The sequence below is a fragment of the Dromiciops gliroides genome, chromosome 2, assembly GCF_019393635.1.
Source record: "Dromiciops gliroides isolate mDroGli1 chromosome 2, mDroGli1.pri, whole genome shotgun sequence".
Classification (NCBI taxonomy): Eukaryota; Metazoa; Chordata; class Mammalia; order Microbiotheria; family Microbiotheriidae; genus Dromiciops; species Dromiciops gliroides.
Genome location: NC_057862.1, coordinates 169,240,279 through 169,312,367, shown reverse-complemented (window position 1 = coordinate 169,312,367; position 72,089 = coordinate 169,240,279). Strand labels below are relative to the sequence as shown.

Sequence of the window (72,089 nt, the reverse complement as noted above, 5' to 3'; positions counted from 1 at the left end):
ACTTTGTTAGAGCATCAGTGCCTACTCTAGTGTTTAACCTAAAAGAATCTGGGAGGATATCCCTTTCCATGAACCCTAAATCTTCCTAGAAGATGTGGTTCTACTTTTAGATATAAAAAGTAGAGATTTCAGGATGGATAAAAAAGGATCTCTTTCTCTCAAAACCTTACTTACTCTAACATTCAATATTATATAAGTCAGAGAAGTTTCTACCACAGGTTCAGGGATGATTATGCAGTCCCAACAATTGAGGAGAAAATGTCCCAGGCCAGGGTACCTTATCAGAGGAATATCCTCCTTCGAACTATCTTTAGTTCAATGATCAATCTTAATTGAGTTTTCCCTCTATGTTTAAAATCTTGGTAGCTTTACTGACTGAACCCATCTAGGCTTTTTACCTGGAACCTAGTACTGTTAGCATGATGCATTCTATTACGGAACAAGAACTTGTAGTGCTACAATGTACTATAAGTTCATTCCTATCAGAGGTCACATGTCTACTTGATAAAGACATTAATATATTAATAATTTAATAACACTTATCAATTTTGAAAATATTATAAAGCTGAGGACAACTTTGGAATTTAAAGATTTGTAAATATCACAAAATTACATGTATAAACCTTAAAATAATTTTACCCTTTGATAGAAGTTAAAGAAATATCTGACCATTAATTTCTGGCATAAAGAAATGTCATTACCTTCCAAGGCAGTACTTTGTGTATAATTTATGAATAGGGCGGCATGTGCATGAAAATCATCAAATAAGTCCTTCATCCTAAATTCCATTTCTAGGAGGGCTTTATGTTTTGTAGGAACATTGTCACATAAGAATTTATAAATTGCATCCAATGTACAGGACTCTTTTAATCTCTTGACAGCTAGTGTAGATTTATAAGCATCATATTTTAAATGAGTAGACTTCGGCCATTCATCCTATAAACATTGTAGAAAAGAAAAGAAAGTTATAATCATATTCAATAATTAAAATAATGCAATTCTAGATCTATAAATCTAAGATTGATGTTACAATTCACAGCACACATTTTTGAAAGTCATTATAAAATATAGAATTTTGTTATGTCCAAATAGGTACCGATACAGAGAAAAATCAACAAAATGATTTTTTAAAAATAGGGGACAAAGGGAGTTTTCTAGAGAATGTATAAAGTAAGAGAAACAAACATTCTGGAAATGTTTAGAATGAGAGGAGCAAGCTCTTGTTCTTCTTTTGGTTTTTGTTTGTTTGTTTTTTGTGGTTCCATGAGTAAATGGGTAAAAATTAACCTGGAGTACTCCTCTTGTTTTTCCCTTTCTATGCTGGAGTGCAGCCGGCACTTGGATTTAGAGTCAGGACCAACCCTGCCTTTGACACTCATGGTATTTACTAGTTGTGCAACCACAGACAAAGCATTTCACCTCATGGAGCCTCAGAATCTTCATGTGTAAAATGGGAATAATAATACAAATTCCTTAATAGGGTTGTTGTGAGGTCAGGGAGTGATGTGTTAAAGTGCTTTGCAATGCTTAACGTGCTATATAAATGTCAGCAATCTCACCCTGCCCTTTTCTTCCAGACTTAATTTCTTTTTTATCCTTATATTTTTTACCCATTTGCTTTTTCTCCAGGAAAATGCCTTCTTATTTCAAAATAACAAGGGTTTGTGGACGGTTATAGAATTTAAAGCTAGAAAAATTATCAATTATTATTTAATCTAACTTTTTTTCATCTTATACATGAGAAAAATAAGGTCCAGAGTAGTTAAATGAATTTCCCAACAATACAAAAGAAGGATAATAAGACCTTAGATTTAGAGTTGGAAAGGAACTTAGAGGCCATCTAATCCAACTTTTTCATTAGACAGATTAGTCTGCTGTGCTCATAAAGCACAGCACCTACTTTGATGAATGCAAGCCATGCTGGGTAGTCCCTTTACCAGTGTCTCCCATGTCAATCTATTCCAAAATTCTTCATCGAGACCTTGAAAGTGTCCTTGTTATCGTTTCTTCTGATCTCTGTGTGAGACTTGCCTTGTGTGAGATCTCTATAAAATAGTCTTTAAGGCAAACATACATTTGGCATTCAAACAGGAGTTGTGCCCTCTGCAATAGAGTTTGAATGCTTGGCAGTTTAGCTAGAGGAAGCCAGTACCTTATCTTGCCAAATGATCTTCAGAATCGTTCTAAGGCAATTAAAATGGTAGTGATTTCAGTTTCCTAGCTTGGTGCTGGTGTACTGTCCAGGTTCCACAGGCATACAATAATGAAGTCAATGTAGACCTTCAGTTTGGTGGCAATCTAATATCTCTTCTCTCCTACACTTTCTTTTGGATCCTCCCAAACACTGACCTAGTTCTGGCAATGTGTGGGTCAACCTCATCATCTATGTGCACAACCTTGGAAAGTATACTGCCAAGGGAAGTGAATTTGTCCACAGCATCCAACATTTCCTCATTTGCAGCAAATGATGGTTTCATGTATGGAGCTGTGTTACTGGCTAGTTGAGAACCTGTGCTTTCTTGGGGTTTATTTTTAGGCTGAAATTAGTACAAGCAGAAGAGAATCCATCCATACTTTGTAGTATCTCAGTCTCAGAGCCTACATGGAGTGTACAATCATCTGTGAACAAAAAAGCATGAACCAACTCTCCCTCTAGTCTTAGTTTGTAGCCTTTTCAAGCTAAATAATTTACCATCAGTGTGGTAGCTGACCTTCATGCCATTTCATCCTTCTTAAAGAAGTCTGACAACATTGCTGAAAATATTATGCTAAAAAGCATGGGAGGAAGCACATTGGTGATTAGGAAAGCTCAAGAACATTGTTCATTATCCAAGACTTGGGCAAATATGCCACCGTGAAACTGACATATAATACTTATGAACTTCTCCAGACAACCAAATTTTACCCCAATTTTCCACAAGCCTTCACAGCTGACTGGTATCAAAGGCCTTAGTCAGATCAACCAATGTTGTATACAGAACTCTGTTCTGCTCCTGGAATTTCACCTGGCATTGTCAGGCAGCAAACATCCTATCAACCATTCCTTGGCCTTTTTTTTGAAATTAGGGAAGGGGGAACATCAATAGTTTGGAAAGTCAAGAAAAATCCTCACATCAGCATAGGTATGAAATATATTGGGGAAATATAAAATAAGCAAGCTACTCACCAAATTTTGAGCCTGTAAGAACTCTTCAATGGTCATCGGAGGTTCCTCCATATGCTAGAGATATAAAATATGTATTGATAATTTACTATTGCATATTATTATGTTGGATACAAAACTAATATATGTATATTATTCATAAGTGTTGAGTCATTCAGTTGATTTTTAACATCATCTAAATTTCTCGTATATTTCTTCCCTTCTCCTACTCCTTCCAGAGAGGCCATCTCATATATTTTAGGTGGAAGAGAAAACATCAACAAAATCAATTAATATATTTTAAACATTAGACAATAAATGTGATGTTCCACATCCATGGAATCCCTTTGCTCTACAAAGGAGTGCAGGCAGGTGATTTCTTATATATCTTCTTTGGGGCCATGCTTATTCTTTGTAATTTTACAACTTGAAAACAATTTGTATGTTATATCCATCTATATTGTTGTCACTTTATATATACATGTGCACATACATACACGTACACACATACATATATATATACATGTTGTTTTCTTGGCTCTATGTACTTTGGGTATCTTCATCTTCTATATTTATCATATTTGTCATTTCTTACAAAACAGTAATATTTTATTAGCTTAGTGTATCATAATTTCCCCAAATGATGGGTATCCACTTTGCTTCAAATTCTTTACCATTTCAAAAAGTGCTGCTATAAATATTTTTATGTGTATTGGACCTTTATTTTGATCAATGACCTCCTTGGGATTTTTATCCCAAGAGAAATCTCTGGGCCCAAGAGATTGAATATTTTAGTTACTTTATTTACATAATTCCAAATTCTTTTTAAAGATGGTTCTACTAATTCACAGTTCCAGCAACAATACCCTAGTGTGCCTGTCTTTCCCCTCCAACATTGACTATTTTCAACTTTTGTTATTTTGGGGGTGTGAAGTGAAACCTCAGAGTTGTTTTATTTTGATGTGCATTTCTATTACTCTCTACTAGTGGTGTGGAATGTTCTTTATGAAGTTGTTAATTAGTTTGCAATTTCCCTTTTAAGAACTGTTTCTATTGGGGAATGACTTTTGGTTATAAATATGTGTGTATATGTTGCTGTTGTTGCTCTTTGTCCTTAGTTCTTGAAGAGGACCATGACATTGGGAGGTGATGTCATGACTTGCAGTGAACTGGATTTAAGTGAGAAGGGCTGTGCAAAGTCACCAGCCTCACTCTTTCCTCCAAAGCCATCTGGGTCCAGTGGAAAGATATACATCAGGATGATGAGAGATGGGCCTGAATTGTTTGAGGCAATTAGGATTAAATGGCTTGCCCAGGGTGACAGAGCTAATAAATGTTAAGTGTCTGAGGTCACACTTAACTCAGGTCCTCCTGACTCCAGGACCAGTACTCTATCTATTGTGCCATTGTGTATGTGTGTGTATATGTATGTATGCATGTGTTTTTGCATGTATGTGCATGTGCACATATATGCACACCCACCCACATGCATATACACACATGTAGATTAGATTTTTGTTGTTATTGTTGTCCAGTTGTTTCAGTTGTCTCTGACTCTTTGTGACCCCATTTAAGGCTTTCTTGGCAAAGATACTGGAGTGGTTTGCTATTTCATCCTCCAGCTCATTTTGCAGAAGAGAAAACTGATACAAAGAGGGTTAAATGACTTGCCCAGTGTCGGTCACACAGCTAGTTAGTGTCTAAGACCAGATTTGAACTCACAAAGATAAATCTTCTGGACTATAGGCCTGGTACTCTATCCACTGCACCACCTAGATGCCCAGATATTTTAGATACCAACCCCTTATCTGAAAACTTTGATTAAGATTTTTTTCTCCATCTGACCATTTTTCTTTTTAATCTAGATGCATTACTTTTGTGTCATGTGTTAGGTTTTGAATGTTTTAGAAGCAAAAGTTAAGCTCCTCAGTTCTTCATCAAAATACTATAAATAGTTCTTCCTCTATGTCATTGCTTTCAGAAACACTACTAGTGCACTCTTCTTGAGATTGTGGATTTCAATTCTAACGCTGAATTCTAACATGAGCAAAGGCACAGAGGTAGGAGAACAAAGTGTATGTTTAGGAGGCAGATAGTACTCCATTTTGGCTGAAGTGTAAAGCATATGATGCGCCGTATATGAAATATGGCTAGAAAGTTAAGCTTGTGAAGGACCCCAAATAGAAATCAGAGCAGTTTATATTTTACTCGGTATGCATTAAATCAACTCTGAAGGTTTTTGAGAAGCTCCACATTTACAGGAAAGATTATTAAGATGGCGATATGAAAGATAGATTGGGCTATCACAGTTTTTAATTGGAAGGGTAATGGGACCTTAGAGATCATGCAGAGAGGCAAAATACAGTCCCTGTTTCTCAAGGAACTCACAGTCTAATCGAGGAGACAACATGCAAATAACTATGCACAAACAAGCTATATTCAGGAAAAGTAAGAAATAATAAACAGGGAGGAAACATTAGAATAGCAATTAGGAAGAGGCTTCCTGTTAGAAGTGTGATTTTTAACTGGTACTTGAAGGAAGCAAGGGAAGTCAGAAGGCAGGGATGAGGAGTAAGAACATTCCAGGTATGGAAAAAAGCCAGTGAAAATGTCCAATGTCAGGAAATGGGAGTGTCTTTTTCAAGGAAAAGCAAGGAAGCCGGTGTCACTGGATTGAAGGATATTGGGGAAAGGGGTAAGTAATAAAGTATAAGAAGACTGGAAAGATGTAAGAGGATAGTTTATTGAGAGCTTTCAATGCCAAATACAGAATTTCCTATTTCATCCTGAAGATGAAAGTCACTGGAGTTTATAAGAGAAGGGAGGTAACATGGTCAAACCTGATTTTAAGGAAGATCACTTTGTCCCCTGAGTGGAAGACGGACTACAGTAGGGAGATACTTGGTGCAGGTAGATGAACCAGTTGAGGTATGGAGTGAGATGATGAGGGCCTACGACAGAGTGCTGGCAGTGTCAGAGGAGAAAAAAGACATATAAAAGAGATGTTATAAAGGTTAAATTAATAGACCTTGGCAACATATTGGACATGGAGGGTGAGAGAGAATTAATGGAAGATAATGCCTAGATTGCATGCTTGGAGAACTAAGTTGATGGTGGCGCCCTCGACAGTTGCAGGGAAGTTTGGAAGGGAGTAGCATTTTGTGGAAAATATAATGAACTTAATTTTGGACATGGGGATCAGATCATAGACTTAGAGCTGGAAGGGACATTAGAGACCATCAATCAAATCTCCTAATTTTATAGATGAGGAAAACTGAGGCTGAGACATCAAGTGACTCAGTGTCACACAACTAGTAAGCATCTGAGGCAGAATTAGAATTCAGTCTTCCTGTCTAAGCCCAGCTCTCTAATGCATCACCTAGTTACCTTAATTATAGGAGTGATCAATCTATTTCCACTGTACCAAGCAGCACAAAGAAATATGAGAATGGAATTTACAGAGATGAGGTTCATGGGTTGGGGGGTAGCAATAGGTCAGAAAGGAAAGGGATTCTAGGCTAAAAGTTAATGAAGCATTTAGAAACAGTTCATAACATCAAGACTGGCTACAAAAACAAGTGAAGGCAGAATTGGGGTCATCCTCTGGGAATGTAGCATGGGTTAAGGAACCAAAGGTATTGATAAAGAGGAAGAGAATATATTTAATGCAGGTGAATGATTAGAGAAGGTAGAATAGGAGGTTGGGGGTCAATCAAAATTTAAAGTTCTGGATCTTGGATATGATGAAGTTCAAAGAGATAATAAAGTCTGTATGACCATATTTGTTGATTTGTGACCCAAGGGGAATGAAAAAGGTAATTGTTGGAGTTGAGGAGCATGAAAACTTGGTGTAGTAAGATTGTTGGGTTGTCAACATGAATGCTTGATTTAAGGAGAAGGGTTCAAGGACTGCCAAACTAATGGAGGCTTTCATTAAGTTTTCCCTGCAGGTGTGATTTGTCAACTTGAATCACCATAGACTTCTTGTCTAGGTCACTTTATGTATGATTATTTAACAAAATATAAAGTCATCTAATCCGTATTATTAAATTCCTATTTCTCCATCTTATCCACAAATACATCATGAGAAATTTTGTCCAACAACTTTCTACAATCTAGACTATATCTGCATTATTCTCCTTATCTAATATTCTATGAAATCTGTCTCCAAAGGAAATGAGATTAGTCTGACTTTACTGATTTTTAGTGAATTTACATGGATTTATACTTATTATTATTCTCTCTCTCTCTTTTTTTTTTTTTAGTGAGGCAATTGGGGTTAAGTGACTTGCCCAGGGTCACACAGCTAGTAAGTGTTAAGTTTCTGAGGCCGGATTTGAACTCAGGTACTCCTGACTTCAGGGCCGGTGCTCTATCCACTGCGCCACCTAGCTGCCCCTATCATTCTCTTTTTAAGTACTAACTGTTCATCAAATCATTTGATAGCAATCAAAGCCAACTTAGCCTATATTTTATGGAATCTACTATTAATTTTTTTTTAAAAAGGACATTTGTCCATCTTTACTATCCTTGTACCTCTTCCATTTTTTAAAAGCATCAACAATCATTCAGAGTACTTTGCCAAATGCAACATCAATTTATTCAGTATCTGAAGTACAATTCATCTGGATCATACAGATCAGTTATGGCAATGAAGAGCACAACAGGATTCTGAGGCAGAAAGAGGATAGGCCCTTTCTCCCTTCTTACACAAGTAGGGGATTGTGGGTGGAACATTTCCTAGACTATCAAACTCATTTGATGTGTGGGTTGATCTCCTGAACAGCTTTTTTTTCTTTTCTTATTTGTTCTTAATTATAAGGCATGGCTTTCTGGGTAAACATTAGGGGAAGGGATAGATTTGCAAATGAAAGTGATGTAAAAAAATAAAATTTAATCTTTAGAAAAGGGAGTATATAAAGTCCTTTATATAACAAAATTTGAGGTTTTTTCCTTGTTTCTTTCATGAAGTTTGTGTATGGTATAATCATGTGTCTGTATATTTTTCCTAGATATTGGTTAAAAATAGAGAAACAGGGGCAGCTAGGTGCCGCAGTGGATAGAGCACCGGCCCTGGAGTCAGGAGTACCTGAGTTCAAATCTGGCCTCAGACACTTAACACTTACTAGCTGTGTGACCCTGGGCAAGTCACTTAACCCCCCAATTGCCTCACTACAAAAAAAAATTGAGAAACAGATCAATGGAAGAGATTAAACTAGTGAGAATTAGAAATAATGGAACTCGATGTTTAAGTGCTCAGTAAACAGTAATTTTTTTCAATAAATGGTAACTATAATATATTACTTAGGAAACAACTTCTGGGAAAACTGGAAAGAAGTCTGGCAAATTAAGTTTAGACCAACATCTTACACAATAAATTCAAAATAGGAATATGACTTGAATATTAAAGTTCATACCACAAAAAATTAGAAGAGAAGCTGATTATATATTATTCAAAGCTATGGGTGGTAGAGGCATTCTTAACTAAACAAGGAATAGAGACAATTTCAAAAAATAAAAAATATTCACACACATTACATGAAATTGAAAAGTTTCTGAATAAAGACAATACATTTAGGATAAGAAAGGAAGTAGCTGCACAAGGGAAAGAAAATCTTAGTATCAAATATGTTGGATAATGGTTTGGTCAATTATAGTTTGTAACTGATTTCCTCTGAGGTCTTTTCCAATTCTATGATTTTGTCATTCCTGCCTAAAACAAAAGACAATTCTTTGTTGTTTTTCCTTAGAATTTTTGGAAGCCTTAATTCATTTTGTGTTTTTGCCTTTGTGAAGTTATTCTTACAATTTACAGGATCATAGATTTAAGGTTGGAAGGGACCTTAGAGGCTTTCTAGTCCAACCCCATTTTATAGATAAAGAAAAAAGACCAGGGGAAGCTAGGTGGGTCAGTGGATAAAGCACCGGCCCTGGATTTAGGAGGACCTGATTTCAAATCCAACCCCAGACATGTGACGCTTACTAGCTGTGTGACTCTGAGCAAGTCACTTAACCCTCATTGCCCCACAAAAAAAAAAAAGGTCAAAAGAGGTTGTGTGACCCCAACTGTCACGTATCTAGTGCCTGAGGTGGGATCTAAACCTAGGTATTCCTGACTTCAAATTCAGAATTCTATCTATCCATTATGCCATATCACTTCTCAGTTTCTTGCTACTCTTTTATGTCCTTCTTCTGCTATGTTTTCCTACTTCCTATGAAAAAATTAATAAATCAAAAAACATTTACTAAGTGCCTGTCATATGCCAGGCACACTCTATAAAGCACTGGAGATATAAATATAACAAATGAAACAATTTTTAATATTAAGGAACTTAGATTCTAGTGGGAAGATAATAAAGAAATATGTAAATTTAAAGAGAATAAAATACAAAGTAGCTAAATGCAAAGTAGTTTGAAAGGGAAGAAATGATCAGATTGAGGGATTCAGGTAATTCTTTATGTAGAAGAGGGTCTTTGAGCATTGTCTTGAAGAGGAATTCAGAGGGAATGATAATTAGGAAATAACATTCAGGCATGGAGGTCAGCCATTACAAAGGCACAAAAATCAGAGATACAGTGTCATATGTTAGGAAGAGAAAAGACCTAAAGTTTGATGACTATATCCAGAGTGCTGAGATCAGCATACCACTCTTCTATGAACATTTTTCACTTTTAAATTAGGGATTTATTTAGTGATAAGACCTTTGGATATGCTTCCTTCTTTTCAAAAGTTCTGTTTGGGGGCATTGGGAGATGGGAAGATACTCTATACTAAGTTATCATTTTTAATTAGAGTAACCTATTCAGTTAGGTCAACCCAGTTAGACAGCTCTTCTAGAACCATTTCTTGAGTTAAGATAAGGGGTTCTTTTCTAGCAATTAAACCTATAACATATGCCATATTCAACATCTGTCTTCCCCTACCTCTCTACTGAGAAGAGGGAGGTATGTTTCAGTAGCAGTCCTCTGGGACCAACAGTGATCATTTCAATTTGTTTAACTGCTTCTTAATGTTTTCATTTACATTATTGCAATCATTTTATATGCATTTTGTGGTTCTTATTTTTCTTTTCATTAATTTGTACATCTTCTCATTTTCTCTGAATGTGTCTTTTCTTACAGTACAATACTATTCCATTACATTCAAACACCACAATTTTTTCAGACAACCCCCACCTGATGATGAATGCCTCCTTTGTTTCCAGTTTTTTGCCACTAGAAAAAGTGCTGCTATGACTATTTTGGCACATATGAGGCCTTCTTAGCTGTCTGACTTTCTTGGGATATGTGCAAAGTTGTGGGATAACTAGACCAAAGGGGATTAGTGACTTTTTTTTTAACAGTATTCTAAATTGTTTCCAAGAATTATTGGGGGCAATTCACAGCTCCATTGATGGTGCCTATATTCAAGCAGTTTTATCAATATTAATTATTTCTTTCTTTGATCAGCTATTACTAATGGTTCACATATTTTTAATTGGAAAAGACTTCAAAGACTATGGACTCTAACCCCCTCATTTTACAGGTGAGGAAATTGAGGTTAAGAGACTTCCTTGCCCAATGTCACATAGGTAGTAAGTACCATTAGTTTTATTTGAAACAAGGTCCTCTGACTTAAGTCAACACTCTTTTCAACAGGCTGACATTTTGCCACTTTGAGGGACATAAGATTAAAACCTCAGTTATTTTAATTTGCATTTTTCTTCATTAGCTATTTGAAACAATCTTCCTTTCTTGTTGATAGTTTTCAATTCTTTAAAAACAAAACTATTCATACCCTTTGACTCCTTAGTTACTAGGGAATGGTTCTTTATCTATACAAATCAATTCCACACATATGTGTGTGGTATATGTGTGTATATATGTGTGTGTGTGTTCCTCCATGAAATAGTTTCTGTTCTTAATTTAGGAGCATTTTGTTCAAAAGATTTTTTAGTTTTACATGATTGAAATTATCTAGTTTATCTTTTGTAACTATCTCTATCCTTTACATATTTCCTCCTAAATCATAGTTATGAAAGTACTTCCAGTTTTCTTTTCATGATGTGACCTTTTATATAATGGCTAGCATTTATATAATACTTTAATATTTGCAAAAGACTTTACAAATATTAACTAATTTTTTCTCAAAACAACTTTAGAAGATAGATGCTATTATTTTCCTCATTTTACAGATAAAGGATTCAAGGTAAAGAAATGTTGAGTGACTTGATCAGGGTCATCTAACTAGTAAGTATATGAATCCAGATTTGAATACAAGTCACATATTGATCACGGATTGCAAGCTTCTCAAGGGTTGGGACTGTTTTATTCATCATACCACTAGTGTTTTCCCCAAGACTCTGTACACTGTAAGCACTTTAAATGTTTACTGAGTTAAAAAATCAGCTGTTAACTAGTGAAATTGATTTTTCACTTCTAGCATACTAGAAAAAAAAATCCAAGAACTCTGAAAAGCTGTTTGGAATCCTGAGCATATATTTGTAAGTTTTCATACTATGTCTAAGAATCAGAATCCTAATGAGCCACCACTTTTCAGCTAACCATTGACTTGACTGACCTTCAAAAAACAATAAAAAGCTTTTCTCATATTTTCCAAAGTATATTTCTTTAAATTTGTGCCAACTCTTGCTGTCAAAAATAAACACTTGTGAATGTTGTATAAAATAAAAATATGAAAAAATAGGCAAAGAGAGGAAATTATAATGCTTATAGAGGTTAGACTTTAAAGTAATTAATACACAGCTGGAACATAATCTTTTATTTCTTCTTTCATCACTACTAATAACTAAGATAATTGCACCTAAATATAATTTTTCATTATATAATCAGCCAACTACTCCCAAAGAATTATTCAGGAAATTCCTCCCAAAACAATTATTGTACTCATTTGAAACATAATTTTTAGTCAAAATCTGACAGCAAAATCATCTCATTTGTATAACCTTTTGTGCCTGTCTAAATCTGTTTGAAGTACACATTCTCAAGACACTAAAAATGCCTGTAAAGAAAGTATTTAAAACACAATAACCAAATAAGAGCAACACCATTTTAAATCTTCAGTCTGTATACATTTACTGTATTTGGTGTTTAGAATCACAGAGACCTCAATTTAGGAAACTGCATAGTATTACAAATTTGTATTGTGCCAGTATAACTCAAGGAGGCAAATATATATATATATAAAAAATCTCTGTTGTTTCTTTTCTTCATGGACTTCAATTCTAAATATCCTGGACCACTATTTCATCAGATGCTCCAGGCATACTTATTTTGCTGCCAGTTCTACTCACTTTTGGAACTTCTCTGATGCTTGGCCAAGAGGCTTTTCACCCCGAAGATACTTCTACCTGGAACCCTGCTTCTCTGATGAATGAGCACTTAGCTTGGCCCACCATTTCTAGAGAGGCCCCACTCATGCTCACCAATCCTGGCTCTTTCTCCAGTCTCCTCTGCTTCCTCCCCAAAAGTTTCCCTAGTACCTTCTCCCTCTCCTTTCCAGTCTTTCTCCATTACAATATAAACTCCTTGAGGGTAGAGACTATTTAATCTGCTAATAATAATCCCTCATTGTCAAAATACTTTCTTCTAGTCAGCATAGTGCTTGGAACATATTATTTAATAAATATTTTATATACCTATCTCACCATAGATTATATTAATAAAGTGCTTATACATCTCCTTTTAAAAATGTTTCTAGTTTTTGAGGCATATTGTCTCAATCTGCTAAATAGACTTTTTTTTTTTTATTTCATGGCTTTGGCCCGCATAGGATGAGCTCTCCATAAAAAGTAGACACACTAGGAGATTTCCTATAGAATAGGTACAGGAAATACAGTCTGGCCTATTGTTAAATTTCTGAAGTATATACATTCTCTTTGAGTTCTCCAACCCCTTCCATCTTTACATACAACCTATTCTATTTTTACTCCTCAAAGTTCCATGCTCTAGGCTCAAACTGCCTGAAAGTTTATCAATTCAACAAGCATTGTTTTGGCATGCAAGGTACCTTTATAGGCATCGCAGGAAGTGATAAATGAATAAAAAAAAATTAATTGCTTCCTATGTACCAAGCACTGTGCTGAGGACACTGAGGATACAAATGGAAAAACAAAGGCTATCCTTGCACTCCAGGAAGTGCTGGCCTAGGAGGAGCACTTGGTTCTGGATTATTAAAGGGATAATGAGACCATAGGAGAGCAGATAGGATAGGAAGTCCAAATAAGTAAGTAAATGCAAAATAAGGCCTTTTTAAAATTCCCACAAAACCCTGCACTCTGAGCTATTACAATAGCCAATTGTTTTTCTTTACTGTCCCTCCTCTGGTAAAAGTTCCCAAAACATTATTTCTACTGTCAGAAGTTTTCCTCTGGCCTCCCCATCTCTCACTGACCCAGCACAATGCTGAATCCATAAGTGATCAAAAACATTTCCCTTGCATTTAATTTCAACTATGCTGTTTTTAGGTCTTACAATTGATAGGAGAGGGATCATACTTTGAGAAATAGAGGAAGGGACCTCTGAGGCCAACTATTCCAACCCAGATAAAGAAACTGAGGTCCAGAGAGGTTAAATACCACAGTTATTAAGTTGAAGAACCCAGATTCAAGTCTAGATCCTGACACAAATCCAGGGCTTTTTCTATTGCACCACAGCAAGGCCACCTTATGTTTCCTGGTTTTTGTTTTGGTCATATTTTCAGTGCTAACAAGTCATTATCAAATTGCCTTTATTTTATGTTAGTGTTGTTGTTTATGCTTCCTTCTCTATGAGGACCAATGACATCTGGCAGGTGATTTCATGACTTGCAAGTGAATTGAATTTCAGTGAGGGAGAGCTATGCAAAGTCACCAGCCTCACTCTCTCCTCCAGAGCCATCTAGGTCCAATGTCAAGATATAGATCAAGACCACTGGAGATGGCCCCAGATGCAGTAGGAGACCTTGTCCTTTTTAGACTAAGGTCTTTCCCGGGTCTCAGTTTTTCTGAGGCAATGCCCATTCAGTCATCATTAAGGCCAACTTAAAAAATGAGGTAAAGAACAGCCTCTTTTACCTAGTCCAAAAAAAAAAGTCAATCTGAGAGAAGATCATGAAGGTTTCTAGTCAAAACAATAATAATCACTATTTATAACAACGTTAATGTAAGAGTCTTAAGATTTTCCCCTCTGCTCCCCCCACCCTAGACCCAGCACTATAGAAAAGTACACTAAATGACAAAGCATTATAAAATTATGCCATCAACAGGCATTCTCAGCAGAAGTAATAATAATGTTAAAAATAAAATTTTGGAAGAAATGCATCCAGGTTACCTAATGCCTAGGGTGCTGGGGATGTCTTTTTTTTGGGGGGGGGGATGTCTTTAATACTGGAGTTCAAGTCCAAACTAAGTGTGACCCAGGCAAGTCACTTATTCGCCGCCTGCCTCAGTTTCTTCATTGGTAAAATGGGAATAGTAGCCCCTACCTCCTGGGGTTGTTGTGAGTATTAAAGAAGATACCAAGTAATTTAAATTAACCCCTTTGGTATTCGCAACAACCCTAGGAGGTAGGGGTTACTATTATCTCCATTTCACAGAGGAGGAAACTGAGGTTGTGACTTGCTGGGGGTTACAGGGCTGGGAAGTGCAGACTCTAAAGTCCAGCAGTTTATCCCCTCGGCCTCCCCGCTGCCCAATAGTTCCGGGGCTGGTCATATCGACAAGTATATTATGTCTCTAGGTCTCTGTCCTCTATATCTAGCTGAGCCCTGGCTCGTCGGTTAAAATCTTGGTGAAGCTACTGCTCTTTCCATAAGTGGGTCCTGAGCCTCAGGCCGGAGCTTGGGTCCGCGTTGAGACCAGAGGGATGGGGACCAAATGGACCACGCAACGGTGCAGACATGACTGAACCAGGGACCCGGAGAACCCGGCGCCCAACCTCCCCAAGGCAGGAACCAGTCAGTGTGGCGAGTGTGATTTTTTCAGAGGCGGGGCCTGAGGCGGGACTTCCCGTTTACTCCCGCCCCTCTCCTTTCCTCTGGCCAGTTACCTTCATAGTTACCTTCATGGTTCCTCCCCGGTGCTCGCTGGCCCTAGTAACGGACCCCGGAAGCGCGCGCCGGTGTGCCCGGGAAAGAGCTCCTCCGGAGCCGTGCCCTCTTAGGGTCCGTCTGACCTTTCAGACTCGGGCTCTTTCTGAGGTGGAGAGCAGAACCGGAGAGCCGGGGGCTGAGGCGCCGGGAGCTGTAGGCCGCTCTGGGGGCTGTGCAGGTCGGAATCCCACTTCATTCTCTCTCCTTTCCCGGGTGGGAGGCCAGAGGCGGGAGGCTAGAGAGCCCCGGCCTAAGATAGGCCCCCAAGCCCTGGGAGCAGGACCCTGGGCCTGGGAGCCCACGCTCCCAGGTAATATGGGCGGGGAGGGCAATGAAGAAGTTTAAAATCCCCCTGGCGCCCACTGGAACCCCTTCCCCCCAACCAAACACCGAAACTGCCTCTTCATTCTGCTTCATACATATGCATGCATGCGTACATGTTTGTATAAACATACACACGCACATACAATGTGTGCATATCATGTGTATATCCATATATACACATATGTGTTACGTGTATAGGTAGTTATATTTTGTCCTAAAGGGCAGCTAGGTGGCGCAGTGGAGTCAGGAAGAATTTTCTCCCAGAGTTCAAATCCAGCCTCAGATACTTATTAGCTGTGTGATCCTGGGCAAGTCACTTAACCCTATATGCCTCAGTTTCCTCATGTGTAAAATGAGCCGGAGAAGGAAATGACACACCGTTCCAGTATCTTTGCCAAGAAAACCCCAAACGGGGTGAAGAAGAGTCAGGTGGGACTGAACAACAGCAATCTTAAAAGCCCTAATAGAGTTTTAAGTTCTTAAAATGTATAACTGCTCTAAGACATTTGGGGCAGTATATATATTTACACATATGCATTTATATTTACATATAATTGTATGTATATGTTGTATGCACACATGTACATTTAAGTTTACACATATGTATATGTGTACATATATACACAAATAAATTAATATACCTGCCTATATGAATGTATATATGCCCTTGGTAAATATCCCTCATTAGGGAGGGATTGTTTTCATCCTTTTTTCTTGTCTACCTAACACAGTACTGGGCACATTAGTTTCGATTGATTCAGCCCCAGAGAATACTTTTAGAAAGGGTGAACCATCCTGTGAATATTGCAGAGTGTTTTCAGTGGAAAAGGTGAATATGGAAAGGAAGGGCTTATCAGAGACATAGAGAATAGGCAAGTATTCATTTTGTAGATTAAACAGCAGATCGGTAAGGGTGCCTATGAGCCTAAAATGAATAAGTAGACCTGGATTCTTAAGAGCACTGGCTGGACTTGAATTTATAAGACCTGGGATCCTTGTGCTGGATTTGTCAGTTACTGGCAGTTGGACTTAAGATAAGTCACTTAAACTCTTAAGGTCTCAGATGATTCACCTGTAAAATGAAAGGTCACTAAGGTCCCTTTCAGCTCAAACTTTGTTACTCTTCTTGACTCTGTCAAGTCGTTTCTTTTTCATGTTGACCAGTTAGGGAAGTTCATTAAACTTCTTAGTATCATTTTGAACCATTTGATGTTGATAATGGAAAATGTTCATATTCCATATTTATAAAAATGCTTTACCTAAAACAACCATTTATAAATTTTCAACAATTCTGTCAAGTACATAGTACATGAGACATTGAGGCAACTAGGAATGCTGAATGTGGAGTCAGGAAGACCTTAGGTCAAACCTGCTTCAGATACTTTTTTCACATCTGTTGAATGAGTCAGTAAATATTTATTAAGTGCTTACTATGTGCCAGCATACTGGAGTAGAGTCAGAGACAGCCGTAAAACTCAGTAACTTCAGTAATTACCTTGTGTGGAGATTATATGTAGCCAGGCCTGGCCCAGTCAAGAAGACTCATCTTTCTGAATTCAAATCTGGCCTCAAACACTATCTGTGTGACCCTGGGCAAGTCACTTAACCCTGTTTGCCTCTGTTTCCTCATCTGTAAGAGATAAAAATGAAATTCCCTGCCTCCAAGGAGCTTATATTCTATTGGACCAGGTTTGCGTAATGCTGTTTGGTCAGCACTTGGCACAGTGTTGCTGCACACAATGTATTGCTTTTTTCCTTTAATTATTTCTTTTTCTTTTTTATTGATACCTTTTGCTTATTACCCTTCTTTTCCAGTATATGCCTTTCTTCCCTTGTAATCTATTCCTGTGAAAAGCTTTAAGAAGAAAAAAATCTTTAAAAAGGCAATTCACCAAAACCCAAATGTAAGCTGAATCTGACTATATTCAAGACTCCATACCTTTAACCCTTACCTCTGGAAAGGAAAGAGAAGAACATTTTTTCTTCTCTTATCTAGGCCAAGCTGCTCATTGTAATTATACAACATATGGCCTCTAGGTGGTGCCAGGCCTGGAGATGGGAAGTCTTGAGTTTAAATCCTGCCTCAGACACTAACCAGCCCTGTGTCCATGGGCAAGTCACCTCTGTTTGCCTCAATTTCCTTATCTGTAAAATGGATATTATAATAGTACCCACATCACAGAGTTTTTGTGAGGATTAAATGAGATATTTATAAAGTGCTTATTATAATCACCTGATTAAAATTTTAGTCTCATTTCAAGTTGCTCTTGGGAATGGTTTGATGAATTCACAGCTCCACTAATAGCATATTAATGTGGCTGTCTTCTAGCAATCAATTATCAATCAAAAAACATTTATTAAGCACCTTCTATGTGCCAGGGACTGTGCTAAGTGCTGGGAGTACAAAAAGAGGTAAAAGATAGTCCTTGCCTTCAAGGAGTTTACACTCAAATGGGAGAGACAACATGCAAACAAATATATACAAAGCAAACTATGTACAAGAGAAATAGGAAATAATTAACATAGGGAAGACACTAGAATTAAGAAGGGTTAGGGGAAGCTTCCTGTAGAAAATAGGATTTTAATTTTAATTAAAGAAAGTTAGGATAAAACTATGCATACCCTTTGACCCAGCAATACCACTGCTAGGTCTATATCCCAAGAGATCATAAAAAAGGGAAAAGGATCCACATGTACAAAAATATTTATAGCTGCTCTTTTTGTGGTGGCAAAGAATTAGAAATTGAGGGGATGCCCATCAACTGGGAAATGGCTAAACAAGTTGTGGTCTGTGAATGTAATGAAATACTATTGTGCTGTAAGAAATGATGAGCAGGCAGATTTCAGAAAAACCTGGAAAGACTTACATGAATTGATGCTGAATGAAGTGAGCAGAACCAAGAGAACATTGTTCACAGTATCAACAAATTTGTGTGATGATCAACTGTGATAGACTTAGCTCTTCTCAACAAAACAATGATCTAAGACAATGCCAAAAGAATTATGATGGAAAATGTTCTCCACATCCAGGAAAACAAAACAAAATTATGGAGTCTGAATGCAGATTGAAGCATACTATTTTCACTTATTTTTGTCTTTTGTTTGTTTCTTTTTTTCTTGTATTTTTTTCCTTATGTTCTGATTCTTCTCATACAACATGACTGATGTGGAAATGTTTAACATATGTAACATATAACCTATATCAGATTGGTTGCAGGCTTCAGGAGGGAGAAAGATTCAGAACAGAAACTCTTACAAAAATGAATGTTGAAAACTATCTTTACATGTAATTTGAAAAAAAAGAAAGGAAGCTAGGGAGATCAGTAGTCAGAGTGGAATGAGAACATTCCCTTGCACCACTAACTCTTCATCTTTTGTCTTCTGTGCCAGTTTGCTTTGCGTTAAGGGAAACCTCAAAGTTTTTTAAAATTTGCATTTCACTTATCAGTTGGAGTAATATTTCATTTTGTTAACTGCAGCTCTTTTGATAACTGTTTATTCATATCTTTTAACCACTTATCCATTGTAGTGGCTCTTGCTCACATATGTGTGTGTACATATAAAATATACATATGTATTGTGTATGTATTTATATATACATACAGTAAATTCTTGTCATTCATGGTAATTATGTTCTATAAAGTTGCCACAAATATTGAAATATTGTTTCTAAGAGAAATACAGAGTTAGGGTCCTATGAACCTCTGGCCACAACATTTACTTTAGCACTTTCTGGAACGCCCTCTCATATAGAGCGGTGAATTTCTTCTTCCTTTTTTTAAATGTATAGTATTGCTACTTCATTGACATTGAACTCATGACCAACAGCAATACATAACTCAGGGCTGAATGAAGCTTAGCTAACACATGGATTTTCGTTTTTGTTTTTGCTTTTTTTATTTTTATTTTTTGCAGGGCAATGGGGGTTAAGTGACTTGCCCAGGGTCACACAGCTAGTAAGTGTCAAGTGTCTGAGTATCTGAGGCCAGATTTGAACTCAGGTATTCCTGAATCCAGGGCTGGTGCTTTATCCACTGCGCCACCTAGCTGCCCCATGGATTTTCTCCTTAAGTCCTATCACAGACTTCTTGTGTATAGGAACACCTAGCACTTCAGCACTATGCTTGGGGGCCATTTAAACAGTGAAATCACCAACCAAAAGCACAAAAAAAATGTAAAATGTGACAATTATACAGACGATGAAGTGGGCACTTATTTATAGTTTGAGAGCTGAAACAAGAAGGCAGAATGTTGCCTTGTTCAGTCTCAGCTGGGAACATGGGCCTATGGTGCCTCAGACTTTTTGCTGCTCTGCACATGTCTGTGAATGACCATTGATTGGTATTGGGGTTACAAATAAATTTTAGCAAGTAGATGAATTTTCAAATATGGGATCTGGGAATAATGAGGATAGGCTGTTTATTTCCTGTATATCTTGCATATCAGACTCTATTAGAGATATTCATGGCAAAGATTTGTTCCCCCAAGTTAATAGCTTCCCGTATCTTAGCTAAATAGATTTTGTTTGTGCAAAAGCTTTTAAATTTCATGTAATGGGAATGATCTATTTTATCTCATAATCACTTTTATCCCCTGTTTGGTTAAGAATTTTCCAAATTGCTTAACTTTCTGGGCTTCTATTACCTCATCTTTAAAATGAGAGGGTTAGACCAGATGATCTCAAAGGTTATTTTCCCAGCTCTAAAAACATTTGACTCCTAGGATTCAAAATAAAATAACCAAAAGGGTGGTTGCTACAGACCCACTGACCCAAATTCCCAGACTCCATCACTTACTAAACTCTAGTTTTGTCTGTATCCTGCTGGGTACTCTTTTCCTGTACAGAGACTGTGGGAGGCTTAAATTTATGACAGTCAGATCTGTCAGGACTTTGCCATTTATATACCCCATACTTTAATTTAGGTCTTTTCACTCCAAATCCAGTGTTGTTTCCACCATGCTACAAAATTGGAGGGTCCTGGTGGTAGGAAGATTTTTGATGGTTTGTTTTTATAATCCTTTGTGTACTTTGAGGCCAGTTGTTAGAACAATAGGGATAATGCTTTGGATCTGGTGATTTAGGTAAGCTGTGGAGAGAGTTGACTTGTTTTCTACTAGTTTTTGCTGGGTATGGCCACCATAGATCTAAGAGGGAGGAGAGGAATACTCCTCTAAGTACTTTCTTTGTCATACTGAAAGAAGCAAAATGCCACAAAACCCCTCCACATTCCTGAAGCCTAATTAATGGGGTTCTAAGAGTAAAGCCAAACAGTACCTCAGTGGTTATCTAGACCCCAGCTTTTTAAACTGTGGGTTTCAACCTCATATGGGGGGGGTCACATGACTGGATGTGGGGGTCTTGAAAAATTTGGCAACAGTAAAAGGTCAAGTATGCCTAGTTTATATAACTATATACCTGGGTTTGCATAAAGATTTCTCAGGCAGAAAGGGTTCGCAAGTGGAAAAAGTTAAAGAAGCCCTGATCTAAAAAAATAAAATAAAAAAAGCCCTGATCTAGACCTATTCTCTCATCTTAAAGTTGAGGAAACTGAGTCACAGAACAGGGAAATCACCTGCCAAGGTCATATAATAATAAATATCAGAGTTAGAGTTTGAATCTAGGTTCTTTATCTCCAAATTCAGTCCTTTTCCTACTGTACCAGACTGAGATTGCTAGGCATCCCTTTTGTAGTATGTAGACTAGTAGTCTACATATCTTGTCTTCCCAGACCTTTTGGAGATCAAACAAATCTAGGCAAAGCATAGGTGGGACAGGACCAACCCATTTAACTTGAGTTTCTTTAGGAACGTTTCCAACAATTTGGAAAACTCAAAGCTACTGATTGAAAACTGATTCCCTAGAGGATTCCTAGGCTGTACAGAACAAATCAAAACCCAACTGTTTGGCTAGAATAAGATTGGCCCAGTAGTGCATTGAGTTGGATTTCATTGGCTTGTTGCACTCAACACCTTCTTGATCATCAAAGCAGAACATGGTGACAAGAATGTGTATCTTGCACTGTGGGATTTATTTCCCCTGATCTCTTGGACTGGTAGGGCCTTAAAAACCACAAGGAATCCCTTCTCAAAAGAGTGACCATTTTATTCCTTTATATAAAAAGTGCTTCACAAATAGTATTTGAGGTCACATACATAGATTAGTGCTATTTCACAACCAGGTGACTTGGGGTAGAAAAAAAGATCACTGCATAGTTTTGAGATGGGGAGGAGAGATTTGACACCTCGGGTCCCCCCCCCCCCCAATCTATTCCCTTTTCTGAGCCTGTTAAAAGCTTAAAACATGGACTTAATCAACATGGACAAAAAGGTTTTGGTTGTTTATCCCTTTGGGTAGATTTAATATACACTACTCTTACTTTAATGACCAGAATACTTTTTCTTTGCTATCTTTTTATGTTGGCTTCAACCTCACTGTGATTTGTCATCTGAAGAAAGCCCCTGATGAGAGGTTAAATCAGTGTCACAAACTTCTTGTTAGAAAATTATATGTATTTTTATTTTTCCAATCCATTTTTTGTTCATTTTGCATTCTGTTTTTGAGACCACAGAGAATTTCCTAGTGCCTTTATAACGTTTCTCTTGTCACTGTCTGTACTAAAAGTGCCTAAGGCTTCATAGTTAAACACCGCAATACCATAAGGCAAATATAATAAGAACATCAATCTGTAGCCAGGGAATGCATATCAAAATCAAAGGGGCCTCTACCCTCTTTTCTCTCTGCAAAATATATTTTAGTAGTTGGGTATATATGTAGTAGTGCTGAATGATTATTCTCCTTTGGAAAAAAAAATGGAAATGAAAAAGTTATTTTACTACTTTATTCCTAAGATTCAATATAGACTATACTTTGAAAGTTATTTATCAGAATATCAATTTTAGAAGGAATTTCAGAATGAACTAGCCCAGTTTATATCTGAACAGAATCATTCTAAAACATCCCTAACTCAGCTATTCTTTGAAGACTTCCACTGATGGTTAACCCATTTCGAGTCACCTTTTCTACTTTTAAAAACTTAAAAATTCACAGCCAGATTAATTTTTTAGACCTATATGTAAGAATTTAATTTTATAGAGAATATTATTGATTCTAATTTTTTTGGCAGTACGTATTCCTTTGTTTTTGTCATTCAGTTAGTTTTTATTAAATTTAAATTGGGAAAGGAGAATCAGCTATAAGATAGACCCAACTTACTTTTGGTAATTTCATTTTCAGTTTTACAAATTATAGCACTAGATTAATAACATGAAATCACAACTGTAAAATGTCTTTTGGCATTCAAACTCTGTATCTTAATTATTTACCTATGTGTCTCTTGATTGTGCTAATCAGTGTACTGCTTACATAAACCAATAAAATAATGATAATGATAATAACTAGCATAATAGACTTGTAAAGTACTTTATATACATATAGTATCTTATTTAATTTTTATAGCATCCCTTGGGTGATTAGATATTCTAGATATTATCTTTTTATAATAGGGAAAATGACTATCAAGGGTTAAATGAGTTGCAGTAATCACAGCGTATACTTCAGAGTCTGAATTGTGAATATAGTTTTCTGAAGATGGCAAGTCCAGCACTCTTTACAGTCTTCTCTCTTCTTTTCTTTGCCTTCTTTCTTTCTCCCTTCTCCTCTTTCCCTTCCTCCCTCTGTATTCTTATCATTTGCTGTGGGTTTAACTCTCATGGATATGCAGGGTGCCTCCCAGATCTATGTGTCCACCCCTAATCTCCTCCCTGAGCTTCAGTTTACATCCCAATTGCCTATTAGAAATTTCAAACTCCAGAAAAATCTTAAACTCAACACATCTAAACTAAACTCATTAATCCTTTTTCCCTAAAAAACTCTCCCATTCTGCTATTTCTATTGTAGACACCATCAATCCTTCCAGTCTCCCAAGTTTGTAACCTCCATTTATCCTGTATTCCTTATCCTCCCTCACCCCAAATCTTGCTCACTTACCAAATCTTGCTGTTTCTACCATTATAACATCTTTCATATCTGAACCGCCATCTCCACTCATACAGTTCCCTCCTCACCTCTCACCTAGAGTATTGCAATAGCCTCCTCATTTGTTATCCTGCCTCAAGTTCTCATCACTCCAGTCCATCCCACACACGGCTGCCAAAGTGATTTTCCTTAAAGTGCAATCTGTTGTTTCTTGGGTAAAATAATGAACTTCTCTGTTTAGCTTTAAAGCCCTATATAATTTGGCCCCCACCTATCTCCTCCAGCCTAATTGGACATTACTCCCCCTCCTGCAGCCAAACTGGACTTTTCCCTCTTCCTCACATTCTCTGTCCCTTTCCACTGGTCATCCCAGCAGGCTTGGAATGTACTCTTCCCTTCTCTCTTCTCCCCTAGAGCCCTTCTCTTCCTTTAAGACGCACCTTAAGCACTGTCTTGTGCCATTCCTGATTCCTCCACCTGCTAGTGTCCTTCTACTTTGTACAGATTTGTATTTATTCACTATACAGACTTATATATTTGTATATGTACTTGTTTTTCCCCATTAGAATGTAATCTTCTATCAAATGTTGTTTCAGCTCTTATCCTTATATCCCCAGGTCCTAGCACAGTGCCTGGTATAGAGTGAGAACTTAATAAATACTGTTCAATGATATGACCACATAACCTAAACCAAAAATGTATGAAAAAATCATCGTTATAATTCAGTGAAAAATGTTTTTTTGTCCTCTTCATTGATCATTGTGTCTGAAAAAGATGCTTGTTATAGGTCCCCTTTGTTTTTTAATTTTAATGGAAAGAGTGTACTTAAAGTAATTGTTATTTTTCATTTTCAATTAGTTTTCTTTTTCAAATACCATGCAAATTCAGTGATAATTTCAATATTGCTATTACCATTACTCATTACACATTTTTGACATTTCAGTTTTGAATTAAATTAACATCAACATAGTATAGAGGTCTTACTGTGTTTAGAGTCAGGGGACTTTGGTTTAAATCCTGTTTCATCTACTTAATAGCTTGCATGGACAAATCACTACCTTTCTGGGTCTGCTTCATAATAAAATGATCGAATTGGACTCTAAATCAATGCTATAACATGTAACTATATATTATATAACATTTGTATAAATGCAAATGCATTTAGATATATACATAATACATTTATGTTTTATACACACATATGCTTTCTGTTGTTGTTGATAATTTTTTATGTTAAAATTCTTCATTTGCAACATTTCATTGTGTTTTGATTACAGGTGTATCTGCTCTTCTTTTTTGTATTGAAATGATGTCTCCTAAATCCACCTATATATTTCCAAGAGACAAAGATAGCAAATCAGAATCACAAAACACTCTTTAAGTAAAGAAGATCCCCTTCAAAACTTATGCTTAGCATCTCAGGAAGTTCTACAAAAAAGCCCAGCAGAGTGGTAGATCCAAATGTCTCAAATGTGGAGGCTCAAGAATGTTCTACTGCTACACAAGTTATGTTCCAGTTGAAACCTGTCCCAGTTGAACAAATTCCAGTTGTGAAGGTTTGTGAAAAAGGAAATGCTTGGAGTAGAAAAATGGTTCCAAAAGCTTTCTGTATGTTTCTGCTATAGAATATAGAATTTAGTTGTTGGTAGCAAATTAAAGTAAAATTCTAGTCCTGAGATGTTATGTCTCAAAAGTTTGGTCTTAAGTTAGTAATTCTTCAAGTTTTCTTGCTGTGGCTTCTTGTTGTAAACACAAAGTGCCTTATGTGAACTAAACATGCCAAAATATTTAGTAGATAAGAGGTTCATAACAAACTTGATGTGACAGCAATAAGATTTTTTATTAAATATTTTAATTATTGTCTGTAACAAAAACATGGCATGTACAGATGTTTATGATAGACTTCATTCAAAAAAACAGTTAGTATACCACCTGAAATATCCTAGAAGACCACCAAAAGATTTCATATCTCACCTAGAAATAACTATTGTCCTAATAGACTCAAAATGGATTTCAGCCAGACTTTCGTTCAAGAACACATAGTGGCGAGAGTACAAAATGAAGCAGAAACTGATATTTATAACTATTCTGAACCAATTAAAATGGTTAAATATTGTTTTATTCAGTAGTTTTCAAACTTCTTGTACTCTGGATTGTTTTGATGGATTGTCTGTGATGCCTGGTTAATTAATAAATGGATAATTATTGAGTATCCCTTATATGCCAGCACCATCTGTGCTACTTTGTGAAGAATATAAAATAAATATGAGATTCAACCCCTGCTCTCAAGAGTTTTTGTGGAAATGCAACTGCAGTATTTAAAGTTTTCTTTTCATTGGCAGGATCTCATTATTTCAGGTATATTTTTAAAAGTTTAAAAATCTTAATTCTCTTCAATGTTTACATCTCCCCTGAGAAAATGTACCTTAAATAGATCCCTATGCACTTTTCTCTGTTTTCTTTTGGCACCAGCTCAAAGACCTTCATGAACCCTTGTGCTGTACAGACAGTAAAAATAGGATGGAAGAGAGCGAAAAACAACCACAAGCACACTGGATTTGGAGCAGGAGTATCTGGCCTTGAATCCTCATTGGTCTTGTTACTTCCTGTGTGACCTTTTGGCAAGTCCCTCAAACCTGTCAGGCCTCAGTTTTATCTGTAAAGTAGGATATTGAATTAGCTGATCTTTAAGATACTTTCCAGCTCAAATCCTTAATCTTAATTTTACAAACCACTGGTCTGAGGGAAAATCCACTGACCTGAATTCAGGAAAAATGGATCTCATTTGAACTCAAGATTTCCCTCTCCCCATCCCGAAAATCTCAGAGGCTGGAGAATGCATTTCCTTTTCATACATGTTGCTTTCCCTCAAAGAAATACTGAGAATAAGTGAAGCCAATAAAGTGAAAGACTCAGAACTACTAAAAGAAAGCATGACTGTGTATACTTTAAGTGATAGTTCACAGTATCATTCCAATTTCATCAGATGCAAATGGAATCCCATTACAGATACTATCACACATCAGGCCATATTCTTGGAAAATTCACTGTAAGCTGAAATGATACAAATCAAATCTGGTTTTCTTGTAGAAACAAAGTTAGAATAGAGAAGGCTGTGTTCCTGATCAAGGACTTGATACATTATGTAAGTGACCACAGAACTGTATCTTATGTATCCAACTATTTACCCATATAAATTATATACTTTTATAGCATGAAGATTTCTAAAATATAAATAAAATATGAGATCATCATATTATATAAAATCACTTAATATGATTTAGTATCAAGACTGCAAGGGACATCAGAGGTCCTTTAATTCAACATGTACTTGAAATTATTTTTTTTCTGTAACATATTGGACATAGGTATTCCAGCCTTTGCTTGAAGTCTTCAGATAAGGTAGCCCATTCAGTGTTTGCAGTTGTGATTGTTAGGAAGTTTTACATCAACCTGAAGTCTGCCCCACTGCAGTATTCATGTTTACAATCTCTACCATAACATATTAGAAGATGAAGGACTCCCAGTATTCAGAAAAATGTCCTTGGCTAGATTGAAGGCTTTGTGAAAAATTTTTCAAAGAATCTCTATTGTATACTGGTGAAGCCCAGCTCTCCGCATTTCTAATCAGATTGTGCTGTATAGGGTTAGACTTATGATCTCATTAGGGAACTCCACCAACAATTAATGGCAGGTAGTACTTTCTCTGAAACTTATAATTCCCTAAAATTGTCCAGAACACTAAGAGTTTAAGTGACTTTCCCAGGGTTAGGATTGGTGTCATAGATAGAACTTGAACCCAGGACTTTCTAGCTGTGAGGCTGGGTTTCAGTTGTTTATGTCGTGCCGTATCTTAGTAAGTTAAAATTGCTCAGTGATTTAGAGAAGTCCAAAGTTTAGCAGTATATTGTACAGAGAACTTCTTAAGTAGGTAGAAGTGCAGTTTGATGTAGCCAGTTCTTCAAACATGGAAGGAACCCCACATAGAGAAGATGGGGGGGGCAGGGAATCCACAAAAGGGGAAAAATGTAAATTTCTCCCTAGACTAGTGTAGTCTAGCTCTGACAAGCCATAATTTAGTAAAATACTGTACAAAGATAGCTTAGTATATTTACTTAAAAGAATTTTTTTTTTTAGAGTGAGAGAAACCAGTCCCTATCATCTGTTTCCTACAGATGGAAGAAATATCCCCAGGAGGCCATTAATGACCATGGTAATAGTTCAGGGCAAGATTTGAGTCAATCCTGTGTTAAAGCTGAGGCTTTACAAGGAAGAATATTTATGTATATGTGCTTCTAGATCAAGGCCTCCACCTTTTTTTTTATAACATGGACCCCTTTGGCACACAGGTAAAACCTAGAGACCCCTTTTCAGAATAATGTTTTTAAAAGCATAAAATAAAATACAAAGGATTACAAAACTAACTGATTATATTTAAACACATTTATCAAAATATTAAGGACAACTATGAATGACAACTATACTGAGCAATAAAATGATTCAATAAAGTTCCAAAGGACTCAAATGAAATATGCCATCCACCTCCAGAGTACGAACTGATGGAGTCTGAATGCAGATCGAAGCTTACTATTTTTCATTTTATGTATTTTGTGTTTGTTTTTTTCCCTTTGGGTCTATTTTCTTTTACAACCTGACTAATAGGGATATATGTTTTATGTGATTGCATATGCATAACCTATATCAAAATTGCTTATCATTTCAGGAAAGGGATAGGTGAGGAAGAAAATTTGGAACTCAACTTTTTTTAAAATGAATGTTAAAAATTGTCTTTACATGTAATTAGGGGAAAATATTATTAAAAAAGAAAAAAATAACCAAATCATAGCACTGCCTCAAAGTATTATCTTGCAAGGAAAAGTTATTTTTGTAATGATGGCTTCACAACCTTTTTATAACGATTATTATTTCTGTGGGAAAAAATAAAACAGCAAAAAAAAACCCCCAATACATTAAGCGGCAAAAAGGTCACATATTTCAGATTAAGAACCTCTGTTATAGATGGTGCTACAGGGAAAATAAGATTAAGATTAAGAAATGTATGTACCTCCTAATCTCCATTGTTACAAACTATATAATAGAGCTATTCCTTATAATGAAATTAAGTAAAACATCTTGAACTCATCAGGAATAAATGCCCACCACTAAGTAATGTCAGGTCTGGAAAGGTATATAAGGTAGCAACAAGGAGGTAAATAATTGAAATAGTTTTTAAAAAATGGATTAAGGACAGCATTTTAAATCTAAATAGTCAACATCCAAAAGATTTTTTTAATAGTTGTGAAAGACAAAATTATCTGAACTTAACATTACTGTTTCTATTTTTAAATAGTATGAAACCCTCCCCAAATTTTTAGAAGTTATAAAAAATGTTCTCGGCACAAACACTGTACTGCTAGTAATTGGACTCTGAATAGCTGAGTAATTTTAATGAAAATGTCACTGGAGTGCTCTCAGAGCTGAGTATTAAATGAGTTGAAAATCGTTCCATTGCACACTGACAGAATCAATGAGGAAATGCGTGTGTTTGTTTTATGACATAGCTATTCTTAATATTCTGAGCTAAAAAGCAGGCTAGTTTGTAAGACATGCTTACAAGACTGACTTTCAGATTCTTTTTTAGTTAATTAAAAGCATGTCTGGGAATTTATTATGAACTTGATAGTTTGGCTTAAAAACCCCATATGGTCTTTTCTAGGAAAACAGGCTTTTTTTTTTTTTTGGTGAGGCAATTGGGGTTAAGTGACTTGCCCAGGGTCACACAGCTAGTAAGTGTTAAGTGTCTGAGGCCGGATTTGAACTCAGGTCCTCCTGACTCCAGGGCCGGTGCTCTATCCACTGCGGCACCTAGCTGCCCCCCCAGCATATATTTTTAACATGAAAATTAGCTTTTTACTCTTGTCTTTTTTATTTGTTACAGCTTCCATTTAAGATTGACATTATTAAACATCCTCATGAGACAGATGGCAAAAGTACTGCAGCACATGCTAAACTTTTAGCACCTGAAGACGTGAATCTTTACACATATCCTTGCATTCCAGAATATGAAGAAAAGAAGCATGAAGTAGGTCACCTATCCTCCATGTGTCTCACATGGTAACTTTTTGAGAACTACGTACAAGAACAGCTTGTTTATCTGAGTATTATTGAAGAATAGAAATTCCAAATAACTCTTGCTTATTCCTTTAAGCAGAATGTTTTAAAAAACTTTTCTTTAGAGTTTTTAAACGGTTAAAAACTATTCAAAATGGAAATATTTCTAATTTGTATCATATACTTCCCTGTTTTCTGAATTGGTACACTGAACATGATTTGTAATATTATATATAAAATGGTATAATAAAATAACAATATAATAATAATTCATATATTTCCCAACTAAATTGTATACATCTTGAATGGACTGCTGTTTATCTTTATATTTCACACACACATAATGTATGTACAGAGAGAGAATATATTGTATTTATGTGTATGCAAAACACACTTAGTCCACTAGAAATGCTTGCTGAGTGAATGAATATTAGCCATTTCTTCAAGCCTTGAGGTCATAATTATGAACATTATTAATTATACTGTGTGCTCTAATAAGGTTCCTGGAGGCTTTTGAATGTATAGGTATATTTGCCTAATATGAAGTGATTAAACTTCTGGTTGTAGGTACTGTATAGTTGTTGTGTCTGCTTTTATTGCACTTGAGCTGTCAGCATTTCTTGCTGATATCAGTCTTTCATTCTACAGAAAAATTCACTCCGACTCTGCTCCTCCCTCTTAGTTTTGGAAAATAATATCACTGTCCTATGTACTACAGGAGGTTACACAAATAATAGAGAGTAAATCAGTGTTACTAAATGACCAATTTTTTCCCCCCTTAAAACTGTTTGAAGTTAGCTTTACTAAATGAAATGTGAATAAATGAATCTGCATTTGCTTTAGTTTTTAAGGACCCATGGAGGACATGACTAATCTGAACTTTCTTCATTCTAGATTGTACTTGTTTTTCCTGGTCCCAATTCTGTCTCAGTAGAAGATATTTCTCTTCATTTGCATAAATATATCACAAGTAATACTTTGTATAGTAGCAAAAATGACAGACCTGACGTACCTAATAAGCGCCAAAAAATGGAAATAGAAGAGAATGGAGATGCAGGGGACAGCAGCAAGAAGGGATGGCACCTTGCTGAAGAAAGTCATATTTATAGATAGTACCTGGAACCAGACCCACAAAATAATCGCTGATGAACGACTTCAAGGTAAGGAGATTCCAAAATATATAAAAATGTGTCAAGCACATAGTAGAAACTTACATATTTTATTTGAATACTCCTATATGTATTTGTGCACAGTATAGAAATATAAAAATCTGAATAAAGTAGAAAGAATTCTTTATCATGTTTTTGCATTTAGTACATTTCAGTGTTGTCTGCAAAACAAAATTAAGCAAAACTGAAGATGTGAATAGGTAGACATTGGATAAATAAGTTGTATTACACTAGTTACACTTGAGTTGATTACTTGTTTCATCAGAATTCTGTGCACATATTTAAGTTTTTTCTCATGACATGCATTCTATAGCATATTACCTAAAATAAAGCAATTTTGTAATCATCTTTAATGTTGAAAGATATATTTTTTTGTACATAGCAGAATGGTAAAAAGTTTTGGTTATTTTCATTTACCACACCTCATTTGTTAAAGACCCATAAGCAACTAGAGTCACTATTTTCAGGGCCTTACCATTAACCAGGACCATAAATTTAACTGATTCTGTTGTAAAACATAGCCAAAACGGACTTTCTAATGATATTTATCATATTGGGTTTATATTTTGGTTGATTACTTTTTTATTAACAAAAAACAAAGTTGTATTTTCTCAAATTAATCAGAATTCAATTTAACCAGCAGATTGTCTTGAAAAAATATGAAATGAAGAGGGAAAAAGAAATGTTGGAACTTTCAGCCAGAGTAGCTTGCACTAGGGTAAGAATATTAGGGCACCTAGGTGCACAGTGGATAGAGTGCCAGGGCCTGGAGTTCAAATTTGGCCTTAGACGCTTACTAGCTGTGTGACCCTTAGCAAGTCACTTAACTTTATTTGCCTCAGTTTATTCATGTGTATGAGCTGGAGAAGGAAATGGCAAAGGGTCACAAAGAGTCGGATATGACTGAAATGGCTGAATAACAACAAGGAGAATATTGAGTTGACTGGCACAAAGGGAGAAAAAAATGAAGGATAAAATATAGAGATAAGTACAGCAGACTAAAAATTTAGGAGAGTTAGATTCTGGTCTTTGTTCTTTCCTGTTTTACACTTTGATCTTGGTGTCATTCGTTTTCTCATTTCATAATGATACCTGTTGGAAGGGACTTTAAGTTCCTTAACTCAGTGAGAATACCTTTTATCTGACTAGGAGAAATCAAAATGTATTTGAGTAATAATATATTAATAATGAAAAAATCTTGTATTGAGTGCTCATTATGTGTCAAGTATTGTGCTAAACTCTGGGGAGATAATTAGAAAAGGCAAGACAATACCTGTTCTCAAGGAACTCATGATCATGTTGGGGGAGACAACATGTAAAAGAAAGCTCAGGTGTAGTACAGTGGATAAACAGCTCCAGAAGTCAGTCCTAAGGATCAGTGGGGTGGATTGCACTGCCTAGTGGTTCTTAGGGTGCATTAGCAGGTCACACTATAGTACCTGAGGCTCTTCAGGACTTGTAGCCAGGGAGGTGGTAAGGTCTAAAGCAGTGGTGTCAAACTCAAATAGAAGGAGGTCACTAATCCATGTATAAGGATCCCTGTGGGCCACATATTGAATTAAGTTCTAAATGTAATGCTATCTATATTTTATTGTATTTGCATTTATTTTGTTAAATTTTTATTTCCTAATTACATTTAATTTGGTCCGGCCTATTCCCCAGTGTGTTTGTGGGCTCCACACAGCCATGTATTAGACACCTCTGGTCTAAAGGATTTTGGGATTGAAAGAAAGGACAAATGGTAAGATCTGGTGATTGTCCATCTCATCCAAAGGATTATAGTTGGTGACTTCCAGCTTGTTCAAGTGGTATGAGCAGCCCATGTTACTCTTCTTTCCCAGTGGTCCCAGAAGAAGTCTGGGTAGCTTTGGGGTCAGAGGATAGAATGAAGGGAAACTAAGGTAGAAAATCATCCCTGCTGGCAGTTGGAATTCTTGAAGAACTAGTTTTGGTAAAGGGTTTTTTTGAGGGGGAGCAGCACTTGGAACCTATGCTAGACTCTACTTTCTTCAAACTTATTCATACTTTCCTACCCTGGTTTTTCTAAAAGCTTCAAGTTTCTTCACAACATTTTGATGTACTGTGCACCATGTGATAAGAAAGAGAAAATGTAAAAGGAAATTCTGTTGCTAGTATCCTAGGATGGCAGGATTTAGGTAGCTGTGAGAGGAATTTCAATCTGGAATTGTAATTTGTGCCTGTGGCACAAGTAAAAAGACCTTTTTTTTTTTTTGTCAGTGACCAGAAGAGGTACAAAAGAAAACTTAACTTGGAATATTTTAACAAATAATAGTAAAGTAGGAAGAGGACCTGGCCACAGGTGTAAAAGTCTGACTTACGTGTTAACCATTGCCAAGCTAAAGTGAATTGTGTGACTGGGCTTTTGAGTACTTTCCTGTACGATAGTAGCTTTTCTACACTAAATACTTGATTTTTTATAGTATTATAGAAGTAAAAGGACAAAAACTGTGAGGCCAGGAGCCCTTTGTTGAACAATCCCACTCAAAACTATTTTGCCTATTACCTTGGGTGGTAGAAGGGAGAACAAACAACTGGAAAGTTTTCTCTGTGAAGCCTGTCATATGTTGTTTTCATTACAAATATCTCATAGGGTCAAAGGAAAGACATAATGTTTGAACAGAAAGATGGGAAAGTACTTGGAAAGGTATAAAGTTGCTCTAAGTAAATGCTTCACACTAAACCTCTGTGTTTTCTAATTTCACTTGTGCTACGTATTAGATTGGTACAATATCTTTTTATTATGGGATCCAATTCAGAAGCAGTACTTAAGTTTAAATTCTAGATCTTAAGTAGAAATGTCAGATTCCTTTAAACTTTATTTAATTGCAAAATATACAACTCTTTAGTGGAAAGTTCTTCGCCTTTCTTCTTCTCCACACCCTAGTGGGCCTCCTGGCAGTACAAGGATTACTTGAGGTTTTGCATGAATTTATAGCTTTTGCATATGTGGTGAGGATGTAAAATTGCCAAAACGTCAATTTCTTTATAATCCCAAGTTATTTTCACAAGAAACAATCAATTTTTATAATAAATCATTTTCTTTGGCTTTATATATATATATTACAAATTGTTGAAAATATGCTAAATAAACTAACCCTGACCCTCTTAACATTAAAACTCTCAAACCTAACGCTTTATAAGCTACAAGTTTCTATTATTATGACTGCTAAGGTCAAGCACCTCCTTAACAGGGAATGTGTACTGTTCTAACAGGCTTTGCAGCGATATCTCTGGCTGTTTTGCCCCTGTGAAAGTATAGTATAGTAATTAGAAATATCAGTGGAATACTTGTTGGGAAGGGGAAACCTACCAAGGGAAAAGAATTCTTTTTGCATGTGTGTCTACTGAGACATCTGGTTAAGATGGCACCATGAAAAGTCATAGAGGAGCCTAGCTCTTCTACATGTATTCTAACAACTAGACTAAATAATAATCAAGAGATTCAAGGAGAAATATTAGTAACCTCCCTCATCCAGTCCACAATGTAAAAATAAAAAGACAGGGGGGCAGCTAGGTGGCGCAGTGGATAAAGCACCAGCCTTGGATTCAGGAGGACCTGAATTCAAATATGGCCTCAGACACTTGACCCTTACGAGCTGTGTGACCCTGGGCAAGTCACTTAACCCTCATTGCCTCGCAAAAAAAAAAAAAAAAAAGACAGAATTAAAATAGAAATGATGATGAAGTACGAACCCTGCAGTGGGGAAGAAAAGACATGAACTTTCACAATCCTAATGTCTTCAAGGGGCATAGAGGGAATTAAATAAGAAACAGAGGAACGGAGGGTAGTTTGTTCCGTTTTGATGATCTTAATAGGGGACAGGAATAAAGGGTTTTAAGGAATACATAAGGGGAAAAATGAGGAAGAAGGGGGTTGAACTTATATGTCTCCTACTTAGGGTGCATGAGGAGGGATGCATAGGGAAAGGGTTGAAAGGAGAGAGCCAATACATAAACCTCATTCTTATCTGACTTGGTCAAAGGAGACTTGAACATATACTCAGGCATACACATATTCATACGGCATATAAAGAATTTGATGTAGTAATTAAAGCATTAAAAAAGTGGGGAAACAGGTGGTTGAGGAAGGGGATGAAGGGGCTCAAGAGGGAGGGCAGAGTATGGGAGGGAATAGTCACAAGAAAGTTCAGTTTAAGAGAATGAATAAAGAGAAGAATGAAAAGAAAAAAAGAAACTGTAAGAACAGTCTCTTTTCTAACAGAAATGTCATATATGATAGAGTTCTGATCATTACTGGAAAGAAATAGAAAAATGTAAGTATTCGACCACCGTGCATATTAAATTTACCCAAAAAAACCCTTATAAAAATGCAAAAAATCAGAAATGGAGTAAAGCATGTTTCCTACCTCTTTTCAGAGCAGTGATGAACTAGAGGTACAGAATAAGAAACATTTTCAAGTGTGACCGATGTTTGGATTTGGCTGACCATGCTAATTTTTATGAGAGGGTTTTTTTTTTTTGCGGGGTGGGGGGGTTTGAGTGGTGATATTGATACTAAAAAATGAGGGGGGGGGAGAAGAAAAGCATGTCAGTGAAGAATTTCAAGAAGACACAGAAGATCATAAAGAAGTTCCTAGGGTCACATAGACAAGTGAGGTAGCTTTGAAATTAAAATGTTGAATTCAGTATATATTTTTTTAAATTTTAAAGCCATACCTAATGAGATTCATAGTTTCATATATTATTCCATTCTCTTTTTAAAAAATATGGCATGTTTCTTGATATTTATCAAGTTCACAGTAACAACAACAAAAAAAGGAAAAATATTTCTTCGCTGACTGTATTAATATGCTTTATAATTGCTCTGCTTCACCCTTCTTGCCTATATAGGTGATATTTAAAGTAACAAACTCAAATTTAAATTTGAGCAGAGTTAATATATCTGTGCTATGTTTTTGTAGTAGATTGCTATTTGGAATATACTGAAGTATATTCAGGCATTTTTATTTTAAATACTTTTAGTTGATCATGAGAACAGAAAAGGTTTTTGGTCTGTTGGTTTGATTGTGAATGCCATTGTATCTGTGATCTTAGCAGCACGCCTATTGCCTGTTCCAACAGTGTAGATTACAATCTTGTTTAAGTTGGTTGATGAGTTTCCTGTGCAACCACATAGGTTTGTTTAGACAGCTCCCCATTTCCCTATTTATCTAAATTATTTCTCTCGTATTTCAGAATTTCATTCTTGAACTCCCTACCCTTCCTGTTCTGACTTCCTCTAAAGAATTTTAATTCATTGGTATCATTCTGATTCTTTTTCTTACTCTTTGAAAGCTGTTCTCTCAAAATCTGAGGTACATCAATCAACCAATAAACAATCATTAAGCACCTACTGGTGCCAGACCTTGTGCTAAGCTCTGGTGCATGTCGCCCTATTCTGGGTTTCTTAGCCTCTATTACATCCTAAAATGGAGTATTCACTTCTTGAGGTTTCTATCATTTTCACACCAGCAGTCAGCTCAGTTCAATTTAGTTCATTTTAACAAGCATTTATAAAGCACTTGCTGTATGCAAGGCACTGTTCTAGGTGGTAAGGATACAAGGACAAAAAAGTGGAGTGTATAGAGGAGTGGTTCAGAGTTTGCCTAGACAGATAGTTCCCAAATGTTAACCCTTTAGCCTCCTCCTATTTGGTGTGTGGTGATTAGTTAATAATGGTATGTAAAGAACATCATTGTGTGTAACTTATATGACTAATTAATATATTCTCTAAAGCACTGGACACGATGCCTTCTTTGGAACCAGCAATGGAAGGAATTGTGCCAATTATTTTAGGGAAAAACTTGATAGTTAAAATATGGATCTTAATAATTATTGGCATTATTTAGCTAAAAGGAAATAGTTTGGGGCAGCTAGGTGGCGTAGTGGTGCAGTGCATAAAGCACCGGCCCTGGATTCAGGAGGACCCGAGTTCAAAGCCGCCCTCAGACACTTAACACTTACTAGCTGTGTGACCCTGGGCAAGTCACTTAACCCCCATTGCCTCTCAAAACCCCCCCCCCCAAAACAAAAAAGGAAATAGTTTACTCATACTTCATGATTTTTTTTTTTAACAGGGTTATTACAAGTTGAGTTGAAGACAAGGAAAACTTGCTTTTGGCGTCATCAGAAAGGAAAGCCAGACACCTTCCTTTCCACAATTGAAGCTATTTACTATTTTTTGGTAGATTACCACACTGCTTTTTTAAAAGAGCAGTACAAAGGACAATATGACAACCTTCTCTTTTTCTATTCATTTATGTACCAACTGATTAAAAATGCCAAGAGTTCTTCAGGAAGGCAGCAAGAAAATAATGCTATTAATTTGTAAAGAGAATAACTCATTAAATTTTGTTACTGTCATGTTTGATAAACTTGTAATGAACATTCTGCTCTGTTTTTTTTTAACCAACTAAGAAATCTTAACCTATTTGTGCTTAGAGTAATGGTTGCCAAACAGAATAGCTGTTAAAAAATTTTAAAAAAATTTAAGTATATGACTGGTGGTCTCTTTTTACACATGGCAAAAGTAAATATGGATGTCCAAGGAGTTGTTTAGAAAGGTTGACTAAGAACAGTCATTTAAAAATTCTTGTGGTAGGCAACATATTAGCCTTGCGTTTGACACAGTTAGTTTAAATTGTATTCATATGCTGTATTTCAAAATTATTTTGATAACATAATTTATGTAATAGCCCTGTGAGGTAGCTAGAGTGGTTATTGATGTCTTCATTTTACACACTAGAAAACTATGTCAATGAGGAATTTAGTGATTTCTTTAAGGTTATGTAGCTTAATGAGGTGTAGTGACAGAACCAAAACCGTGGGTCTCCTGATTCCAGAAGTGTTTTTAGTTGACTTTTCCTTCTCTTACATCTTGAATGCCTAATTGTGTCTTCTATCAGTTTACCTTTCCCAAAGAAATACAATGTTTGTTACAATCTTAAGATTTGTAAATAGAAATCCAGGTGCCAATCCTACAAACATTTTAAAAAATTACAAGTAGAATTAAGTTCTATTTCACTGAATAGGATTGCATTAGAACAAGAAAAGTTTATAAGATTCTATGTGCTATCACAAATGATCAGAGAAACATATTATCCGATTGAGGATTATATGATCCAAATTAATTAATTGAAAAGAATATATTTGGCCTTAAGAGATTTAGTTCCATTTTGTCTTTTTAACCTTTTATTTATATATGTGTGGATTGTATGTTAATATTTATTGCTCTGTACTTTTATTTTAATACATATCACTATGTCACAACTCCATTCTGACAACAAAGATGAACATCAACGAGGCCTATACCTATGCTCTTAAAGGAAAGGAGAATCAGCAAGGGGCACAGGAAAAAACTAGTACTCTTATGTCGTGGGCATAATTCAAAGGATCCTTAATCTCTTTAGAAGTAGGTCCCCTTTCTCCTGAGACAAATTGTACTTTGTCTTTTCCATATCTTTCCACAAATCCTCCACGGGGAATCTACCTAATGCTCTGGAGTCCTTCACTTGGGTTCTCCAATCTAATTTTGTTATGATTGTTAATGCTCCTCAATTCTGTTGTTTAGCAGGTTAGTTACCCCTTCCAGTTTCATGTCACTAACAAATTTGATAACCATGCCATTGATTCCTTCATCTGAGTCAATGATAAAAATGTTCAAGGAAACCAATTCAAAGATACCACCCTGGGACACTCCATTAGTGACCTTCTAGAGGAAGGCCTTCAGTGCTAGGCCAGTGATCATTTTCCTTTCACTTTTCTGGGTTGTAACAGCTAGCTAAGAACCCTTCATTATATGTGTAAAGTTTGGATTTTTTCCTTAGACATTGACTAGCCATATGACCATTTTTCTGAGATTCAGTTTCCTTATCTGCAAAATAGAGATAATACTACCTGGAGTGCTTACTTCATAGCTTTGTTATATATAAGGTGAGGTTTCAATGAGATGATGTCTGTAATTTGCAAATTTTAAGGTGCTATATAAATTTCATTAAATTCATTAAATTATTATGTTAATAATAATATTATTATGTTCATAAAATTCATTAAATTATTATGATAAAACCCAGTAAGCTGGGCAGCTAGGTGGTGCAGTGGATAGAGCACCGGCTCTGGAGTCAGGAGGACCTGAGTTCAAATCCAGTCTCAGACACTTAACACTTACTAGCCATGTGACCCTGGGCAAGTCACTTAACCCCAATTGCCTCACCAAAAAACCAAAAAAACCCCAGTAAGCTGTAGTGGAATGAACATTGGCTTAGAGTCAGAAGGGCTGGGTTCAATTCCCATCACTTCTCTTTATTACCAGTGTGATCTTGGGCAAGTCATTTAACCTCTGGATCTCAGTTTTCTGCACCAGTATAATCAAGTATTTGGAGTAGATAATTTTTAAGGTCCATTCCACCTCTAAATCCTCATTGAGCATCAGATTTTTCCCCCAAAATATTTTATTTTATTCAAATATGGTTTTCCTATTTGATTTTCTCAGGAACCTGACCTTTCGCCATGCAAACTATGTTTTCATGAAAATAAAAAGTCAGTCTTGCTATTCTGAGAATATGCCTTTTCTCCACTAAAACTTTCAACCATAGTTAGAATGAAAAAAAAAACATTTATTAAGTGCTTATTTTATGCAAAGCACTAAGGATTCAAATAGACAATCAGGACAATCCCTGTTCTCAAGGAGCTTATGGTTCTAAGAGGGAGAGACAAGATACATACATACACACACACATACATGCATGCATGCATACATGCATATGTGCATCTATATGTATATATCGTCAGAAGTTTCAGCAAGTCAAATGAAAAGCCCTATAGACCTTAGGGTGCAGCCATAAAGCATGTGGTCTTACATGTTTTTAATGGTATTTCCATTGATGAAGCTATATTTCTGACACAGAACCATTGGATAATGGAAGGGTAGTGTGAACATTCTTTTCTGGACCTTCCAGAGTTGGGGCTGCTAATGTGGTGGAAGCTACAGAATTTCAGACTGACTTAGGCCAGTACACATGATACACCTTTGCTTATAGTGGAGCTCAAGCTCAATATGAGTCAATAGTATAACCCAGCAACCAACAAAATTAATGTAATCTTAGGCTACTTTAAAAGAAGCACATTGTACAGGACTAGGGACTTGGTCAACCTGCCCTGATCAGACTACGTATAAAATTTTAGGAAAGATGTTGCTAAGGTAACAAGTACCCAGAAGAGGACAAATAGGATCTTGAAAGACTTCAAGGTCAAGCCCTATAAGGATCGGTTGAAGGAATTAAGAATATTTTGCTTGTATGAGGAAAAAAAAAACTCAGGGACATGATTTTTGTAGTTACTGTTCAGTACTTTTCAGTCATGTCTGACTCTTTATGACCCTATTTGGGGTTTTGCAAAGATAATGGAGTGATTTGCCATTTCTTTCACCAGTTCATTTTACAGATGAAGAAACTGAGGCAAAATAGGGACAAATTACTTGCCCAGGGTTACACAACTAGCCAGATTTGAACTCAGCAAGATGAGTCTTCCTGATTCCAGGTCTGGTGCTCTACCTGCTTTCCCAAATGCCACCTAATTGCCCAGAGGGACATGATAATAGTCTGAAGGATTGTTTCATGGAATAGAGAATGAACTAATTCTTCTTGGTCCAAGGGGGCATAACTAGGAATGATGGATTTAAGTTACAAAGAGATTTAGGCCTAAGGTAAGGATAATCTAATAATTAGAGCTATGCAAAAGTGGAATGAGTTTGCTAAGAAGGTATTGGTTTTTCCTTCACTAGATGTCTTCAAATGACCAATTTTTAACTAGGTAGTAAAGGGGATTCTTGTTCAGGATTTGAACTAGATAGTTGCATTAGAGGCTCCTTCCAACTCAACAATTCTGTGATTCTTTATACACAGTTGTAGAAGGGTTATTGGGGATGATCCAGTCTAAACTCCTTCATTTAGTTGAGGAAATTAGGACTTGTCCAAGTTTATGCAGTGATCCTTGCAGAACATGGCCTATGGTATAGGTCTTACAAACAAATGGTTTTTCCACGATCCCATTAATATCTGTAGCTACAAAAAGATATGTAGATATGTCTATGTATAAGAATAGGCCTTCTATAACTTTTATTTTTATAAATAGACTACAGAAACCCTGCTCACTTTTTTTAAAGTAACCTTTAGATTAATGCAAATTCTGGCAACAATTTTTAATTTCACAAGGAACTAGCTGCTTTATAGCTATAATGAAATTTAATGTCCTGGAGTTATGAATCTTGGTATATTATAATACAGATCCCACTGTTCCATTAGCCTCTATTATTGAGTAAAATCCAGCCAGACTACATAGTTTTTAATTAGTGAAATAATTTTATCTAATAGCTTAGCCAAAGTTCTTGACAGTTAATATTATCTTAAAAGCCTAACATTACCATGATAAGGCTTTATTTAAAATAATGCAATTAAAACTAAGAATAAGGTATACAAAGAAATCTAGAAAAACCCTTGTTAAATAATACAAAGAAAAAAAGTAAGAGAACTAGAAAAATGGTTACTATGTAAGAAAGGGAATATAAGTGAATGGACAAAGAATTCTGATGAAGACTCAGAAGGTATGACTAAAATTTTGCATATTTTATGCCCTGAAATTAATTAATGTAAACAGTTATTAGCAAATTTAGTCTTATCAATGTTCCAATGCTGAGTTTTTAATAAAACATTTTAAAGCCTTACAGCATTCTAATTGTAATTCGTAAAAAAGGAACAATACAATTTTAAAATAATAGAAGACCATGAAAGCATCACATACACACATGTATGTACATGTGTGTATGTGTGTATATAAATAGAAAGACCTAATATCACCTGTCTGAAACAAAGGACAATCCATTAATCCAGGCTTTGTTTATAACAGGAACAATATGAGTTGGGAGCTTAAGTAAAATCTTATGGCTTCATGACAGGTATGAGTATATTCAAGTATTGACTGAGCTTGGATTCATGTTAGGAAATGAACATGAGAAATTCAAACATCTTTATAAAATAAGTTTTCATTTAGTCATAGTGATTATGACCTTACTGAAGGTAGAACATCTTAAAAGGAAATTATCTTCAATGATTAACCTGCATAATCAAATCTCTATTAGTTAGATTTTCTTGTTCTCAGCTGTTGATAGCTGTCTTTAAATATGACATAAACATTCAAATAAAGTGATATTTCTATAAGTAGCATGTGCCATTAGTACCATGTGTAGGGATTATAAATAAGCAAATGCATGTGATTCTGACAGACAGAGAACACTTGTAAAATCTTAGCAATTTATTCATTCAACAAATATTTGTTCGGCACCTGTCTAGCACACTGCATTCCAGAGATAAAGTCTAAGTAAGATATAATCACTGCCTGCATAGAGTTTACAGTCTAGGGAGATAAATGTCAAACATGAAGAGATCTAATATGCATCATGACATAAATATTAAAGAGGGGCAAAACACCCTCTTATGTGCCTTTACTTTTTTTTTTTGGTAAGGCAATTGGGGTTAAGTGACTTGCCCAGGGTCACACAGCTAGTAAGTGTTAAGTGTCTGAGGCTGGATTTGAACTCAGGTCCTCCTGAATCCAGGGCCAGTGCTCTATCCACTGCGCCACCTAGTTGCCCCAGTGCCTTTACTTTTACTACCTATTTTTCTTTTCTGTATGTTTGATTTTTTGGTTTGTTTGCAGATGATTGTGAATCACTTCCATTTAAATTTTCTTAGCAAGATTCTGAAGATCACCTGGCAGAAAAAGATACCAGACACTGAGGTCCTTTCTCAAGGGAACTGCCAAGCATTCAAATTCTCCTGCAGAGAATGAAACTGATTGGCTGGCTATGTTCTTAGAATGTGAAATGTACATTTGCCTAAAAGACTATTTTACAGAGAACTCATACAAGTCAGATACTCACATGTGGTCAGAAGAAGCCATATAAAGACACTCTCAAGGTCTCTCTGAAGAACTTTGGAATTGATTGCGTGATGTAGAAGATGCTGGCAAAGGACCACACAGCATAGCATGCCCACATCAAAGAAGGCACTGCACTGCAGAATTGCAGTAACTCAAAAGAAACCTGAGATGTACCAATTTAGAGACACATCCACTCCAAACATTCATATAAACAATTTGTGCCCAACTTGTGGTAGGCCATTCCAAGCTCGTGTTAGTCTGAGCAGACACACTGTACCTTGACTCCAACATAGTCATGTCATTTTGGTCCTCTTCAAGAATGAAGCACAACAGCCAGTTGTTTCCCTAGTGTTTAGCAGAGTACCTGCTCGCTCTTTGTTTCTTCTTCATTCCTTTATGTGAGATTTAAAGGTAAACATCCCAGTGAGGAGTGAGGAAAGTTCTATGGAGGAAGAGGCATTTGTGTTAGCCTTTAAAGAATGGATGAGACTTCAATAGGCAAAGATAGGGAGAAAATGAATTCCAAGAGTAAGGAACAGTGTGAACAGAGCCACACAAGGTGGGAAGGTACAGGGTGTGTTCTGAAGATAGAGAGTATCTCAGTTTGGCCAGAACATAGAGTACGGAGATTGGTATAATATGATAAAAGGACCTTAAAAGTCTTTGAGTACATCCCTGTCACTTTACAAGTGAAGAAACTGAGGTCAAGAGTGGTTGAATGACTAGGAAGCTGAAGTAACACAATTAGTTATACACAGAGGTCTAGAGTCTATGTTTTTCTGAAAACATCCACTATACCAAATTTCCTTGGCACATCAGAAAAAATATTTTAAATATTATATGTAATATCTTCTCTTTTACATATACTAGCCACATGACCCTGGACTAGTCCCTTAACCTTTCAGTGTCCTGAGAAATTGCCTCCAAGTCTCTAAGTTGCACTATAGTAGCTGATCTGCATTCATCAGAGGGAGTTCCATCTCTAGAAGCTTCCTATATCAATAATCTGTTTCTCCCTCAAAACAAAAATAAAACTCTGCTACAAAAAAAGTAATTTTATTTAAGTCCCCTCATATTCCCCATTCCAAAAGAATATTTCTCTTTTACATGTTTATCACTATTAGGAAGGTATCATTTCTTCTCATAGTGATTAGGATTTCTGTCCCAATATTTTAACATAAAGTATGTTTTACATTGTAAGTTTTATTCAAAGTTCTTGAACTATTTCATGAAAATTTCAAGATATTTAAATGAAGAACCATTATTGTTATTGAAATAGTTTTCAACACAATGGGTTTTAATTTTAAAGCATTTTGACCATTAAAAGAAAAAAAAAGAAACTGTACTGACTGAACCAAGTGACCTAATGTTTTACAAGAATCTTAGGGGAAAAATCCTATTTTTCCTTCCAAGACACATTTCCCTGAAAACATGTTTTTTTTATTTAAAAAGTAGAGGTCAGATAAAAGCTTATATAAGCTGGTCTTTGTTACTTTTGGAAAATACTTTCATAAGGTTAAAAACGTTTTCCAAATTTAAGTCTGGGTACCTCAATTTATTTTAACAATGGGAGTTAAGAAGCGATTCCAAAAGTAAATTAATTTTACTTCTCAGATGAAATCAATGTACAGAAGATATTTAAAAGTTGGAACATAGTATCTTTAGAAAATTAGGTTCATATTATTGTTTCAGTGTTGAAGTTGGATATAAGCTACTTTTCCTTAAAAAACAGTAGAAATCCCTTCACAGATGTGGGGCTCATCTGTAAGTTGTTGACATTTTAATTATACTACAAAATTATATTTTGGGGGTCTAATAACTTCGACATTTCAAAAATCCTTCTGGCTGAAATTTGGTACATAGGTTGTCAGGTTTTTATTTTACCTGTTCTTCTCTTTCCCCTCCTCCGCCCTCTCCCATATTTGAATTCCTTATGTTAAAGGACTAACTTTAAAACTTTGCAAACAAACAAAATAAGAAACAGTTCATTTCTTGTAGACTTGGGCTGTGTTATGTAATACCAAAATATCTAGTTAATTCAGCCAAAATCAAGGAGTGGGGAATCCATTAAACTTGTTTGGTGGCCAATAGGAAGAAAGAAATGCAGAAGGAAAGAAGGAAATGCATAGAGAAAGAAAGAAATGTAGGGGGAAAGAAAAATGAAAGAAAAGAAATGGAAGGCAGAAAGGAAGGCAGGCAGGCAGGAAGGAAGAAATGAAGGAAAGAAGGAAGGAAGGAAGAGGAAAGGAAAAAAGCAAGAAAGGGAAAAAAGGGAAGGAGGAAGAAAGGAGAGCTCAATTAAATTTTTCACTGTTCAAATGGTTATTTGAACATTATATAAATATCACTTCCGATATGATTGACATCTTCCATACAAAAACAATGGAGTTAACAGTTTATAAAACTACTGCTAATAATAGCCTTGTAAGAAAGCAGTATAATTGTTTTAAAAATATATATACCCTGGGGGCAGCTAGGTGGTGCAGTGGATAGAGCACTGGCCCTGGATTCAGGAGGACCTGAGTTCAAATCAGACCTCAGACACTTGACACTTACTAGTTGTGTGACCCTGGGCAAGTCACTTAAACCTCATTGCCCCTCAAATATATGTGTGTGTGTGTGTGTGTGTGTGTGTGTGTGTGTGTGTATACATGCATATATATATATGCCCTAGATTCATATTTTAAAATTAGCTACTGAGAACATGTAATTTTTAGCATTGTATCCTATATATATATGTATATATATCCTATATTCATAGTTAAAAATTATCTACTGAGAACGTATAATTTTTTTTTAGCATTGTATCTTATTGAGGCATATAATTGCTTAAAGAATCTTGAAATTCCGACACTTTAGGACCTGTCTTTAACTTTGTCTATTTTAGTTGCAGTTTTCTACTACAATATTGTCATTTGCATATTGTTCTTGGTTTTAAAAAAGGATAAATAAATAATTTAAGATTAAGATAAGACCTAATCCAAACTTCAAATCACATAGGAATTGGTTAAAGAGCTCCATTGTTTTCTGTCTTTTTACCCTTAAAATTTTTTTTTCAATACTCCAGTAGATATGTGATATTGGCACAGGTACTCCCTCTGGTGGTGCAAATTGAAACCCATCCAACACCTCATTCTGTGCAATTATTATCCATAAAATATACATATGTGTCCCACCCAACATGCAGGGGGGGCCTTCCTGTAGGCTTTTTCATATTCTATAGTACTAGTGCAACATTTGGGCTGGCTATGTTTTCTGTCTCATCAACACTACATGACTGGCCCACCTCCTTTTCCAACCATACATTTTCTGGGTACTTTTTATGTCACTTCTTGTTAAGCAAGCCATTATTTGTAATCTGTTCCAGCCAGCATTTGTCTATGACACACCCCTCCAGTAAAAGAGTAAACTTTGGATCCCTTGCAATTTCAATTATTTTGAGAATGTAGTGTTGCATGATTCATAGTCATATAGAATTACTAGGAACATATTGGTTATTAAAAAGATGGGTTGTATTGCCAGGGAGCAGTTGAGATTTATCCAAACACACATTGCGCTTTCCTGTACATTTTGTCATTTACTACAACAATCCTGTGAAGTACCTTCAGTAGCTACCTATTGCCCCCATGGCAGAATAAAAACTCAGTGCGGCATGAAAGCTCTTTACAATTGGCTCTAACCTATCTTTCAAGATTGGTTTCATATTGCTTGCTACCTTTCACATAGTATATGTTTTCCAGTCAAACGGGCTTACCTAACGATCTCTGTACATGACATTGCAGTGCCTTTGTATGGATTATCCTCCATGTCTAATAATACCCTCCTCATGAATTCCAGACCTCTGTCTTAAGAAGTCCCTAAATCCCTGAGGCTAATGTCTCTTCACAGCTCTGCCCCACTTAAATCCAGGTCAAGACATCACCCACTTGACGTCTTTGGTCCTCTTTGAGAACGAAGGACCACCACTGCGAACAAGGCTTAACTTAAGCGCTGACTCCTTCCCAGATGCCTTTCTAATTTCTGCAGTCACTGATACCCACTCTCCATTACTTCGTATTTATTTTATGTGTACTTCATATTCACTTATCTATGTTCATGTTGTTCTTCCCCAGCATAATGTAAGCACCTGGAGGGGAGGAATGGTTTTGTCTGTGTCTTTGTGTACCTCCAATACTTAGCACAGTGCCCAGCGCTTAGCTGGCACTAAATCAATGCTTTCTGAATTAAACCGAAGTAGAGAATATAAATCTCCTCCCTATTTACAGATCAGGAAACAGAAAATCAGATAAGCTAAATGACTTACTGAAGATCACAGAGCAAGCAACATTGCCAAGCCTCAAAATCAGATCTTCTGACTCCAAGCCCAGTGCCCTTTCCACTATGTGCTAGTTCTGGTTATAGAGGAGTAAATAATAATAATAAATAAAGTCTGGAATCTTTTCATATAGAGGGATCGAGCTGCATATAGCTGAAAACAGTGGCTATCCCCTATCAGACATCTATGACTTCTGGGATTTTTCCAGAACACTTCTAAGGTAAGGTAGTAGTTACCATTCTTGTATATTGCAGATTTTCATTGCTGAGAATTTTTTTTGGGGGGGCGGGGGAGGTGGTTTGAGGGAAAATATATAAGGACCTAGAAAATTGAATATTGGTCCAAATACTATTTATCCTTTTCAAACTGATAGTCCTTAATCTACCAGCATTCTAAACTTTAATATTTCATCAGATCAATCTACAGGAAGCTTTCCCTGATCCCCACAGCTTCTTCATGCTCTCCTCAAACTACCTTGTAGCACAGACATAACCTTATGTTATGTTTATAATTATAGATTTCTATGTTGTCTCCTTCATTAGAAGGTAATGAAGGCTTTGTATCCTCAACACCCAGTAGAGTGACTGGCACAAAGTGTTAAATAAATTCTTGTAGATTGATTGAGTTAGGTGGATCTATGATCTCATCAATGTGGAAATTCCCTCCATCAGAGCAGACTGTATACAAACCATCCATGCCTTGTTTTTCCAACAGTCTATGATAATGAATAACACCCTTTGGCACTAATCATCATAAGATAATTGTGGATATCATTGTAGAAGGGTGGTTTTAAACTCTACACTTGCTTAAATGGTTTTTATATGAGATCTAATAAATAAGAATTTTTATAACTATTATAACAATTATATTTCAACCAACCAGACTGAGGTAACCTAGTAGAATGACAAGGCATTGAAACTCATTTTAGTTCATCTATGTCTTCATGGACCAAACTGTTGTATATTTCTATTGCAGAGAGTGTGAAGTTCTATTCTTGTAGTAGAAATCTGGATAACTATAATAGTAAAAATAATCCAAGGAAAATTGCAGCCTTTAAAGAAAAGATGCACTTGGTAGGTCATTTGTCTACACTGTCCTAATCTATTACTTGACCCTTTGTTATTTTGTGATTCTGGTTATAATCTGTACCCAATTTTAATTGGATAATGAAATATAGCTCTTTTTATCCACTGACTTCTTATCTGTCACCTGCCAACATGTCTAGATCTCTCCCTCATTCATAAAAACCCCTTCATTTGACCCTGTCACCCCCTCAATCTATTCTCCCTGTAACAGCCAAACTCCTTGGAAAGGTTTTCTATACTAATATACCTTATGCCCTCAATTCTCAACCTGGCTTCCAACTTTGCCACAGTAGTGAAAATGTTCTCTCCAAGGTTACAGAAGTATTCTGAAATGCTCAATCCAAAGGCTTTTTTCTTTCCAGTTCTACATTCTACAGGACTTAGCTTCAGCTTTTGACAATTGATTACCCTGCATCTCCTGGATATTCTCTCTGCTTTTGGCTTTTTGACAGTATTTTTTCTAGGTTCTCTTCTTATCTATGTGACTATTCCTTCTTGGTCTTCTTTGCTAAATCATCCTTCTTTTGCCCATGAAGAGCAAAATTTCCTAAGAATCTGTCTTCTGCCCTCTTCTTTTCTCTTCTTCAACTCTGTGTGTGTGTGTGTGTGTGTGTGTGTGTGTGTGTGATATGGATCTTTTTGGCAGTTTGTTGAAGCCAATGGACACTTTCTTATAACAGTGTTATTTTTTAGGGGGGAGGCAATCCAGATTAAGTGACTTGCCCAGTGTCACACAGATAGTAAGTGTCTGAGGCTGCATTTGAACTCAGGTCTTCCTGATTCCAGGGCTGGTGTCATTGTGCCACCTATCTGCCTCCAAACAGTGTTTTTAAATGTATAAAACAAAATACCTAGGATTGAAAAGGAAACCAATTACACCAAAAATCTTAATAACAAATTCATGGGTCCCAAGAATCCTTGCTCTACTATATACCTTGGTGATCTCATCCCATTGGCTCAGTTATCATGTCTACGTAGATGACTTCCAGATCTATACATCCAGGCCTAGTCTCTCTTCTGCACTCTAGTTTTTCATTACCAGTTGCTTGGTAGGGGTTTCCATTTCTGATGGTGCAGAAATGAAATGCAAAGTATGCATAAAGGAGCCTAAAAACATATGCTTCTTTAACTGCACCCCCCCCCCCATCTCTTTACCAACTGCCTTGCTTCCCAGACAAGAAACCATGGCCTGGAGAATTTAATCCTTTCGGGTCCTGAAAGTTTGTTTTGAGGTCCCTAGGTTCCTTATTGATGAGAGCCTCCCTGGTGGCCCACTATCTGATGTGGCTGCTTCAGCCAGACCTCAGATCATATCTAGCAAACCACCCATGAGCCACATCTGTATTCAAGGTGTTCCTCAAGTCTTAGCAAAGTTCTGGAACATCCTTTAGATAGCCCCATATACATATCCTAGGGCATATAAGTGATACAGTAGAGTGCTTTGCCTGAAGTCAGGACAACCTATCTTGCTGAGTTCAAATCTGGCCCCAGACATTTACTAGCTATGTGATACTGGGCCTGTCACTTAACCCTGTTTGTCTCATTTTTCTCATCTGGAAAATGAGCCAGAAAAGGACGTGGCAAACCACTTCAGTATCTTTCCCAAGAAAACCCTAAATGGAGTCACAAAGACTTGGACATGGTTGAAAAACAACAATATACATATTTTACACAAATTAAATCTATGCTAGAAGCAACACAGTTTAAAGAAACCAAAGGTTTGATTTTCAAAAGAATCCAAAGGAATTGGCGGTAGGAGGCATAAACAATATTCTTTCCAAAAAAACCCCAAAACAACCAAACAACAACAATGGTAAGTAATCAGCAACTTGCTGTTTAACTTCTATAAAATATTTTAAAGAATGGTCTGTGAACATAATATTAGGTACCCTTATTGAAAATGTGTTTGTTTTTGGTGCTCATCCTTCATTCTCAAAAAAGGCCAATGATATCGCGAGGGTGATGTTTTGACTTGCAAGTGAACTGGATTTAAGTGAGGCAGAACTGTGCAAAGTCATTAGCCCCACTCTCTCCTCCAGGGAACAGACTGTCTTTTATACAGAGCAAGACCAAATCTTCAGTTATATAACTGGCTGATGATGTATAATGAAGAAAAGATTTCACTGCATATATTGTTTGTGGATTACAAAGAAGCATAGACTTGTAGCAAAGCATAACCTTGAGGGCTTTCTTCAAGTAATGTATATTCCAAGAATATAGGATTATATAAAATTGTTTGATAAATGCAAGCACAAGGATAACTGTTCAACAATCCTTTGAACATCAGCATCAAGGGAAGCAAAAATGGGAAGAAATAAGAGCCACAAAAGTGTTCGTCAATGTCATGGAACAAATCTCTTGCAAAGGTGGAGCAATGGAGAGAGTAAGGAATTTGGAATAAGGGATATCTCATCTTGAATCCTGCCTCAGACACTTACTAGCTTTGTGAATCTGGACAAGAACTGTTTATCTTCTCTCAGGCTCAATCCCTTCATCTGTAAAATGAGGATCATGACAACACCTCACAGGGTTGTTGTAAGGATCAAATGAGACGAAGTATGTGCAACACATTATACATTTTAGCTATCCTTATTACTCCCTGAGGATGAGGAGCCCATACAGTAGTTCCTGTTTGTGGCTGAAATTGCACTGCTGGCACTGATCCCAGAATACCACTGAGACCCTTTCAACAAGCTTCACAGTCATTCAGAAGAAATCAACCTAGCAACCCTCACAGGAGAAGTCAAGTAGGTGAAGAATGCATATTGCCCAGATTATGTCACTTGGATGGGAAAACCATTGAGTCATTTCACTAGTTCGTATATCCTCAACAGGCACATCAGAATGAACAATGTGCTGGGCCCGGAAGTGAAGAGGAAGAAGAGAACAGGCTGGTTCTCAAAGACGTATAAAAGACATAGGGTTAAGAACATCGAGTTAGAAAAAGAAGTGAGCTTTCCATGTAGTGATACATGCATATTCTGAGTGTGCCAAGCTAATGTATTCACAGATCCTAAAAGAATCTCGTGCACCAGGGATGTCCTTTCTGGAAAATGTATGGAAAGACAAGGTGAATTAATACAGGATTTAATAATGCTAATAGGATTACTAGCTAGTACTTATATAGTGCTTTAATTTTCTAACCACTTTATGCATGCTATCTCAGTTGATCCTCATAACAACCCTACAAGATAGATGCTTTTATCATTCCCATTTTAAAGCTGAGTGAAAAGGTTCAGACAGATGAAGTGCCCTGCCCAGCGTCTCATATCTCGTAAGTACCTGAGAAAGCAATGGGGTTTAGGTTTTCCTGCCTCAGAAAGTCTACTACCTGATCCACTAAGCCACCTGGTATTACAGAATTAGAGCTGGAAGGGATCTTAAAATGTGTGTGGTCTAAGCCCTCCACCCCTCATTTTGAAGATAAGGAAACTGAGGACCAGGGAGGTTAAATGACTTCCTCATATCACAGAGATAGGAAATAAAAGAGGCAAGATTTGAATTTGGGTCCCCTGACTCCAAATGCACTTACTTCTTTTGACACCATAGTACAGTGGGAATGATTATCTTTAAAAGGTCATAGATCGGGGCAGCTAGGTGGCACAGTGGATAAAGCACCAGCCCTGGATTCAGGAGAACCTGAGTTCAAATCCGTCCTCAGACACTTGACACTCACAAGCTGTGTGACCCTGGGCAAGTCACTTAACCCCCATTGCCCCGCAAAAAAAAAAAAAAAAGGTCATAGATCCATCAAAGCAATCAAACGTTTTCTATGTAATTGAAAGGATAGACCATAACTTTACAAAATATTCCTGGAACCATATTGGCATAATGCATGTGCTTAATAAATGTTTTTGTACTTATACTTGTATAAATCTAATTATCTGGATCAGTTAACCCTAGAGAGACCAGGACCATTAATTGATGACAAATATGTATTTTAAATACAAATAATTATAAGTATATAACACAATTTTAAATTTGAATAAAAACATTTATCCTACTATCTCTATTTTCTTTGTTTTATGGAATAAAAAAGCATATACTACATCAACTGACATAGTCTAATCTTTCAACGGATTCTTAAAATTCAGTCCTTCTTAGATAAGTCAGCTGGTTTTGTTCTGACCACAAAATATTCCAAATGGCATAGTGGAAAGAGCAATGGATGTTGGTATCAGACTAAGTAGGTTCAAATCTTGTTCTTCTACATGTTCCTTTTTTTTTGGCAGGGGTGGGAGGGTCAGGGCAATGAGGGTTAAGTGACTTGCCCAGGGTCACACAGCTAGTAAGTGTCATGTCTGAGGCCAGATTTGAACTCAGATCTTCCTGAATCCAGGGCTGGTACTTTATCCACTGTGCTACCTAGATGCCCCCATCTTCAATTCAATTCAATTCAATGTGACATACCCAAAGCCACACAAGTATCAAGTATTAGAGACAGGATTTGAACCCAGGTCTTCTGATTCCAAAACAGTTTATTTTTTCCGTTCTTCTAGATGGCTTCTAGAGTGCCTTCTAACTCCAGATCTTATGAACTTCACTTAGTGGGTATGCTTACCTTTTTTCTCTCACACTCATATGAATGAATGGTGTTCTTTAAGAAGTAGCAGGGGGCATCTAGGTAGCATAGTGGATAGAGCACCAGCCCTGGATTCAGGAGGACCTGAGTTTAAATCCTGCCTCAGACACTTGACACTTACTAGCTGTTTGACCCTGGGCAAGTCAATTAACCCTCATTGTTGCCCCTCCCCCCCAAAAAAGAAGTAGCAGCTACTATCCATTTGGCAGTGTCAGTAGGAGAGCATGAAATTTAGATGTTCTATTATATAAAATCTTGCTCTTTACTCAGAAGGCAACATGGAAATCATCAGACTAGAGAGATCCATTCATTATGTTTTGGTCTTTCTATGCTTTAGGACTTTTATAGCACCCAACAAAACATTATTTAAATTACAGATGTATGAATTTATGCAACCATTTCAGGGCAAATTAGGTTAGTGTGGGTAGGTGGTGGTTGTGTGTGTTTTTAAACCACTTCTATAACGAGGCTGTTTTCACAGAACAGAACAGGGATAGGAAATTTTAAAAATAAAAGAATTAAAACCAAGGTTTGTTCTGTCTCTCTCCCTATTCCCTCTCCCTCTCTCCTTTACCCCTCTCTTTCTCCTCTCTCTTTTTCTATCTCTGTCCATCTCTATTTCTCTCTGTCTCTCTGTCCATCTCTGTATCCCTGTTTCTGCTTCTTTCTATCTCTGTCTTCTTGTCCCCTGGGTCTCTCTCTGTCTTTGTCTCTCCCTCTCTCTGAATATTTCTGTCCCTGTATCTGTCTCTCTTTCATTAACACTCACTCACTCATTCACTCACTCATTCACTCCTTCCTTTCCTCCCTTTAAAAAGTAAGCCATTACCCATCACAATTATTTTTCCTTGAAATTTCCTAACTAGGGCAAGGACATAAGTAAGACTACTTCAAGGAACTGCTTAATTCAGACCATTACATGCCATGGTTCAGACAGATTTTGTAAGCTTTTCTAATTATAGAACATTTGCCAAATATAGCAGCTGCTTTTATACATACATAAAGGAACTCTTTCCAACAATAGTTATTAGTTTTCAAATTGCTGCTCCTTATTAAAGAGGAAAGTCAGGAAGTCAGGTGTGTATTTAGAGTAAGCCGAATTTCCTCTAAAAAAGTGACCATCTCAGTTTCTCTTTTGTATACTTAAGAGTCTGCACAGTAAAATACAGATTTTTTTTTTTTAATGCCAAGTGCTCTAAACATAAGAAAGAAAGTGTTCCCCTCTTGGTGCCTCAAGGAAAGACCTTAACTCTGGCAAGCTTTCTCTGCTCCACCCACTTTCCACTTAAATAAAACATGTACTTCAGATCCTGGAAAGATCTGCAGCTTTATTCAAGCATTAATGTAACAAACCAGCATTAATCACAAATGACTGATAAACAGGCATTCACCTCACCAAGGAGGGCTGCCCAGTCCAACTGGGAATACAGGACTTACTCTTACAATGGGGAAGGTGATGAATTGTGGGAGCATCTGAATCCTGGTCTGTTGCTACCCTCAGCAACCTTCATTTATTATCAAGATACTTATTCATTTTCTTCCCAACCCTACCTCACTGAGGACCAGTTATAAAGTGCCATCCCTTCTAAAACTACATTATAACACATATTTATGTTCTCTCTCTCTCTCTCTCTCTCTCTCTCTCTCTCTCTCTCTCTCTCTCTCTCTCTCTCTCTCACACACACACACACACAGAGTCCATTTTCCACTAAAGTCCTCATCAGATGCTTCATTATGGCACAGAGGGGTTCTAGGTTCTCCAAAACCACTTGAGTAAGGGGTGGCTCAGGGAGCTCTTATCAGTTGAGATACACCTTAGTGGGCCCAGTGATGGGCATCTCAGAATCAGCCTAGGTAAGTTCAGAAAGGTACATCTTAAAGGGTTTACTATTGGATAATTCTCCTCCTCCTCTTTCTCCTCCTCCTTCTCCATCTTCTTTTTTTAATTTCTTCTCACTCTCAATCTCTCCTTTTTCATTCTATTCCTCCTCCCTTTCTTCTTCTCTTCCTCCTCCTTCCCCCTTTCCTCCTCCTTCTTCTCCTTCCCTTCCTTCTTTTCCTTCTCATATTACCTGGTGAAATAGTGTAAAAAATAAATAGACCTCATTTCTATGTGGGTCCCTTTCACCTGCAGAGTTACAGTATCAAAACATCAGAAAAGTGCCTTCTTAATCTTTTCCTCAGCAGAACATAAATAAAAGGTTATACTATTTGGCCTAGAAATCCTACTTCTGGCTCATACTTCTAGGATATCAAAGGCAGAAAGAAGGGTTCTCCGTATGCCAAAATATCTACATCACTATTTTTGGTAGCCAAGAACTGGGAGAAAGTAGATGTTCATAAATTAGAGATTAATTAGACAAATTGTAGCACATCTATGTACCAGAATGCTTTTGTTCCATAAGAAACAATGAACATAAAAGCTATGGTGTGTAATAAGACTGGAATGGTAGGCTGGAGCTAAGTAGTGAATGGTTTTAAATATGAGACAGAGAACTTTGTATTTGATACTAGAAGTAATGTGGGGGCCACTGGATGGGCGTGACATTGTCAGATCTGTGCTTTAGGCATATTCCTCCAGTTGCTCTCTAGATAACGGATAGGAGAGAAACCTGAGATGAGAAGAGGTAGGAAGCTACTGCAATAGTACTGGCAGAACTTGGTAAGAGACAAGACCAGAGTAGTGGCCATGATAGTGGAGAGGAGACATATTTAGGAGACAAATAACTAATATGTAATATCATATAAGTTCATAAGAAAGATGCAAATAAAATACTATGAGAGGTGCAGAGTGGAGCAAATATGGGAAGTGGGGTAAGCAAGCAAGTCTTTATACATATTAAAATAGACAACAATACCACATAGCATTAATAAGTGCTCATTTTAATAAATAATTGTGTTTTTTAGAGTTGGAAGGTAATTAGAATTTCATTTAGCTGCGCTCCATCATCTTACAAATGAGAAAATGGAAGCAGCTAGGTGGTACAAAGGAATACAGTGCTGGTCTTAGCGTCAGGAGGGCAGCTAGGTGGCGCAGTAGATAGAGCACTTGGCCTAGAGTCAGGAAGACTTATCTTCCTGAATTCCAATATGGCCTCAGATACTTAGTAGCTCTGTGACCCTGGCCAAGTCACTTAACCCTGGTTGACTCAGTTTCCTCATCTTTAAAATGAGCTGGAGAAAGAAATAGCAAACCATTCTGGTATCTTTGCCAAGAAAACCCCAAATGGGGTCATGAAGAGTCAGACACCACTGAAAAATGACTGAACAACAACAAATAGAGTCAGGAAGATAGATCCGCATAGACTTGCACAGAACATGCAGGCACACCCTGTGGGAATATATTCCTTGTGGTCCTTGAACTGAGAGGATTGGGATGGGCCAATGGGAATGCTCCCACAGGGTGTGCCAAATATATACAGCCTACATTCCATCCAGGCATGTGATTCTGAATCATCTGGTTTAGTTATAGGCTTCACAAATTAATAAGGTTAGTGATAAATTAAAGAGACTAAGAGCACCCAGAAGAAGGCAACCAGGATAAGAGATGGGACTTGAATCCATGTTATATGAAAAATCAGTTGAAAGAACTAGTATTGTTTTACCTTGAGAAGAGTGCAGGGGGAGGGGCAGTATGGCAGTTCTATTCAAGTATTTGAAGGGATATCAACAGAAGCAGGTTAGCTGGGTAGCACAGTGCTAGAGCTCCAGGCCTGGAGTCAGGAAGATTCATCTTCATGAGTTCAAATCTGGCCTCAGACACTTACTAGCTGTGTGATCCTGGGCAAGTCACTTAACTCTGTTTATCTTAACTCCTCATTCATAAGATGAGCTGAAAGAAAGGGCAAACCACTCCAGTGTCTTTGCCAGAAAAAAAACAAAACAAAACCAAAACAAAAAAACCCAACCCTAAGTGGGTCACAAAGAGTCAGATACTACTGAACAACAATAAAAATAAACAGAAGAGGGATTAGACTTTCTACTTGGTCCCAGAGGGAAGATCTTGGAACAATGGATGGGATTTGCAAGGGGCAAATTTAGATTTGATATCAGGGATACCTTTCTGATGATTAGAGATATGAATGTGACTTCCTTGGGAGGTAATAGGGTTTGTCTTCATTAGAAATGTTCAAGTAGAGAGGATGGTTGACCACAAGCTGGGTATGTTATGGTGGGCATTTTTTTTCAGGTATAAATTAGATGATATAGCTATCAAGGTCCCTTTTATCTCTAAAATTCCAGCATTTCATGACATATTTGTGGTTTCTTAAAATAAAAGAAGCTAAAATCCTCCCAAATTACATTATTTAAACCTAAATACATCTGGAAAAAAATAACAAATCATACATAAGTTTTACATTCATAGCAACAACAAGACCACGATTGGGCTGTAGGGTCAGGAACGATGGAGATCTTAGTTTAAAACCTAACAGACATTTCCTAGTCTTAGCAAATCAGTTAACCCTCTCTGGGCCTCAATTTCTTCATCTGGATTCAGTGGCTCTTCAGGTCTCTACTGGCTCTAAATCTATGAGTATATGAAATGAGAGAGAATGGATGTAAAGCACTTTACAAACGGTATGAGATGAGAAATCTGCCTCTATGGTGATGTGTAAGCTGATTAGAGGAGGATGATTTATGACCAGGACCTTCACACATGGGTCTTTCAGAAGCCATGCACCTTGTCTGTAGGGAAATTAAAGCCTTCTCTCCTATCTGACCACCCACCCCCAACATACACACATATACACACACTACCCCAAACAAAACTCTCTATCCTGGTCACAAGCTTCCCTTTTTGTTTTCTACCCCCATTTGGATACAAGCCCTTTGAAGGCAGGGACAATCTCTTTTTAAATAAAAAATTATTTGCATTCCCAGAGTTTAAGTTCAGGTCCTGACACAGAGTATGCATTTAATAAAGGATTTCTTTCATTCATATAAATGTGTGAGCTATTATAACGTTCTATTATGCAGGAAATTTTCAGTTGATGGGACAGTGACAAATATTTCAGTCTTCCATTCTGCTAAAGTTAATAGAATAAAATGAAATGTTTTCTCATCACAACCCTTCAAACAAGTACTGACATGGAGCCAAGTGTAGCAAGTCAAATGGTTCATAAATTCTGCGTGTTCTCAAGGCTAGGCTAGCTCAAGTCAAATCCCTTGGATTCAGATCAAGTCCAGCCCAAGGAAAGCTTTCTAACAGGAATTATCTTGGGTAAGAAGTGGGGTATCTAGAGCCAGAGGGATATAGGGAACCCAGGTTATTTTTCAGTCTCTTTCCCATTCCCCCATCAATAGTCTTGGTTGAAACTGGGGGAGGCCTGGAAGTTTTCTTGTCTTGTCTTGTCTCTGACACCTCAAACCTGGGGAAAGAAAAAAAAAACCAAAACAATGGCCCAGTGCAAAATGGGTTTATTTGGAGTCTTTGTAATCATAATCAATGGGAACAAATCTCCCTCAACAAAGAATTAACTTAGGCATGAAACAAATATATGAGTCTAGAAAAAGACCTGCCCCAGGACTACAGGGAGCTGAGAAGGCATTCAGGCACTGACGTTCAACTCTGCATTATGCTTCTAAAAATATGTGCCTCTGCTTTGCCAAAGGCATCAGAAAGTCAGCCCTGAAATGCCGCTGCTTTATTATCCCAACTCCTCCTAGGCCTGGGTTCCTGCCAGCAGACAAGCATGGCTTTCTACTTGAGATCTTTAAGACTTTCCTATTCTAATGGAAATATTCATGATCTCGTGTGCGTATTTACAGACAATGAGGTGGCCAAATCCTTTTGCCATGGAAGGAAGAAGTCATATTTCATAGCTTTGGTGCTGCCGGCTGATCACATTTTTTTTTTAAAGCTCTGCTGAACGGTTTTAGTGTACAGTGATCTGAGAGTGTAGCATATTGCAAATCAGGAATGTGTATTTAAAGAAATGTTTAAATCCATACCCAGGTGTTAGAAGTTTATCCTTAGACAGCTGTTTAATACATATATATGTGTGTATATGCATATATGTGCATGTGTATGCACACATATACACGTATGTATATGTATATTCACACACATGGACATACAAATGCATGCATACACATATGTGTGCGCGTATATACCCATGTAGACACACACATGTACATGTGTGGACATATACAACTATGTACATGTACATACGTGTATGGGGTGTGTGTGTGTGTGTAAAAGTACACCATAATCCAGAATGTTTTGTGTATAAAGAAGAGGAGGAGATTAGAGAGTGGATGATTTGGTAAAGTGAAACAGAATTGGAGAGAGGTACCGTACATTCTATAGTGGGTAGAAGGTTGGCCTTGGAGTCAGCAAGGCCTGGATCCAGATCCCATTTCTGGCACATACTGGTTGTGTGATACTGAGTATGTCACCAAACATGCCTTACAACAACTTTCTAATACCACAGGATATGGAAATGTTACTTGGTCTGCATTTTTGTAATTTAGTTTTGTTGGGATTCTTGGTGACCCTATGGACCATATCACTCCTATACTGTTTATGAGGTTTTCTTAGCAAAGATACTTGGAGTGGTTTGCTGTTTCCTTCTCTATCTCATTTTACAGATGAGGAAACTGAGGCAAACAGAGGCAAAGTGACTTGCCCAGGCTCCCACAGCTGGTAAGTATCTGACGTCATATTTGAACTCAGGTCTTCCTGACTCCAGGACCAGTGCTCTATCCACTGAGCCATTTAGACACTTCCAATTGAGCTGCAAAGGTATATTTAATTTCCTTATTTATGACTCCCTTCATGGATAAAATCTTATGTCAAAGTCATTTTTCGAAAACACAGGTCTGACCATATTAACCTCTCCCTTCCCCCACTCCCCCACTAAATAACTAAGTATACACCAGAGAAAAAACCATGCTAAACTACACATTTAAACAAGAATTTGGCAGGCATTATGGTAAAGGATGAGCATATAAAGACAAAAGTAAAATTGACCCTGCCTTCAACATATTTACATTCTACTGGGGGAAATAATACATAACCAAATAAATGAATACAAAATGTATAGAAATAATTTAAGGGAGGGGGTGAATACTAAATGAGCAGGAAAAACATTGAGAGATCAGTTTTCAAGATATATGAAAGACAGAAAGATTATGAATAAATAGCAAAAAAAATCACAAATGGTATTATCCCCTTCTATAAAAGGTAAGAAAATATCATTAACTACTTATATATGTCTGTTTTCACATTTCTCTAAAGTATTGATGAGAATGATCAGCACACATATTGAGAAAGTCCTTAATGAAATTATGAGAATGGATTAAACAAGCTTTTACTGATGACATTTTCATGGTCGTATGACCATTTAAAAAGCATAAATAACACAAAAATTCTGCTGTTTTCTTGCTGATTACTTTTTTTGGGGGGGGTGAGGCAACTGGGGTTAAGTGACTTACCTAGGGTCACACAGCTAGTAAGTGTTAAGTGTCTGAGGCCAGATTTGAACTCAGGTCCTCCTGACTCCAGGGCCAGTGCTCTATCCACTGTTCCACCTAGCTGCCCCTGATTACTTTTTTAATAACTCAGAAGGCATAAAGCCATAAAGTCTCTCTTTTAACATGCTCTCTTCCATGCACTTGTTAAGATCATGCAATGGGCATACATAAAATGATGGTTTTGTTCGAGTCTGATTAGCAATATTAAAGAAAACATGAAACAGAGAAGCTTATGCTCACCATGAAGAGTGTCTTGAGGAGAGTCTGAATGGAAAATGGATTCCCAAGTGAGGTCCTCCATATAGATCTTCTTGTTCACAGATGACATGGTAATGATTTCATCAGATCCCAGAAAATTACACAGCTTCTGCAATGAGATCCATGACTTCTAAAAAAATTGTCTCAACTATCCACACAAGAAAACCCTAAAAGGATGACAAGTCCCTATAGCCACACCATAATATTTACTGAGTGGGCAGCCTATACCTATCACCACATGTATTTAGGGGAGATAATGAACTTAAAGAGGGCCAATGAACCATTGGCAGAAGTTCAGAAGCACTTTAAATAATCCCAAGATGCTACCTAAATATTAAAAACTACATTAAAGATCTGTATAAATTCAGGTGTTAGAAGTTTATCCTTAGACAGCTGTTTAATTATATATATACACACATATGCAATACATGTGTGTATACACACGTATGCACACACATATATGTGTACACATATCCACTTATATACATGCACATGTACATGTATATACACATGCATGTATTATATTTATATATACAAGATATTCTAAAAGTACTGTTGGTTTAAGTTATTAAAGTGTACGTAGATATACATACTATTAAAGAGTGTGTTTATACACATACACATACAATCTGATAGTTTAAAACTGCACTTTTGTAACTGTTACTTTTATAACACCTTTGTTTGTTGTTGTTCAGTAATTTTTCAGCCATGTCTGACTCTTCATGACCCTATTTGGAGTTTTCTTGACAGAAGTCTGGAGTGGTTTGTCATTTCCTTCTTCAGTTCATTTTACAGATGAAGAAACTGAAGCAAACAGGGTAAAGTGACTTGTCAAGGGTCGCAGAGCTAATAAGCATCTGAGGCCAGATTTGAACTCAGGAAGATAAGTCTTCCTGATTCTAAGCCCAGTGTTCTATCTCCTGTGCCACCTAGCTACCTGGTACCTTGTATGTGTATGTATATGCACATACATACATATATAAATAGATAGTAATATATGTATGTATACACATAGGAACATATCTGCATTTTGAAAGCATGATACCAAATATCTTTGAATTATTAAACACCACTGACTCCCCCCAAACAAAATTACATGTGATCTAAAGCTTATTGGAAAGATGTATGGTGGGCATCGAAAGTATATTGCTAGGGGGCAGCTAGGTGGCACAGTGGATAAAGTACTGGCCCTGGATTCAGGTGGACCTGAGTTCAAATCCAGCCTCAGACACTTGACATTTACTAGCTGTGTGATGCTGAGCAAGTCACTTAACCCTTATTAGCCTGCCCCAAAAAAGTAAAAGGATATTGCCAACACAACTTTTATATAAGGAATAGCCAAAAATATATAATCCAAGAATTGCTAACAAGAAAGGGAATTTGACTGCTCCTCTGATAGAAATGAGGACCAACAAATGGATAGCCCAAGTGTTGTATTGATATTCATGGATCATGGATTGACAAATTGGAAGATAGCCTCAGATGTGTTTGACAGAGGAACACAGAAGAGGATGCTGGAGGGATTTTCATTTGCCCTAGTAGAAAAAGTACCAAATTGACAAAATCGAGAGTCCATTGAAGTGTAATCATCTCTGGCACCGAAAAATTGTTTTCTGAACAGAACTGAATAAGCATTTCTCATCTGACATGTAAGATAAGCTTTATATTGTCAATAATCTATGTAAAACTTTAAATAAAAGATTCATACTGACTATGTCAAGGAAAAGCAATATTTAGAGGGATCTCCTGTACAGAACATTGGCTATGAAATTCTGACTATAAATAGACTTTCTAAAATAGTTTTGCTTTCTTTCCTCCTCTGAATCCATGCCTCTTATACACCAACTGCTGCAAATGTTGATGACAGTGGTGGCCTTCTTAAAGCAAACAACGAAAACATTTTTGCTATAGTGAATGCATGTTGGAAGCACAAACTGTGCTTAAGAATATGAATCCAATGAAGGAACAAATCCATAGCCTGTGTTTAAGGTGCCAATCTACATTGGCAGAGGAAATTCCTCACCCCTTTCCTTCCCCCCAACCAATGAATAATAATCATCATGTAAATGTTCCTATGCTTCTTTGTATTCATCAGATTCATAATTTATTACATCAATAATAATATATACACAGCACAACAATATTCTATTATACTCACAAACTGCAATTTATTTAGCCATTTCTCAATCCATTGGCATCTTCTTTGTTTTTAGTTCTTTGCTACTATAGAAAGTGTTGTTATAAAGGTTTTGGTGTGTATAGGTACTTTCTTTTTATCATTGATCTATATGGGGTATATTTTTAGCAGTATTCCACTCAGGAATACCCTCTTTGCATAATTCTGAACTAATTTCTTTCTTATGACAGGATTACTAAACTAGTAGAGACTTAGCCTAGAGGGGAATGCTGTGGTTATAATTTACCTAGATTTTAGCAAAGTCATTCATGATCTTCTTATGCATAAGATACAAAGATATGGATTAGATGAGAATTCAATTAGATGGATTTAGAACTGGTAGGATGGCTGGACTCAAAGGGTGGCTATTAGTCATTTGACATCAATGTGGTAGGAGGTTTTTATTGAAATACCCCAGGAATTTGTTTTTGGTCCTATGCCATTTAACATTTTTGTCGATGACCAAGGAAAAAAGAATATATGACATGTTTAAGAAATTTTCAGATGAGACAAAAGAGAGGGATAGTTAATACATTAGATGATAGAGTCAGGAACCAAAAGGATCTAAACAGATTAGATGATAGGGTGGAAACTAAGAATCTAATCTGAGTGAACCCAGGGATCCCCAACTTTTTGGGTCTTAAAACTTCATAAGTAATTTATAATGGAGTTTTCACATTGATACATACATATTGGTGGATGGAATACAGAAGATAGAAGGACATGGGGAGGAAGAAGGAGAATAGAGAGGAAAGAAAATGGGAAGAGAGAATGAGAAGGGAGTAAAATGAGGAAAGTAAAGAGGTAAGAGGGAGGAAAAGTATTGTCTTAAGTCTCATTAAAAAACACCTTTTGGGGGCAGCTAGGTGGCGCAGTGGATAAAGCACCGGCCCTGGATTCAGGAGTACCTGAGTTCAAATCAGACCTCAGACACTTGACACTTACTAGCTGTGTGACCTTGGGCAAGTCACTTAACCCTCCATTGCCCCACCAAAACAAAAACAAAAAAGAAAAAAACACCTTTTTAACTAGTGAAAAATGTCCATCTTTCCCACTAGTCATCTATTTGGAAAATCTGAGGTCCTTAAAATGCTTCATAGGACATTGCTGCATTCAAATTTGCTGTTGGTCATGCATACATCATACTAATAATGTTTTTTCAGAGTATAAAACCACCAGGTAGATTAATTTAAACCATACCTGGCCTTGCACATGATATGGAAGAAATGCCTTGAGAGATACCCATTTTATGAAGAGCCTCACTTGTCATACAGTGGAAAGAATACTGGATTTAAAGACTCCTCATCTAACTTCTCTATCCTTCAGTTTCCTCATCTGTAAATTGAGGGGCTTGGACTAGGTAATCTCTAAGGTCTCTCTCAGATCTTAATCTATGATCCTCTGAACTAAATGCAAATGTGAGTCACACTTTTGAATTGTCATCCCCTATTTACCTGGATACAGGGTACTTCAAAGGAGAAATGAATTGGTAAGGATGGTCCCAAAACTAAAGACAGTTTTTAATGGCCATATACACAACAAAGGCAGGAACTGGGTAAGACAAGAGGAGAATAATAAACTTCTTTTACTCTTCCTCACTTGATTTTACCTCAGTCTCTTCCTCACTTCCTTACTCATATGTAGAATGGCTTTTAGAATTGAGAACCTTGGGGACAGCTAGCTGGCGCAGTGGATAGAACACCAACCCTGGAGTCAGGAGGACCTGAATTCAAATCCGACCTCAGACACTTGACACTTACTAGCTGTGTGACCTTGGGCAAGTCACTTAACCCTCATTGCCCAACCAAAAGCCAAAACACAACAACAAACAAATAAGAATTGAGAACCTTGCATGGAAGGGAAGGTATCATACCCCAAGAATCCTTGGCAGGTTTTTTGGGAAGGGTAGGTAGCCACCAGAACAAAGGCTAACTAGGTATAGTCTAGATGTAGTAAATAAATAGGGATGCTTTACCCTAAACCAAAATGAGGTTTCTTATAGAAAGACACTAGCCCCAGACCAGAAGATTTAGTCTGAAGATAGGCCTAAACCTGAGGACACTATTTAGCTAGAAGACTCAACCTCTGGTTTAAAAAGCTTGGCACCTGGGGCAAAGCATCTCCTGCTAGAAATAAAAGATTATTTTATCCAGGACTCCTAAAGGAAAACAAGCTGTTCTAAAGATGGTGGTGGTGGTGGTTGTGAGAAAGGATTTTTGTTTTTGTTTTCCCCAGGAAGACATGCGCAAGTCCCTGCCTGATAACTGCTGCTTGTCTAAATGTATAATTAAAGACTTGTAGCTTTAAGTAAAAAGATTATGGAAGAACGCCCTCTTCTCATGAGAAAGAAATAGCACTAAAGCCAAGGACTCAAACTGAGTACAATATTGAAACAAACATATACTTTAGACTAATTGCAAAATGCTTCTTGACCAATTTAGCTGTCTTTAAAAGCATAGGATGAACTGGAGTGACACTGCATAGGAAGTGTTTGAATTGGTTGAGGAACTCAGGAGATGTCCTGTGAATCATTTATAATATAAGAGAACAGATCTTAATTTATAGATTTGAGTACCTCACAGCTTAGAGGAAGCCTTCAGCTGAACCTTTGAAAAGTAATAAACTTGGGAGGTGGGGTTAGGAAGGGCTCTCAAGTGCTGGCCTCAGTTTCCTCCAATACACCCTTTTTATTTAGAATTTTTATTTTCCCAAATTACATGTCAAAACAAATTCTGACATCAATATTTTTAAAACTTTGTGTTCCAAATTCTTTCTCCCTCCCTCTCCACCCCCAACCCCCAAGAACTCAAGCAATTCAATATAAGTTATACATTAGGGGGGGCAGCTAGGTGGCATATGGACAAAGCACTGACCCTGAATTCAAGAGGACCTGAGTTAAATCCAGCCCCAGATACCTGACACCTACTAGCTGTGTGACCCTGGGCAATCCACCCAACCCTTATCACCCTGAAAAAAGTTATACATGAGTAGTCATGCAAAACATTTCCATAGTAGCCAGGTTGTGAAAGAAAACAGACAAAAAACAAAACTTCAGATAAAGGAACTAACAAAAAAAATATGCTTCAATCTGTATTCAGAAGGATTGCATTTTTCATAAGTCCTTCAGAGTTGTTTTGGATTATTTCATTGTAAAAATAACCAAGTAGTTCACAGCAGATCACCTTACAATATTGCTGTTATTTTGTATACAGTACATTTCACTCAGTATCAGCTCATGGAGGTCTTTCCAGGTTTTTCTGATAGCATCCTGCTCATCAATTTTTATAGTAAACAGCATTTATATAGTACTTTAAGGAGAGATTTCCTTACAATAAACCGATGAGGTTGATTATTGCAACAACAGTAATAGATAACATTTATATAGTACCTTATACCCAACAAAGAATTTTCTTCACAAAGCCCAGCAAAACAACTACCATACATTTTATCTTCATCAATCATTCATCATCAATCAATCCTCATCATATCAATCAACCCTCATTGATCATTCTTTATCCAATCATCATCAATCCATCCATCATCAATCATCATCTTACATTGCTCTTGACTCTGCTTCAACTTTTTTTTCACAGTGTGTCCCTCCATCCTATTCCTTCCCCATGATATTTACTCTATTTTCTATCTTCTTTCACCCTATCCCTCCTCAAAAGTGGTTTGCTTCTGACTGCCCCCTCACCCAATCTGCCCTCTCTTCTTTCACCTTTCCCTCCTTATCTCCTTCCTCTCCTACTTTCCTGCAGGGTTAGATATGTTACTCTACCTAATGGAATGTGTATGTTATTCCCTCTTTGAGCCAATTCTGATGAGAGTAAGGCTCACTCACTCTCCCGCACCTCCGCCATTATTCCCTTCACTCCATAAGCATTTTTTTTTTTGCTTTTTAATGTGAGATACTTTACCCCATTCTACCTCTCACTTTCCCTTTCTCCCAGTGCATTCCTCTGTCACTCCTTAATTTAATTTTTTAAAACATATCATCAACTCAAATCTGTGTCCTCTGTCTAAATATACTCCATCCACCTGCTCTAATAATGAGAAAGTTCTTATGAGTTACAAGTATCATCATCCCATGTAGGAATGTAAACGGTTTAACATTTTAATATCCCTTATGATGTCTTTCTCCTGTTTACCTTTTTATGCTTTTCTAGGGTCTTGTATTTGAAAGTCAAATTTCCTATTCAACTCAGGTCTTTTCATCATGAATGCCTGAAAGTCCTCTCTTTCATTGAATTCCTATTTTTCGCCTGAAAGATTATACTCAGTTTTGGTGGGTAGGTGATTTTTGGTTGTAATCCCAATTCTTTTGCCCTCCGGAATATAATATTCCAAGCCCTCTGATCCTTTAATGTAGAAGCTGCTAGGTCTTGTGTTATCCTGACTGTGGCTCCACCATACTTGAATTGTTTCTTTCTGGCTGCTTGCAATATTTTCTCCTTGACCTGGGAGTTCTAGGATTTGGCTATAATATTCCTGGAGGTTTTCATTTTGGGATCTCCTTCAGTAGGTGATTGGTGAATTCTTTCAATTTCTATTTTACCTTCTGCTTCTAGAATATCAGGGAAATTTTCCCTGACAATTTCTTGGAAGATGATGTCTAAGCTCTTTCCTTGGTCATGGTTTTCAGGTAGTCCAATAATTTTCAAATCATCTCTCCTGGATCTTTCAAGTCAGCTATTTTTCCAAGGAGATATTTCACATTGCCTGCTATTTTTTCATTCTTTTGGTTTTGCTTTATTGTTTCTTTATTTCTCATAAAATCATTAGCTTCCATTTGCTCAATCCTAATTATTAAGCAATTATTTTCTTCAGAGAGCTTTTGTATCTCCTTTTCCATTTGGCTTTTCAACCTGCTGACTTTTTTCACGACCCTCCTGGATCACTCTCATTTCTCTTTCCATTTTTCTCTCTACCTCTCTTACCTTATCTTCAAAGTCCTTTTTGAGCACTTCCATGGCCTGAGACCAATTCATATTTTTCTTGGAAGCTTTGGATATAGGAGCTTTGGCTTTGTTATCTTCTTCTGAGGATATATTTTTATCTTCTTTGTCACCAAAGAAACTTTACAGTGTCTGCATTTTTTCTGTCTACTCATTTTAACAGTCTATTTCTTGACTTTTAACTCCTTAAAGTGGGACACTACTTCTAGGACACACTGTTCCAAAATTCAGGGAGTCCCAGGTGGTACAATTTAAGGAGAGGCATGTTCTGCACTTCCCTGGCCTGTGTTCTGGCTTATAAGTAAGCACAGGCATGCTTGCTCTTTAACCTGGGAACAGAATTCTGTTTCACTGTGGTTGCAAGCTCAGGCATGCCTGTGCCCCTCCCTGACCTGGACTGCCACTCAAGACTACTTCCTATTTCTGAGCATGGGCAACACAACAGAGTTCTGCCTCAGCACCCACAGAGACCCCTATAGTCTCCCCCTGGCTGACCACTCGACTCTCACTGGTCTGTGAGTTGAGTTCCAGAAGTAGCCATTACTTCAGCTGATTCCAAAGCTCTGGAGTTCTGATTCTCTGGGGCCGGGGCTAGGTCTATGTAGTATGACCCAGATTTGCACTCCACTCTCACCCTCGTACAACAGAGCCTGCTGACCTTATAAGCCATCTTTAACTGGAAAATGATCTCACCCCATCCTTTTGTGGGTTCTGCTGCTCCAGGAATTGTCTTACCTCCCATACCCCTTTGGCCAGAGAAGGACATACTAGGAATGAAGATGTCAGAAGGATTTGGGGAAGTGATGGGAGTAAATATTTATTAAGTGCCTACTATGTGCCAGACACCATGATAAGTGATTTATAAATATTGTCTTATGTGGTTGGCCCTATTAAGACCCTCATTTTACAGTTAAGGAAACTGAGGCTCAGGTTATTCATCCAGGGTCACATAGCTAGTAAGTGACTGACACTGGATTTGACCCTAGGTCCTTGACTTCTGGTCAAATACTCTATCTATTGAACCACCAGCTGCCTTTTGGACATCTCATGAGCATAGCAGTAACATCTCTGGAAAATTTGATGATAGTGTCTGTGTTACAGGCTGAGGATGAACTGAAGGTGATAAGGGAAGACAAATTTAAGTTCTAGAAGTCTAGCAGAAAAGCCATACCATACCTAAGGGGAAGATTTCCAAATCTTCCAAGATATGAGTTACTCCTTTTTCCACATGTGCTCCAAACTTGAACCCATTTTCCCTGGACTCCATATGTACTGTTGGGAGAGAGTCTTTTTTTGTGGGGTGGATTATTTTTTACTGATTGACTTAATGAAATAGCCATTTCTAAAACCCATTTGAGTTTAGCTGGCAACTTGATAGCATCCAGTCATCATAGAAAGAAACTCACAGATGGGGACTTATAAACTCCATCATTATAAAGACCCTTCACCTCCCCACCCAGCAACTTAGGGCTATCCCTGAAGCCCTAAGAGGACATAGCAGCTTTGCTCTGCTCCCCAACCTTGCTGGGGATCCAGTATACCACTGACAGATACTACAAATGTACTGATGCTATTTAAATAAGAAGAGAAAGGAGGTCTTGAAATTTTTCCAAATGCTAGTTGTTTTTTTAGATCATTGAATGTTATATCCCTAATATTAATGCTCAAATATGCAACAGTTTAGAGAACACTGGCAGAAGATGGAGCATTTAAGCGTGGCTGGTCATGATCATTTCAGCAACATCTTATAATTGTGGTCAGCCCAGGCAGACAATGGAATGAAGTTAAGGATTTAATTGGGGGGATTTCATTAGGCTTCCTGGCCCATAGCGATTTATTGTATAGTTCCAAGTCTTTACCCCTACCCTGCCCCATGCCCACCAAGGAAGGGTATTTGGTTTAGATGAAGCTATAAACTGTCCACAGCCTTATATTTTGATGCTATTTACACTGCTGGGAGCAGCAAGATAAAAGGGGTTTTTATGCAAGATGACAATATTCTATTGTACTTCTTTTACTCTCTCCAAGTATGAACAAGTACCAAGTTAAGCCACAGGGAAATGTTTTCTTTTTATGGTATTTTGCAATTTGTCCAGGACAAAAGAAATATAATAGCTTCAACTTAATTTAACTTTCCTTCTTCCCAAATATTCCAAGAGCAGAGATGCCTGCTAAGAATGATGTATCTCATTTCTATTGCACTGCTCTGTTGCCTAAAATGCACCGAGGAAAAAGATCAGTTAGAACCCAACACCCTCTGAAACCATTTGGCACTGGCTGTTTCCTACAGGTTAAATCCCAAGCCGTTCCTCCAATATTTTGACTTAATCATTTTCAGAGAAGTAGGCAGCAACTGACATGGTGTTATTGAGGAGTAGCAAGAGGCCTTCTTCCCTAAAACATTTCCTTCCACTGGGCATTCCTTCCATTAGGCATTCCTTTATATGAAAAGGCTGAAAATGATGGTTAAACTGTTAGCAGGGAAGAACAATAAATGATTCTTGTAAGAGACCAGAGTGGCTCAGGCTTGGTTGGTGGTTCTTATCTGAGACAGGAATACAATGAGGCACTTGAAATCCATCTAGTAGTGACCAAAGAAGATTTACTAAGTGGTAGCAGTGGCTGGATATTCAGATCAGGGGAAGGAAGTTGATTCTCCCGAAGTTGATTCAACTGGGTGCAGCTTTCCATTGCCCCTGTTGGTCATGTGACTGACAAAAGGAAAGAGCCCCTGGTGTTCTGGGTGTTTCTGTACTTACATGACCAGGAAGCTAAGCCAAGGACCTGAGCCTTAGTCTGCCGAGCCACTTAAATCCCAGGCATATTTTAAATATCTTTTCAAGAAAAAAAGATCTTGGGATATTGTTCCCACTACAACCCTGATATCACCTACTAACTCTTTAAGAGAATGTGTGGAACAAACAATAGGTACTGAAGTTCCATATGATTAGGCAGCTAGGTGATACAGTGGAGAGTGTTGGACTTGGAGTAAGGACTACCTGAGTTTGAATCCTGCCTCAGACACTTGGTAGTAGTGTGACCTTGGGCAAATCACTTCATATCTCTCAGTCTTAGTTTCCTGATCTGTAAAATGGGGTTATTAAAGTACCTGCCTCATAAGGATTTTGTGAGGAGTGAATGAAGTAACATACATAAAACTCTTTGCGGACCATAAAGCCTTCTTTATGTGTTAGTTATTGTTATAATCAAACTCTGCCAGCTTCTCAATTTTGTCTAGAGACTAGGGCCCTGCTCCCACCTTTGTTCTTTTTTAAAGAAACTATTAAGGTGGCAGATAGGTGGCACAGTGGATAAGGCACTGGCCCTGGATTCAGGAGGACCTGAGTTTAAATCTGGCCTCAGACACTTGACACTTACTAGCTGTGTTACCTTGGGCAAGTCACTTAACCCTCATTGCCCCTGAAAAAAAAAACTATTAAACTGTTATAGAAATAATCAAGATGGAAGATAGATGAACCTAGATGCAACTGGGCATGTTTGTACCAATGAAAAAATTAGTTGAGTGAAGGGAAAGATATAGACATGGAGAGAGATGACCCTAGGGCACTGCCCAGCGAGGGGTGGACAGAGACCCCAAGATGGCCCTCCATTGGAGGAAACTTTGGGATATTACTTCTGGGGAGGTTCCTGCAGGGGGAAATCTCACCTAAGACGCAGGAAGGCCTTGCTTTGAGTGGTCCAAGCTGGCCTTCACCTTTACTGCTCCATGGGTGGCTTTCAAATGAGTCACTTGCAATGAAGAGAAGTTACAATGTGGGAGGAGCAATCCATCCTCCAGAGTGTCCATCTTGCACTCCTGTGACCCTACAAATCAATCAACTAATCAATCAACAAGCATTCATTAAGTGCTTTCTCTATGTTAGACATTTTGCTAAGCACAAGAACACAAAGAAAAAGCATAAGCAGTCCCTGGCCTCAAGGACTTAACATTCTGATGATAGAAGGAGAAGAGAGAAGAAACATGCATAATAAATAGGTGCATATCAGCTACATAAAGAATAGATGGAAGGTAACTTTCAGGGAAGGCGTGAGCAGCTAGAGGGACTTGGAAAGTCCTCTGGTCAAAGGCAATTTTTAAACTGCATCTTGAAAGAGGCCAGGATTATATGAGGTAGAAGTGAGGAGAGAGGGCATTCCAGACATGAGGAACATCCCATACTTAGGCATGGGACTGGGAGATGGAGCAGCCGGTAGATCAGTATGGCTGGACCATAGTGGGCCTACAAGGGAATAAAAGAACCACAAATGCTGGAAGGGTCCAGGTCCTGAAGAACTTTCAATGCCAAATTGAAGAGTTTGTGTCCTATCTCAGACAGAGTTTATTTAGTGGGGGTTAGAGGTAGTGGCTGACATAGATGTAGGGTTTAGGGAAATAGCTTTGCTTGTTATATTGAAGGAAGATGGGTTGTCATGAGGGAAGACTGAGGTAGGAAGTCCAGTTTGAAGGCTTTCACAGTAGTTCTTGTGAGAAA

At 37.1% G+C, this 72,089-nt stretch overlaps 1 protein-coding gene across 1 annotated transcript; it reads left to right on the top strand.

Annotated features, from left to right (window-relative positions):
- Positions 1-15,200: 15,200 nt before the first annotated feature.
- On the top strand, positions 15,201-38,781 carry DTWD1 (DTW domain containing 1). Its single transcript, XM_043981339.1, is given in 6 exon segments — positions 15,201-15,390; positions 24,789-25,067; positions 29,450-29,593; positions 30,517-30,699; positions 30,701-30,782; positions 36,890-38,781. Coding segments are annotated over 5 exon segments (813 nt in total). The 5' UTR covers positions 15,201-15,390; positions 24,789-24,917; the 3' UTR covers positions 37,144-38,781.
- The last annotated feature ends 33,308 nt before the right edge of the window (positions 38,782-72,089 follow it).